Source organism: Oryza sativa, chromosome 4 (genome assembly GCF_034140825.1).
Source record: "Oryza sativa Japonica Group chromosome 4, ASM3414082v1".
Classification (NCBI taxonomy): Eukaryota; Viridiplantae; Streptophyta; class Magnoliopsida; order Poales; family Poaceae; genus Oryza; species Oryza sativa.
The window spans coordinates 6,976,051-7,045,203 of record NC_089038.1 but is presented as its reverse complement, the minus strand read 5'-3'; the positions used below and the strand labels follow the sequence as shown (position 1 = coordinate 7,045,203).

At 41.4% G+C, this 69,153-nt stretch overlaps 4 protein-coding genes, 1 non-coding gene and 1 pseudogene across 9 annotated transcripts; 5 read left to right on the top strand and 1 right to left on the bottom strand.

The window, feature by feature from the left end:
- Window positions 1-7,095: 7,095 nt before the first annotated feature.
- Window positions 7,096-11,175, top strand: LOC4335148 (G-type lectin S-receptor-like serine/threonine-protein kinase LECRK1). Its single transcript, NM_001419105.1, has one exon. It carries the CDS (start codon window positions 8,373-8,375, stop codon window positions 10,812-10,814), a length of 2,442 nt encoding a protein of 813 aa, NP_001406034.1. The 5' UTR covers window positions 7,096-8,372; the 3' UTR covers window positions 10,815-11,175.
- On the top strand, window positions 7,164-12,070 carry LOC107280504 (uncharacterized; annotated as a pseudogene).
- Window positions 12,071-23,988: 11,918 nt separating this feature from the next.
- On the top strand, window positions 23,989-37,971 carry LOC9269491 (amino acid transporter AVT1C). Of its 2 annotated transcripts, none has more exons than XM_015778360.3 (12): window positions 23,989-24,438; window positions 25,790-26,142; window positions 34,042-34,256; window positions 34,355-34,378; window positions 34,803-34,983; window positions 35,250-35,469; window positions 35,559-35,694; window positions 35,913-35,932; window positions 36,368-36,510; window positions 36,614-36,657; window positions 36,742-36,804; window positions 37,644-37,971. In XM_015778360.3, exons 1-12 carry the CDS (start codon window positions 24,206-24,208, stop codon window positions 37,737-37,739), a joined length of 1,728 nt encoding a protein of 575 aa, XP_015633846.1. In that variant the 5' UTR covers window positions 23,989-24,205; the 3' UTR covers window positions 37,740-37,971. The 2 variants fall into 2 exon arrangements, with proteins under 2 accessions (XP_015633846.1, XP_066166181.1); XM_066310084.1 differs by having other exon boundaries at window positions 35,913-35,936; window positions 36,372-36,510.
- On the bottom strand, window positions 27,983-33,238 carry LOC136356335 (protein MAIN-LIKE 1-like). 2 transcript variants are annotated; one of them, XM_066310083.1, is made up of 7 exons: window positions 30,531-30,670; window positions 30,342-30,432; window positions 29,393-30,250; window positions 29,099-29,307; window positions 28,699-28,993; window positions 28,524-28,622; window positions 27,983-28,454 (listed from the first exon to the last, which is right to left on the bottom strand). In XM_066310083.1, exons 2-7 carry the CDS (start codon window positions 30,429-30,431, stop codon window positions 28,077-28,079), a joined length of 1,929 nt encoding a protein of 642 aa, XP_066166180.1. In that variant the 5' UTR covers window position 30,432; window positions 30,531-30,670; the 3' UTR covers window positions 27,983-28,076. The 2 variants fall into 2 exon arrangements, with proteins under 2 accessions (XP_066166180.1, XP_066166179.1); XM_066310082.1 differs by lacking the exons at window positions 27,983-28,454; window positions 28,524-28,622; window positions 28,699-28,993; window positions 29,099-29,307 and having other exon boundaries at window positions 30,058-30,250; window positions 30,531-33,238.
- A 3,429-nt stretch (window positions 37,972-41,400) lies between the features above and the next one.
- LOC4335144 (pumilio homolog 3) lies at window positions 41,401-48,320 on the top strand. The gene is made up of 9 exons (XM_015778079.3): window positions 41,401-41,801; window positions 44,137-45,233; window positions 45,315-45,456; window positions 45,535-45,642; window positions 46,198-46,410; window positions 46,489-46,599; window positions 47,211-47,396; window positions 47,700-47,874; window positions 47,957-48,320. Exons 1-9 carry the CDS (start codon window positions 41,529-41,531, stop codon window positions 48,037-48,039), a joined length of 2,388 nt encoding a protein of 795 aa, XP_015633565.1. The 5' UTR covers window positions 41,401-41,528; the 3' UTR covers window positions 48,040-48,320.
- Window positions 48,321-53,670: 5,350 nt separating this feature from the next.
- LOC9272060 (uncharacterized) lies at window positions 53,671-62,548 on the top strand. 3 transcript variants are annotated; one of them, XR_010741156.1, is made up of 4 exons: window positions 53,671-53,882; window positions 53,996-54,076; window positions 57,253-60,320; window positions 62,099-62,548. It is a non-coding gene; the product is annotated as an uncharacterized protein (transcript). The 3 variants fall into 3 exon arrangements; XR_010741157.1 differs by having other exon boundaries at window positions 53,738-53,911; XR_010741158.1 differs by lacking the exons at window positions 53,671-53,882; window positions 53,996-54,076 and adding an exon at window positions 56,748-57,086.
- Window positions 62,549-69,153: the final 6,605 nt, after the last annotated feature.

The window sequence follows — 69,153 nt, the reverse complement described above, 5'->3', positions numbered from 1 at the left end:
GAAAAATCCTAACAGCCCAGAAAACTAAAACAGGGGCATCACATTTCTGGCAAGGGCTCATGGAGATCAAAGACACTTTCTTTATCCATTGCTTGGAAAAAAAAAAAGCAGGAAATGGGGCCAACATCCTGTTTTGGGAAGACAACTGGATGGGGGGACCTCTGGCACAACAATTCCCTCACTTATACAGAAATACACACACGGTTCATGACTCTGGCCTAGGTAAAATAAAAGGGATGAGGGGAACATGATTTTTAGAAGAAATCTGACAAATAACAAGCTTTTGGAATGGAATAGCATCAAAATATATTGTGACAAACTAAAACTGAGTAAGGATAGGGATGAACTAATTTGGGGTCCGACAAAAAAAAAGGAGTTTTTAGTGTCAAAACTTTCTACACTGCAATGAAAATGCAAGAGACAGCCTCAATGGTTGGGGAGGGGGGGGGAGCAGATCCTCTGACTTAACTGCACATGCAGTTGAGTCACTGACATGTGGGTCCTACTTTGCTATGGCCCACATGTCAGTGACTTAACTACATGGCGGTTAAGTCAGAGGATCCCTTTCCCGGCACGGTGGGGGGATGCATAAAAAAAATTCGGAATATCAAAGTACCTCTTAAAATTAGGATCTTTGTGTGGTTACTACTGAGAAACAACGTGTTAACTAAAGATAATTTTAAGAAAAGAGGATAGAAAAAAGGGACTGAAACTTTCCAGTTCTGTGATAAAAAAGAGACAATACAACATCTGTTTTTTTACTGCCCCATGACTTTACTTGAAATGTGGTGGCTTGTGCTTTCGATTTGAAACCTGTGAGAAATATTCAACATACTTTTGGTATATGGACAACACTGTGACAAAGATACAAAACAACTCCGTCCTGTTAGTGGGGGTAGTTGCTGTGACGTGGTCGATTTGGAAAGCAAGGAATAAGGCGTGCTTTGAACAAACTAGAAGAACAGTTAGGTTAAAAGAACAGGTGAAAATTAGAAAAGTCAAATAAGTATTTAGAAACAAAATCTAAGAAAGCAGGCATACATGAAAATTATCGTCAGAGGTAAGCACACACAGTGCTGTCTGGACTGCGTATACGCAGAGACATTGCATGACATTTCCATGTTCATTGACCCCAGTGCTAACCGAACTAAACAAGCTGAAATAGGAAGCCTGGGTTTTCTTTGGTAGCTAGTATGTACATACAAACTGCACTTATGCTGGATCATATTTACAGTAGAATAGTGACCATGCTGCCTGCAAAACAAACATATATAAATTGTTATAAGTATTCAGTAGCACTATAGCTGTAAAAATGGACCGTTTTTTTAAAAAAAAACTATATATAAAGCACCCACTATACCAACAGAGGGATGCAGTGAATTACTTTTCTTTCTTGGTTACAGCCTTGGGCTTCTGAGTGTAACCCGAAGTGGCATGGGTGCGGAATAAAGCAAATAACATAATTAACTATAGTCATTTAAAAATAGAAGTTCTCAACCAGATACGTTCAAAGAGTAAAGTGTAATGACACTATATTTTTCTTTCTTTCCTCCATTAGGCACAACAGCTTCTCCTACGGAACGCAAGAGTTAATGTGCTATAAATATTGCTCACAATATCCATGTGGCTGCTGGAGTGCTAAATAAATAACTGAGATAATAGGCACTATTAGCATGACAACTAAATTGTAATAGAAATTGATTGGGATGCGAATTTAATACTAATATGTACTGGAACTGACCACAATTAATATGAACTGAAATTATAACTATTGTTCGAAACACACACACAATGGAAAAAAAGTGATAATACTAATATGTACTTGCATGCTCTCTCCTAATCAATAAAAAAACGATTTTTGGGAGAAGAAAATAAGCATAAAGGAGAAGCATTTTCTTTATATATCATGTCCACCATATATCACACACACTTTGCACGATCTTGATCTTGAGTATGTTTAGTTATCTGCTTTAGTCTGGGTTTTTGATTTAGTAATAAATATGAATGCAAGTAAGCCATGTTTTATCTCTACCAAACTCCACATATCAAACCTTAGAATAGGAATAAAAAGGGCAAAAAATGGTGAGGAATTTATATTGATATACTTAGAGAGATTGAGTGAATCATTTGAGGAACTTAGCTTTGTTTTGCAAAATCATCTGAAAACTTTCAGAATAAAAGTTGAATAAAGATTTGGTGATTGGTGCTCTAATTGTTGTTCTGCCTTTCAACCGCCCAAGGAAAGGAGAAGCAGTGTCAGAGCTAGGAAAGCATTGCATCAATGCAAAATAAAATAAATCAGGAAATGTAAATCAGGAAATGCAACCACCCGAACATTTGTAGCTAGATCAATATGGACTTAATTTTGCAACTGAGCTGGTAGACTATAAATCAAATTTTGTAGAAAAAAAAGGTGACATGTACAAGCCAAAAGCATTGTTTTGTTCAATGAATTTTGTTGCAACATCACCTCAGTTTCCCATGGATTAATATTCTTCAGCTCAGTTACTGTTTTTTTTTGTTCCACTCGAGCCGGACACTATGATGCGCCAAAAGATTCAGCTATGTGGTGAAGAGGAATGGAAGGGAATGGTGGGTCCAGTTAAGAATCTCACGTATATATAGATAGACATGATAGTAAGGTAGTAAAAGATTTCAAAATTTAAATATCTCAATAAACTTTAAATATCTAAAATTTTAAATCCATATAAAATTTAAATCAACTGTCCGTACGATCATAAATATTTCAAATTTTAAATTTATATAAACTTTAAACCAACCGTCCATATATATCTACTCTCTCCGGCCCATAATATAAATGTGACACATACTAGTACAATGAATCTGGACAGACCCATAATATAAGAGATTTTTGGTAGATATGACACATGTCACGACCGGAAATAACCCAACGGGTGTTCCATATGTGCGTGTATTATTCCTTGTCCTAGGAGGCAAGGTACACCAAAAGTTGATACAATTCAGAGTTTAATCAAGCGGAAGCGTAAATAGTTAATTATTACATGGGCAACGAGGGCCCAGCACACACGAAGACAACGAAAAACAGCGGAAGACTAGGGCGACGACCACAGGCGCTTGACGGCAGGCACGAGCTAAACACCAAAGCCTTCATCATCCAGGAGCTCCTCTTCTGGGTTTGGGAAAAATTGAGCAAGACTGAGTACAACCACCGTACTCAACAAGACACACTCACAAGTGCAACATAAATGCAAAGGAGTACAATGGAGTTATAGTATAGGGGTTAGGTTTTGCAATAAACAGCATTTAAAAGACTCTTAGTTGCTCAAAGCCAAATTTAAAACACGATCCTAGAACTATTTAATATTATTAAACAAGGCCGTGAACCCACACGAACCTGCCTTAACCCAAGGCCTACGATGATTCAGACCGAACCGGCAACCCGACCCTGGGTCCCAGCTCGTCCCAAGCCAACCCAGGCCAACCATTCCACATTTTAGTTATTAAGCAGGTTTTAAGAATTAAAAACACTAACTTGGGTACATTGCTAGGCTTGCCCATAACCGAGGGCGCGGCTATTCGAATAGGTTTTACTCTGATCAGAGGTGTACATCTTTACCCACAAGACACGTCTTCCTCATGTGCAACCACGTGCCACATACCACCACGGCATATGGACGGAAGACATGACATAGTTTCCAACCCATCCTAGCCATAGACAAGAGTACCGACCCAACCCCACCTACAGCCGGAACCTCCGGGACAGGTAGGTAGGACTGAGCCCCTAGCAGCAGGACACCAGCCTTGTGCCATGACATCTCGACTACCGGGCCGCAGCTCGTGTAGCCTTCATTTGTCCTAGAGATGTCCATCGACCCCCGACTTCGTCCATCTCCATCCGTGTACTTTTGTTTATAACCAGACTGAGCCACAAACTAAGCCTTACCCACTATACATGTGGAAGTACGGTAGTGCTTTGCAACAGAGGCCCGAAGACCGGTCCTTATGTGGCCGAGGTGCTACTATCAAAACCATGCACCCCAAGCCCAGCCTATAACCATTTTGAGAGTTTTGAATAGAGGGAGAGGTGTGCATCCAATTCCACAATAGTCCAACCATTCCATAAAGTCCAAGAGATATGAATATTCCCAAAGTCTAAAGTTATAAAAACCACCTAATGTTGTCTTATTAATCAGCGAAGCATCTATCTAAATTCATACTAGGGGAACCATGAGTAGAGCGCCCACTAGTTGGGGTTTTGTTTATTCTAGGGTGAACAAAGTAATAATAACAATAACAAAAATAAGGTCATAACAAAGGTAAATAGGCATGGCTAAATAAAACAGTGATAACGCGAGAATTTAAATAAAGCGATAATGCATTAATTTAAATCAAAATAATTTCATAAAGTGGGATCCAATATGTTCAAAGATGATATGACTTGCCTTGCTCGCTTTCCCAAACGTCGGCTTCAACCTCCACGAAGAGCGGATCTTCCGAAGCTGCAGCGTCTACACGACCAACGGAAAAGAAAAAGGCTTTTACTCTAATAAACTTCATATAACAAACAGGAACAAAGCACAAAAATGGGTTCTTGACTTCTTAAGGAAAAATTAGAGACTTGAACGGTCCAATTCCGAGTTCAAATGGCCAAAGTATGGCCATTTGAAGTTTATATGCTCTTTAAATGAATATTTACGAATTTCTTCATTTAAATTTTAATTTAAAAATGGTTTATTGCGTCAGCCGAGGGGGAGAGGTGCGAGGACCGGGTCCACGGGAGTGGGGCCCACGCGGCAGCCTCACGGTCCACGGTGGACCGGGTGCACCCGGGCTCACACCGGCCGGCGCCGTGGGCCCCACGCGTCAGCCGTACCCGAGGGCGCGGGCGGCTGACGGCCGGGCCCCACGCGGCAGCCGCTCGGCGCGCCCGAAGGCGGCCACATCGGCGCGGCCTGCGGGAGGCGGCGCGCCCGCGCCCCTATGGTCGCCGGCGGCGGCCATAGGCACGGTGGAGCGGCGGCCGAGAGAGGGGAGGGAAAGGGGGAAACGAGACGGCGGTCCACGGCTCACCCTAGGTCGACGGCGACGACGAAAAAGGAAGGCGGCGGCGCGGCTCGGGCGGACGGGGACGGCGGCACTCCGGCGGTCGGCGAGCTCGACGGGGGGGCGGACGGGGACGGCGGCGGTGCGGCGAAGCCGGAGAAGGCGACACTGGGGCGGGAGACGGTCCCGGCGAGCGGAGAGAGCCGGCCGAAGGTCGTCGGCGACAGAGGAGAGAGAGGGCGACGGCGCGAGCTCGATTCCGGCGAGGAGAGGGCACGGCAAAGGGTGGAAACGGGCGAAGGAGGTGCAGGGAGGGTTTAAATGGGGTTGGAAGGGAGAGAGGGCGGCCGGGGATGGAAGGAAACCGGCCGGGAGGTCCGGCCGCCATCAATGGCGCCGGCGAAATTTGCGGGGGCAAATCCGCCCGTTTGAATGAGGGAGAGAGAGGGGAAAATGGGGGGAAAGGGAGAGGGGATCACGGGGAGTAATTCCCTCCTATTGATTTCACGCGGGGACGACGGGAGGCGGCGGAATTCGCGGCGGCGGCGGCGCTAGGCGCGGGCGAGGCGGCGGGAGCAGCGGGAGGAAGGGGATGATGGGTGGGCCCCACCCGTCAGCGAGGGTGGCGGGCGGGCCCGCTCGTCAGCGGCGCGCGCGCGGGGAGAGGCCGGATGGGCCGCGGGGGAGAGGAGAGAGGGGGGGGAGATGGGCCGGATTCGGCCCAAGAGAGGGAAGGGGGATTTTTAGGGTTTTCTTTTTATAAAACCTTTTTAACTTTGTTTATTTCTTAATAATTATTATTTATGCTCTGAAAATTCCACTAAAATTTATTTACACATTTTAGGCTTTTAGGAAATATACAAAAATCCTCCAAGCCTTAATTGACTTTTAACTTTGCACATTTTAATTTTTGAAGGCTTTCACAAGTATTTTAATTATTCTAGGCATCATTTAGAGGATGTATTTTAGGGTCGTTTTAGGACGCGACAGACACATATTAGTACAATGAATCTGAATCTGGACAGACCCATAATATAAGAGATTTTTGGTAGATATGACACATATTAATACAATGAATCTAGACAGACCCATAATATAAGGGATTTTGGGAAGATGTGACACATATGTCAAGATTTATTGTTCTAGTTTGTATGTGTCATATATGTCTATCCAGATTTATTATACTAGTATGTGTTACATACGGGAATGACTTCGGCACGGGCGCCCGATGGGGGGTTAAAATCGGGCACTGACGTCAGCACGACGTCAGCGCCGTCAACGCCACGTATACGTGCAAAACAACTTTAAATTGATTTTTCTCTTAAACTACTTATCCAAATCATGATCCGATTACACCATTAAATTTGTTGCAATTAAATCTTAAAAACAAGACCACACATGGATATATTTCGATAAAAAAATTAGCTTATTATTGAATTATTTTTAAATGTTACACGATGTTCCACCAGGTATATCGAAATTGTTTCACTACGTAGATCGAAAATGTTTCACCCGTTTAAATCGGGTGTTGTTTCACCTTATATAAAAACAATGTTTCAACAAATAGCGAAAGAATGTTTTAGTTTACTACAACATTAGATCTATACATAGTGAAACATTGTGAGTACACTAGGTGAAACATTTTTAGTCGAACAAAAAATAAAACGAATTCCCTTAATAGAGGGTTTCCAAAATATGTGGGTGATTTGTTGCAATAGAGTATTTCAGTTCACTGCAACATTAGATATATACATAGTGAAACATTGTGAGTGCACTGGATGAAACATTATCGGTGGAACAAAAATAAACTAAATTTCCTTAATAGAATATTTCCAAAATATGTGGGTAATTTGTTGCAATGGAGTATATGATGGAGATAAGTGGCAGGTGAGGGCAGAGATGTGGTGGGCCCAGGGGCAGGCAGCGCGCGTCGGGGGAGGGGGTGGGGAGGGAGCGCCCGATATTTCTCCCTCCTCCGAGGGACCGATCCAGGGTATTCCCATTAAATACACCTAAAATATCTTATATTATGGGTCGGAGAGAATATCTAACTAAAGATGTGGTAAACTGGTAATTAGTGAGCTAGAGAGCGAAGGGCGAATGAGCTGTTAACTGCCTAGCTAATCCTCAACCCGCTCACTCGCTCAGGCAGCCCAACGCCGATGGTCAGACTCGTCAAGTCGGCGGCAGGCGGCAGGCACGGCGTCTCGGAGAGGGAGAGGGAGAGCGAGAGCGAGAGACCAACCCTAGCCGAGCGGCCGTAGCCTGTAGCATGCATGGCATCGCCGGCGGCGCGCGCCGATCCGCCGGAACGGAGCCGCCGGCCGCGGCGACGGCAAGGGGAGGGAGGCCACGGGCGAGGGGCTTCAACTCGCAGCGGCAGCAAGCCGGCAACTGCCAACTGGTCTGCAAAGAGTACTGGTTCAGTGGTGATTCCTGATTCCCTCCTGTTAATTTACTCAGTGAATTGGATGCCAACAGTGGAGTCGTTAGGTCGAGAATGCATACGATTTGTTTGATGAATTGCTTGTAGAGCCCAATAGTTTGACACTTCGATTCGTTACTGTTTTCAGTTCAGTTCAGTAAACTGTGATTCAGTTCAAGTTCGTTATATGATAGAAATATCCCAGGACTAGTGAGTCCAAATACAGCTACTTATTGTTCATCATGTAGAATTGAAGTGACCTAGGGAACTTCCGAACTTATAAAATCGGACCAAAATATTACTCTTTACACTGTATTTGACATAATCTATGCAAAAGCATGCCTGAAATTTATCGCATACTAAGCTGTTTTAGTACAAACATTTGTTACTCAGACCTGATACTGATAGTCATTATGCAATTGGCAAAAGATTCAGAGACACATGTCACACATTTTTTCTGCTTCATTTTTTTTTAGAGGAGTTCAATGTATGCAAACATTTCTTCTGCCCTGAAGTGTAGGGTAGAAAAACATTTTCTCGGCAATCTATAGCTAGTTAACACCTGTCAAGCCTGTCTACTTCAGCAAGAATGTCGACGACAGCAAATCCTCCCCGTGGTGCTACTAATGGCCAGAATTGACTAGCTTGATGCCTTGGTCTATTTGGTCTCACTAGCTGTTACCTGTTGTTTTTGTCTGGACAAGAATTTCTACGGATTTACTGCTATCGTGACACGAATTCCCTATTGCTGCTTTCTGCGTGGCAAATTCCAGTAAGTGCTTGATTAGTCAAGTATATGTAGAATTCCATGGTGACGAAGACCTTTCCATGACAAGTGTTAGGATAGCTCTATAACTACACAAGTTTGGCAGCTCACCAGCTGTTATCAGGGGTAGGAAGCAAGAGCCTGAAGCAAAGAACAATGGTTGCTCTGCTACTCTTTCCCATGCTGTTGCAGCTACTGTCCCCAACTTGTGCACAAACTCAGAAGAACATCACATTGGGCTCCACTTTGGCACCCCAGAGTCCTGCCTCTTCATGGCTATCACCCTCTGGCGACTTCGCATTTGGCTTCCGACCTGTAGAGGGCAACACCTCCTTCTACCTCATCGCCGTCTGGTTCAACAAGATTAGCGATAAGACAGTTGTCTGGTATGCCAAAAATACTGACCAAGATCCATCGATAGTAGAAGTGCCATCTGATTCTTTTCTCCAACTCACTAATGATGGTGCACTCTCACTGAAAGACCGGTCTGGTCAGGAGGGCTGGAATCCCCAGGTTACCAGTGTGGCATATGCTAGCATGCGCGACACCGGCAATTTTGTGCTCCTTGGTGCAGACGGCACGACAAAGTGGCAGACCTTTGACATGCCGTCAGACACCATCTTGCCTACTCAGGTGATACCTTGCAACAAGACTCGCAACAAGTCACTCCGTGCCCGACTCGACATCAATGACTACTCCAGTGGTCGGTTTCTCCTTGATGTGCAAACTGATGGAAACCTTGCCCTGTATCTTGTTGCTGTTCCCTCTGGATCCAAATACCAGCAATATTGGTCCACTGACACGACTGGAAATGGCTCAGAGTTGGTATTCAGTGAGACTGGGAAGGTATACTTTGCACTGACAGATGGTACACAGATCAACATCTCATCAGGTGCAGGAATTGGATCAATGGCAGACTACTTCCATCGCGCCACACTGGACCCTGACGGTGTTTTCCGGCAATATGTGTACCCGAAGAAAGCGAATGCAGGCATCCTAGGTGGTGAGACATGGACAGCAGTGAGCATGCAGCCCCAGAATATCTGCCATGCCATAGTTTCAGATGTTGGCAGTGGCGTCTGTGGGTTCAACAGTTACTGCACCTTTGATGGCACCAGGAATCAGATTGCAAGCTGCCAATGCCCACCATGGTACAAGTTCTTCGATGAGCAGAAGAAGTACAAAGGGTGTAAGCAAGACTTTCAACCGCATAGCTGCGACTTGGATGAGGCAACGGCACTTGCTCAGTTTGAGCTGAGACCAATTTATGGTGTGGATTGGCCACTGTCTGACTATGAGAAATATGAGCCCATAGGACAAGATGATTGTGGAAGGCTGTGTGTGATCGACTGCTTCTGCGCCATGGCGGTGTACAATCAGAGCACCAGCACTTGCTGGAAGAAGAAGCTCCCTTTGTCAAATGGGAATATGGCTGACTATGTCCAGAGGACCGTTCTTCTCAAGGTGCCAAGTAGCAATAGTTCGCAATCCATGATCAGTACAAGCTCCAACAAATGGAAGAGGAACAGGAAGCACTGGGTCCTAGGGAGTTCTTTGATTCTTGGAACCTCCATATTGGTGAACTTTGCACTCATCTCCATTTTCCTTTTTGGTACTTACTGTAGAATAGCCACAAAAAAGAATATCCCATTGTCACAAGCATCAAGTAAATCCCAACTACCCTTGAAGACCTTCACTTACAAAGAGCTGGAGAAGGCAACGGCTGGCTTCCATGAGATTCTAGGTGCCGGTGCCTCTGGTGTTGTGTACAAGGGCCAGTTGGAGGATGAACTCAAGACCAACATTGCAGTGAAAAAGATTGACAAGCTCCAACCAGAAACCGAGAAGGAGTTCATGGTAGAAGTCGAGACCATTGGGCAGACATTCCACAAGAATTTGGTTAGATTGCTTGGTTTCTGTAATGAAGGAGCCGAAAGACTGCTAGTTTATGAGTTCATGACCAATGGCCCTCTCAACCGTCTTTTGTTCGACAATAGTCGCCCACATTGGAACACCCGAGTTCATATCGCGCTTGGGGTGGCAAGAGGTTTGCTCTACTTACATGACGAATGTAGCAAGCAAATCATCCATTGTGACATAAAGCCGCAGAATATCCTTCTTGATGACAACCTTGTGGCCAAGATTTCAGACTTTGGCCTAGCAAAGCTTCTTTTGACAAACCAAACAAGGACAAACACCGGTATTCGGGGTACTCGAGGTTATGTTGCACCTGAGTGGTTCAAGAACATTGGGATCTCTACCAAGGTTGATGTTTATAGCTTCGGAGTGATACTACTAGAGCTTGTTTGCTGTAGGAGGAATGTCGAGCTAGAGGTTGTCGATGAGGAACAGACGATAGTGACTTACTGGGCCAATGACTGCTACCGGTCTGGGAGGATTGATTTGCTGGTAGAGGGCGATGATGAGGCGATCTACAATATTAAGAAGGTGGAAAGATTTGTGACAGTGGCATTGTGGTGCCTTCAGGAGGACCCAAGCATGCGACCTAACATGCTAAAGGTGACACAAATGCTTGATGGTGCAGTTGCAATCCCCAGTCCTCCTGATCCCTGTTCCTTCATCAGCTCACTTCCATAGTATCTCTTGCATGGTCAAATAAGTTTTCATATGCGTCAAAACAATAAGCATTTGGTGAATAGCTTTAGCTATATTCAGAAGGCAAATAGTTATTAATTTGGCATTGTACTGTAGCAACTTTTAGATCTCCCATGTGTAGCTATAATTGAGTGGGATACACAACTGGTCCATCTCTTTGAGCTAGATATTTATCTATATCTGTTATGTAATAAAAAAAGGAATTATAGCTATACATTCAACTAATATTTCCTAGTAGAATTATAGCTTCTAAAATAATTCATCGAATAATACAATGAATATCTTTTAATCCATATTTTGGAAATGAGAAGAGAAAATAGAAGATGACAAACGTAGTAGGAGACTTCTTTTTTGTGTGTTTGGAATGTAATAAACGTGTTACTGAGACAGTAGTTATAGTGTATGAGGGTTGTTCTGGATCGATGGCAAAACATATCCTAACAATGTTTTGATAGATTGCAAAGTAAATATGATAAGTTCAGTTTGAACCGAGCGGTTGCCATCGGAAACCAGTTGAACAAAATTTTTCTAAACTTTTTTTTACTCTTTTTTCAACTTGACTTGTTTGTTCAAGCGCTTCTAAATGTGGATACGACTTTTTGAAGAACTACGAAGATTGCACTCTAATGACTCGGCAACAACCTGATGATGTGAAAGGAAAAGGACCAATGTTTGTTGAGACATACATACAACAACAGCTGAACGAAAAGCAAGTGGCAAACTCCACCAAAGGTGTAGCCAAGTTGAATGTTGATGCAGGTTTCAAATAGGACACAGGTGAAGCAGGCGCTGGGATAATAATCAGGGATTGTCGAGGCCTCGTGCTACTGGCTTCCTGTAAGAAACTACCACGGTGCAGCTCAGCAATGCAAGCTGAAGCCTTGGTGTGTCTGGAAGGTATCCGGCTTGCTACTGAATGGGTGAATATGCCACTTATCTTAGAATCAGATAATACAAGTGTTGTCGCTGAGTTAAACGCGACCAATGTCTCAAGAGCAGATTGGAGTGGCATAATTTCAGATGTTAAAGCGGCAATGTTATGTTTAGCTCAGGTGCAAGTGCACAGGATAAAGAGAGATTCTAATAAGATAGCTTATGCTTTAGCCCAACTGGTAATGGGATCAGGAACTAATACGGTCTGGAGATTGTGTTCCCCTGCAGAAATTCTTGATCTCTTGAACCAGGAATGTAACCCTCTGTTTTCTCATTAATGAAATCTCTCTTTACTTTCAAAAAAAATAAATGTGGATACGACTCAACAAGGCCAATAACCACAATAACCAAATACTCACTCTGTCCCATAATATAAGGGATATTAAAGGAATGTGACAAGTCTAGATTCGTACTATTATGATGTGTCATATTCCTCCAAAATCCCTTATATTATGAGATGGAGATAGTAGTTATCTTCGGCATTTTGGAACCCTTCCAGGCACATGTTACACTGTGCCAGGTGGCGAGTCCACCATGTAATTTGAGATCAGGATTCCAATGGACCTCAGGAATGTGCGTCTGATCGTAAGTTCACCGACATATTTTTTTTTTAACAAAAGGGGATAAATCCGACCTCTACATCCAACCGGACGTAAGCCAAGTTCACTAACAGATGTAATCAAGTTCTTAAACAACTGTCCAGAAGAAGCCAGGGTATTTTCCACAGATAACTAACACTATGCTTTACTTCCATTCTCTGCAACCTGAGAACCTGACTCTCCCAAGGCTGCTGGTACACATGCCAAACGAAACTTTGCCAAAAGAATTTTGCACTGCACAAAAACTTAAGATGTGCACTGCACTAAAATTGTGCAGTGCAAAATTGAGAAAAAAATATAAAGTAGAGGTATATGTACTTTGAGTCAACAAATGTGAATTTTTTAAAACTAATAATAAATTATATTAAAATATGAGTAGTTTACACAAATATGTTTCTTGAAACAATTTTCCCCAAAATATGAGGTTACTTAAAATAAAACACAACAATTGGGGTTTTATGTTACGGACGACCCAATATCTAGGAGTTTATGAAATTTATTTTATAAGAGCAAATCATGGTGTAGGTTGAAGAACAAGTATTTCAAGAGAATTTTTAACTCTAGATAGTTCTAAATCACGGTGTGCTTCTAGTTCTTAAGATAAACTACACATGTTTTTCTCCTGATTAATAACACTAATTAAACAATCCCACTTGGCATTGTTTTCCCCTAAAAAGCCACATCTCATTTTGAATTATAGAATTTGGTTTTAGAATTATTTTTTTTTTGGAAGGGGGGGGGGTTATTTGCCACTTTTATTTTTCATGGTTGCAAAGATGACGACTAAATAACTTGACTAAAATTAATCTTAAAATCACATTTCAAAATGTTTGCTTTTAGAAAAAAGTGATGCCATCCATTTGTGATTACGATATCCTCATTTAGTTAAATTGTTGTGAGATTTATAGGTATTTGGGTAGGATCTTTTTTCCAAATCAAGCTGCAGTTGAATATGAAGTCATCCTAGCTCAATATAATGCTGAACGCAATACATGCCCAGATAAATTCTCGAACCAAATCATTTGGCCCAATTTCTTCACTATTACTCAAAAGCCATCTAACTTTACACCTATTGCAACTGGAATCCTCCACAGTCCCTTGAGCTGTCATCATCAATTCCTCAACCCCGCATTCATCAGAGTGTGCATAGCAGGCGGCCCTATCCACCGGGAATAGCAGATGAGGCACACAAGAATAGAAGAATCTAGCTTGCATCTATCGCAATCACCTCAATTATTGAAACATGAAGCCAACATTGCCATAAAACGAGAGAGACGCTCTTGCTGTGTCATTTTCATACAAGAAATAGTTGCCGATCAGCGTGTGCATATTGGCACATGGTGTTAACCATACAACAACATGAACATCCACTGAGCACACGAAAACAGAGATGGGTTTTTTTTTCTACTCTCGATTTTGATATATATTTCGTTTTGCCATTTGAATTTTGTTTTGTCACTGGCCGAGCTAGTACAAATGAGTGGCTCAAACATAATTGATTCTTTTCTTGAGCAGTAAAAATGTTCAAAACTAGAAGCGTATACACATTTTATTTTAAAAGATGGCAAATACTCCAGTAACTTCCTTATTTCTTATCGACTCATAGGGCCACTTGTCAGTTAAGGCACACCAAGGGGATTCAGGAGTAGCGGGATCCTCTAGAGCTACGGGAGGGTGCTACATTCAGCATCAATCCTTGGCCATTCATTTTATAATGGTTACTGCTAAATATTCCTGGAAAGACAAAAGACGGGTTGAACGCTCTCGATCAAATACATGTGATTTTACAATGGTTAAACATTTATATATATATATATATATATATATATATATATATATATATATATATATATATATATATATATATATATATATATATATATATATATATATATATATATATTATGTAATACAATGCGGTCTGACGTTTCTATATATACTTGCAATGCTAATCACTTATAAATTTGTTCCAATTTATAACTCGGTTTTGCAGGTTTTTGATGCTTGACTCTTGAATATGCATGTCGCTGAATGGATGTGAATGACATATGTGAATGGATATGTGAATGTGGATGTGTGATCATTGAATATATGTCTCAGACATATATATGTGAATGGGTGTGTGAATGTCGATGTGATCACTGAATGTTTGATTTGTGAATGGATGTGCGAACGGGGTTGTTGGGAAAAGGAATATATATAGCTTCTTCTGTCATTTTCAGCGGGCATGGCTAGCAAAGGCCTGAGGCTAGCCAAAAAATAATTTTTTTTTGTAAAATACTCATCCGTGATGGACTTAAATAAAAGACCGATAGAGATGATATCATCCGTGACGAGCCTAAATTAAAACCCAATATAGATGAGTCATCCGTGACGGGGTTAAAAACAAGCCCGATTGAGTGAGTCATCTGTGATGGGAATCATACCAATCCCGTGATTGAAGTATGAGCCCGTCATAGATGATCTCATCAGTGATGGGCCCTAGTTTGGTCCTGGTTTGACTCATCTGCTGGGTCAAACCTATCCGTGACGGGCACCATTTTTGGCCCGTTTGAGATAACTGTCATCTGTGACGACTAAATGCCCGATACAGATGACTTCTCACATCTGTGACTTTTGGTTTGTGACGGGAGCCCTTCCCGACGCAGATGATGGTTTCCGCCCGATTGAGATGACCTATCTCATGCTAGTGTAGCCCTCGGCCTTAGAACCAATGATTAATAGTGCCTTATATTTCGAAGTAAAATCTGCAAAATCATATGCATTGAAGAAAAAGATACAAAATCCATGGTAAAATCTTAGAGGCATACATGCCAACTCGATGACATAGCATATATTTTCCATGTTTAAATTTTTTTTATCACTTCCATGTTGATAATCATTTCACACCAACTCCTAAATTACTTATGCGCTATCACAGTTCACTTGTTCAATTATATAACTACTGGAGAAACCCACAATACTTCCTATTTGCAACCCCTTTAATCCCGGGTATGCAACCGGGATGCCCAATCCAGGACTAAAGATGCTCATCTTTAGTCCCGGTTGGTGGACTAAAGGTCTCTTTTTTTTTTGCTGTTTGCATATTGATTTCATGCCAAACTCACAAACATCACAAATTCACAAATCAAATAAACATCACAGATCAAAATGACAACACAAATTCACAAATCATTAGCATCACAAATTCACATACTCAACAAAATTAATCATCCACAATAGCACCACACATATACAATGGCATCAGAAAAACAACACAAGTCCTCGCATCGTCGTCTCCGGCGCCGCGTCAGCCCGCTCATAAGCGCCACCGATGACCCCTCCGGGCCGTTGCCACCGCCTAGCTGCCCTCCGCCCGGCCGCCGCCTGCTATGGCCCTCCAAGGCCACCGCCTGTTGCCGGGAGAGGGGAAGAGGAGTGGCCTGTTGCCGGGAGAGGGGAAGAGGAGGAGTGGATCGGAGGAGTGGAGGAGGAGGAGAAGGAGTGGAGGAGGAGAGGGGATAAGATAGGAAGACAAGGAGTGAAAAGCTTGTGCGGATGCCAAGGAGACAAGGAAGAGAGAGAGCGCGTGAGATGCTTGGAAGAGTGATATTTAGCCCCGGTTGGTATTACCAACCGGGACTAATGTTTGTTCGAGGGCTTGACATGACCTGTGGCTATTGAACCGGGACTTGCCAACTGGGACTAAAGATCAAAAAGTGCCGCTGGGCTTTTGAACCGGGACTAAACCTATTCTTTAGTCCCGGTTTCTATTCGAACCGGGTCTAATGTAATTTTTGCATGACCTAGCAAAGATCACTTCTCCAGTAGAGTATATATTGTCCGGTTTAACTACTGACAGCATGTCGTTATTTTCTCTGAATAGAGATATTATGCAAAGGACAACTACCAATGTATTTGTGTACGAAAGTTCATGTGCCATTAATTTGGTTTTGGTGATTAATGATAAATCCAATTATGTGAGACTAATTTTTTTATAAGCATTTCTTCGCCTAGTCTCATGTGGATATGAAAGTGGAGTGTGTGAAAGGTGATTCCCGGACTTCTATGAGTTGAGATAGAAATGTTCATTGATGGTGGACCTAAATCACAAGGATGAAAAGCATGGAGATCAAGCTACATGTATCAATCTTTCTCTCCATGTACATATTGATATGTTCATATATAATATTTCCATGTGAATAATGATATATATGTGAGACTAATGTTTTGTTTGAGCCTTTTTCTCTTGTTTAGTCTCTTTACATTGAGAACATGAAGATGATTAAGGTATACATTTATTTTAATGCCTATATTTGATAAATGACTTATATTCTTGTATAGGATAGGCTCCTAGTGTTTCATTCTTTTTATGCATACTCTTGCTTCACACAAACATTTTGTATGCATACATTTAGGGGGAGCAAATCTATACTTTAGTTATGCATGTAATCGATCCATGCTATTCACTTTCATTTAATTGGGATCTTTACATTTGAGCATATATTTGAGTATATGACACTTGTGGTGTTAATTTAATACTCCTCATTTATTTATATCCTTTTATACATGTGATCGGTTGGTCAACATGTAGAGGTTGACAACCGGATATTTGAGACTAATGATTTCATTGAGTTGAATGAGAAAAATAGGTTCCAAGGATTGAAAAGGTGTTGACACTCAAGTGATATGATTACACCTAAAATACCAAGTGGGGATATTGAAGATGTGGGATACAAAGTGGCTACTATGGCAAGATGGTGAAGGGCAAGAGATGCTCGGTAGTGATGGACCATGTGGCGGTGAAGGGCAAGCAGGGAGCTTGGCGCCGAAGAACCAAATCCAGCGGTGAAGGGCGAGCGACGGCTTTGTCATGATGGACCGTGCAAGGCCATTTGAAACTAGAAGTAACCGCATCAATAATTTGAAGAATATATGGTGAAACGGTTTCGGCATTGGCATCCCTTAAGATAAGGAAAGAAAGATGGAAAGAAAGCATTCCTATTGGTATAATTCTCTTCGTATTTACATTTGAGTTTAGGAATGCCGTACTATTAAGAGGGATGCAACGTTGATGTGTTTGTGTATGTCTCGGTGCTAAAAGTGACCTATCGTAGTGCTACCTTGAGACAAACCAAAGCTTTAACCTATCATTTGAGTGAAATATGACAAGCTTTAACCTATCACGGAGACGTAGGATCCGTGGATCCGAACTTCGGGAAACAAATCAACGTGTCTCCTCTCTTGGTTTGCTCGTTCTTGCCATCTCTCATATTGTGCTTGAGCTTGTTTTTACCCGATCTACTTGCATGCTTAATTAATATAGTTGGTGACCTTATATCTTGCTTAGATACCTTATTTGCCACCTTTTGATTCATATACATTTTGTTTATTCGAGCTACAAGTTCATAGCTAGTATTTTATTCCATTATCCGCCGAACTTTTATGTTAAGACCAGAACTTCCAATCCCATACCAGAAGTTCCGATTTGAACCGAAAGTTCTCATCTCTCTAGTACGCTATGAAGTTGTGATAATTTTTTAGGAACGCCTATTTACCCTCCCCTCTAGGCAAATTCAAGATCCTTTCGGTGTACCCTGCGTTTCACATTACACACTATAGACGTTATGTGTTTTGATCGAATTCATGTATTTGCTTTATATATATGTGTCCAAATTCATATGTATATTGGAAATTATATTATAAGAGATAAACAAGCCAAAACGTGTTATAATATAGAACGTAGGGAGTATTAACTTTGTAGCTTTGTAGATCTATGCATGTATTAACTTTGTAGCTTTTTATTATAATCACATTGATAACTGGCAGTGTTTTAAATATGGCCATATGACTTCTTGTATAAAATTAAAAGAATACATTCATCATCGTGGGTGGTATCTATATTTCAACAAGATGCATGCTAAACGGAGGAATCTCAGTACATTAGTACTATCTAATTAAAGGATGATTAATCATCTGAGTCAGCACATGATGCATTAAATCTTGTTGACAGAAGGTGCCATTTACGCCCGCCGACAGGTTGCTATTTATTTTGTGTTCTAGTAAGTGGTAAAGAAAAGGATGAAGTTTCTCAAATTCTATAAAGTATATATATATATTTTTTAGAAACATAGTACAAACGCAAGCACTCACAACGCACGCACACTAACTCCTATGGACGCACATACGCACACCCTACCCCTTTGAGCACTTCCGGAAGACTTGCTGGCATATCTTGAGAATGACGAAGCCACCATGGGTGCCATGCTGTTAACGGTTACATCACCTACCACTAAAAGAATAATTAGCCGTAAATGCGAGTACCGTGGCAAATCTAGGATTTGAACCCGGGTTGGCTAGTTCCACCACAAGGAACCTAACCAGTTGAGCTATGCTCACTTCGCATATGATAGATATAGTGAGACACTGACCGTACTCGAGTATATTGAAGATCTATATTTCGGCATAATTTAATCGAGAATAACGTGAGAATAAATATGAAAACTATGGAAAAGAGTAAGCTATTGTTAATCACAACCTTACCAGCAGAGATTATAGCATCAAGTAACATGTTCAACACTAGAGTGAGCACTACTACAGAAAATGGAATAGGTGCCGGTTGGGAACCGTCCATAGGTGCCGAATTTTCTAACCGGCACCTAGTAGGCGGCACCTTTGAGGAGGACTCAAAGGTGTTGGTTCCTAAACTGACACCTTTAGTTTCTAGAAATGCAAAAAAATAATAATAAAAAAAGCGGCTTGACGAGCAGATCCCTTCAGCTCGATCAGATTCCATCAATATTAATAATTGGCATCCAAGAACATCAACAACATCCAAAAACACATGAACACGTCAACAACATTGAAGAACAATACAATATTGAACACATCAAGAACATCCACCACCGCGGCCGTGGGAAAGCCGCCGCCGACGTGGTCGCTGTCGGATCGGCCGTGGGAAGCCGCTAACGCCCATCCGTGATCTACGCCAGATCCAAATTGTCGGCGCCGCTCCGCCTCCTCTGTGGGCGCCACCCATAGTAGCACCTCGTGCGCGGTGGCCTCAGTGGCTCGTACCGCCTCTGGGCAGATCGACGCTGGTCGCGGTGCCCTCGTGGCCAGGTGATGAGTGGAGAGAGAGAGATGGCGGAGGTGACTAGAGTGGATAAGGACACCCACTCTGCCCTTCCCTCTCCATATCCGCTCGCGATTAGCCGGCTCGGCTCAGCTTGGTTATTACGGGTGTCTGTTTTTTAATTAAATAGCACCTATTTAACTCAGCACATGTAGATTAATAAATTATAGGTGTTGGTTTTTCTTGATAAATCAGCACATGTAGTATTTGTTTTGGTTTTTCTCTAGAAACGACACCTATTTCTTCACAAAGATGTCGGTTCTAGCCGATGGCGCTCTGTGGGCGTGCGTTAGAGGTAAAAAGCACTATAGGTGCTGGTTTAGCTATTCTAGCACCTATAGTGCCGTATCCTTTTTGTGTTTCTGTAGTAGTGATACCCAGAGAATAAACCAGAAACATTTGATCCAGGTGCACTAGTGGTTGGTGTTGGCATTAGCATTGCCAGTGTCTGTGTTGCCATTCTATTTCGTCGACATCTCGAACATGAACACAAAGTAGATGAAGTAGTCAAATTTGTCGAAACAAAGAGTAGTCGTGCAAAGAAACACGCTTCCCTACCCCGTGCAGATACTCTAGAGGATGTAGTTCCGAAGGCCTGCTCGTCCAAAAGACCCGCGCGCGTAGGATTTTCGAATTGGGGATAAACAAGAAGAAAGAAGAGAAATGGGGGTTGAAAAAAATAAAATCCCCAAAATTATGGAAAATAATATCAGAAGAAAAATCATTTTAAAAAATTAAAATTCAGCGGGATATGCATTTGTTCGATCCTGAGTGGTTTTATGTAATTAACTTTGACTTTTTTTTTTGCGAGGCAGCACCAATTAGGTATTTCGACATTTTTTTTGCGAGACCCCATTGTTACAATGAAAAAAGAAATTAAATATCTATCAGCAAAAAGAAAAATAAGATGCACTGTATCTTGGATTACCGCAGGAGATACGAGTAGATGAGTAGTACAGCCGCAGAGCTAACCAACTCAGACATGCACAAAAGTAAATAATATGGATCCATATCTTTTAAACATGTTGCTTGAAAGAAATTGTACAAATTTGACGCACTCGGACAAGAGACGGTGGGTTTCCTCTGGCATATAAACAACATCACGTTTGTACTGTGTTTTTTTTTAAAATATATATAAATAGACAGGAAACTATCAAAGAGCGGTTGTAGTGAACCGACCCTTGGTGTGGGTATCATGAGTCGACTTTCCAAGTTTTCTATACCTTTAATAATAGGGCCAATTACACAAATGCCACTAGGGTTTACCGTATTTGTCATTCTGCCACTGGTTTTTGGTCAATTGGTAGAATGCCACTGGTTTCACAGTTGGGCACGCCAAAATGGCACTCTGTCGTTAGGATCAAATAATTCTGTTAGTCAACACGTTTGACTGGGGTAATTACCATTCTGCCCTTGTTCTCTAGGACGCAGCTACAACTCCCTACTCATCAGAAACCGCCGTCGACGCCCATGAATGGATCGATCTAGGGTTCATATTACTCTGTCTCAAAATGTAGCTATTTCTAGCACAATACCTTGTCCCAAAATGAAACTATTTATCCACCTACCTCCTCATCTCGACCAATCACAACCATTCTCCTCCACCTACTTTTTCTTTTCAACCAATCACACATTTCCTCCTATCATTCTCACCTAATTTCTTATATTTTGGGACGAAGGAAACTTCCTCCAATCAGTCTCACCTACTTTCTTACATTTTAGGACGGATGAAGTAGAAATGAGAGGAAATTTAACTACTCCCTCCGTCCCATTTTAAGTGCAGCAATGGTTTTCTGCGCCTAACTTTGACCAACATCTTATTTGAAAAAAAAATTAAAAACATAAGTCACGAGTAAAGCACTATTCATGTTTTATCATCACATAACAACAAAAATACTAATTATAAAAAATTTTCAAATAAGACGGACGATCAAAATTGGGCGCGAAAACTTATGGTTACACTTAAAATGGGACGGATGAAGTATTTGAATGGTCAATAGAACTTTTAACCCCATATAGTAAATGCTTAATATTTTTTTTGGAACAGTTGGCCCTATTTTTTTACCGAGCAGTTAACGGCCATCGACGGAACAAAACGGCAGTGGCATCTCAAATGATTTTTTTCTCGTTCTAGTGGCATTGGAGCAATTAGCTCTTTTTCAGTGGCATATTGCCAAATAGGACGCCCAGCAGTGGCAAAAGAGCAATTATTCCTTAATATTTTGCAATTGCACTAAATGCCGAGGGCGTCCACATATGTAGATGTGTGGTGTTGTGCAGTGTGAGTATGACCGTGGTGTTTCTGATTACTCTCGATGAGAAAAAGAAACGTAAATACCTATTGCAACCGGGACAGCCCAACACCTCAAAACCTCACATTCACAGGGGCGCACACTCCTGTATTTTGCGGCCCTAATCAACTGCAAAGGGCAAGTTAAAGCCAATGCACAAGAGCTGGAGAATCCATGCATATTGCAATCATCTCATTCGAAAAATGAACGCAACGTAAGCCACCCAAATGAGGCCAAGAACAAGTAGCTATTGCAATCTCGGGCGTATTGCACTTGCAAGTTTGCAACCAAACAACACCCATTGCAACCGGCCGGTGGCAGACCACACATGTTACAAAGTCACATGCCCTTGGTTTGCTCCACATGAGAGAGAGAGAGAAAAAAAATACATTATAAATTACTTCGAATTGACTAATTCTACAAAATATATATATAGCACCAGCGAAATCTAAATCGACAGAATAATGTTGGCTCGCGTGAAATAGGGGCAAGGACTTTGTGAGGAGACCATGTACACCAGTAAAACTACACATTGGCAAGGGATTTTATTTTATTTACCCCTTTGATTTAAAATTACTTATTGTTCTAGCAAATTCCACAAAAAAAATATGACAAATTACATTGTTACCCATTCCTTAAGTAGATTACGCAATTGAATTTTCTGCAGTAGTCGTTAACTTTTATTAGTTGAAATAAGTCCATTAGAGCTGTGACTACATTGACGTGTGACTGCATTAATAAAGGATATAAAAGGAAATTCACATTTAAAGTGTTTAATTGGAATATGAAAATGAAAAGTATTTTAGTTAGAAAAAAAATGAACTCTAGAATTAGGCCGACATGTAATTTAAAATGAAGGGATCGAGTAGCAGAATTCATGATTTTTAGTGGGAAATAGAGAAAAATCAAAGTAATTCATGAAACTTTTTTTATCTTAAAAATTCATGAAACTTGAGTATAAAGGATGGGCATCATGAGACTCAAATTATAAGCAACCCTCACCCTTCCATGCTACTCACCCTCACCCTTCCATGCTACTCCAACGGAATATCATTAGGACACTACTCACGTGGATGCTTCTTCAACTAGCGCTATTTATATTTGTACTTTAACCATTTATATTTCTCTTCAAAATTTTACAAAATATTGAAATACATGTCATATTATTAAAGCGTATTACATACTAAATATTAACACAAGTAGTAGGCTTTCATTCATCATAATTAATCTAATAATTCTAGATTGTTAGTTATCCAAGTGCAGATCAGCGATGATAAATAGTACATCCATCTTAAAATATATTCCCTCCGTCACATTTTAAGTGTAGTCATGAGTTTCCATATCCAACCTTAATCATTCGTCTTATTTGAAAAAAAAAATAAAAACATAAATCACTCATAAAGTTTTATCATCTAAAAAGAAAAAAATACTAATCATAAAAAAATGACGGACGATCAAAATCAGACACGGAAACTGATGAATGTATTTAAAATGGGACGAAGAGAGTAACAAACTTTTAACCGCTAAGACAATGACTAAACTTGATGACTATTTTTGACTGCCAATGATATCATGTGGTCATCAAGAAAACTACAAATTATTGTGGTGAGGACATATCAATCTACTCCCTCCGTCCCAAAAAAAGACAAACCCTGGTTTCCGTGCGCAATGTTTGACCGTTCGTCTTATTTGAAAAAATTATGAAAAAAATTAAAAAGACAAGTCACGCACAAAGTATTAATCATGTTTTATCATCTAACAACAATAAAAATACGAATTATAAAAAAATTTCATATAAAACGGACAGTCAAAGTTGGACACGCAAACCCAGGGTTTGCCTTTTTTTTGGGACGGAGGGAGTAGACGTGTCTACTATCCAAATCCATAGTATCGTGTCTTCTATTTGGTACTATCTCCGTCCCAAAATAAGTACAGCCATAAGTTTTCGCGTCCAACTTTCATCGTTCGTCTTATTTGAAATTTTTTATGAGTAGTATTTTTATTGTTATGAGATGATAAAAGATGAATAGTACTTTACTCGTGACATATTTTTTTTAGTTTTTTTAAAAAAATTTAAATAAGACGAACGATTAAAGTTAGATACGGAAACTCATAGCTGCACTTATTTTGGGACAGAGGGAGAGTAATAGGTTAATTCGACATCATTGCTACTAAGGATAATGGCCTCGGTTAATAAACACCACATGCTCATCTTATTGTTTGTTTCGTTTCACCTCTAGTACGTTCGACCGCTGTCGCCGCCACTGAATGCATCCCGGCCGCTTGCTAAGCGGCTAGCGCCCACACCGCCGCAATATAAACCCGTCCTCATCACACACACACACACACACAGAGTGTCTCTCTCTCCCTCTCTCTCCCCCCGATCCATCGTTGCTGCATTTGCATTTGCATTCAGCACGAGGTCTACTGCGAGAGATGGACAATTCGGTGTCGGACCGGAGCTTCCTCATCGACAGCGACGAGGAGGACGACGCCGCCGCCGCCGTCGAGGATGGGAAGCGTCGCGGCCACGGCGGCGATGAGTCGGACGACGGGTCGGACTCGTCGTCTTCGTGCGGTACCCCGCGGGTCGCCGCCGCCGGCGGTGGCGGTGGCGGCCGCGGCAGCCAGCCCAGCTCCTATACGCAGCAGTGGCCTCAGAGCTACAGGTTCGCCGACGCAAGTTCATTTCTTCTTTATATTTTTTTCTTTTCTTTCGCAGTGCCACGCGTCAATAAAAGTCCAAACTTTTCTGTTTACAGTCGAATAATTTCAGTCTTTTCCATTCTTTTCTGGAGAGTTCAGTTTGCCATCCCGTACTAATTAATCACCACTAGTCTTACTTTTTTTAACTGTGAATTTTGCAATGCAACACTTTTTTCAAAAAAAAAAAGAAAGTATGGCAGTTTTTCTGTTGTTTCTCAACAACTCATTTGGTACGTTTCTTGGATAATGAACATCTGGTAGGTAGAAAAGCAAAATACAAATTTAGATTCTAACTTCTTTTTACTAGCACACAAAGGCCTGTTTGGCTAATGGGTTGGGGAAACAAAGAGTTTCTTCTAATCCTAGCCATCCATTATCCCTCCCTCGTTTTATCATAGCCCTTTATCCATTTCCCTATTCCAATCCCACTATTCTTATCCCATTATCCAAACACACTAAAAGAGTCTCTGCAAGAACAGTTTGAAACTAAGAACAATGATTTATACATTTTTATTTGGCATAGACATACCACATGACATATTCTTCGAAAATTTTAGTTGATTATATTTCAGATGCCTTCTGATCCTGATAGGCCTATGATGGCCAGAATATTCAGGATATGCAGTAGCCATTTGGGATGGCATCGGGGTGTGAGGACACGTGTTGGTGAACCTATAGGTGGATTGCAGAAGCCATTGACATGTGGGCCCACGATAGTGACGTGTCACGGCTAGTACTGGAATTGGTGCTACGTGTCACTGTTCCTGTGGTCCCTGGTGCTGACTTGGCAGCTTCAGTTGGTCCCCATCTGTTCTTCCAAAATAATTTTGTCTGAGAGAAGGAGAGAGAATCAGTGGGGCGTTGTGCAATCTGAATATTCAGAATTTCAGATCAATATTATCGGCGCCTTTGCCAATTTTTTATCTGTTCTGAATATATAGTATTTTACATTTTGGAAAGAAATTAAGAAAACGAAACACGGCGACTGAAATTTCCGAAAATTTTCAGAAATATCAAAATGGAATTTTCAGTGAAATTAGTTTTTGCTGTGTATGCGCAAATTTCGTTGCAGTGAAACAAAATCAAAAAATTTAGACCAGAGTAAATTCCTACCAAGAATTAAACAGAAGTAGATCCGAAATTCCAAACCGAAATTCCAAACTCTGGTTCCGTTTATATGAACCAGAACAAGCACGCATAATTTCTTCACTAAATGTTCAAATGCAGTTTCCATCATAGCTCAATCTCAGAATTAATAAGCAACGTTGAATCACAAGAATTTGATCATGTTTTTTTCTTTCTATGCATCAACAGGCAGTCGATTGACATGTACAGTAGCGTGCAATCCCCGAACCTGAGCTTCCTGGGCACTCCGACGCTGAGCCGTCTATCAAACTCATTCCTGACCGCCTCGTTCCGGGGAAAGCCGCCGGAGATCATCTCCGGGCTCATCAAGCCACTGCTGCCGACGACGGCGGCGGCCGACGACGAAGGTGACCGCCGGCAACAGCAGCACGAAGATGGCCGGAAGAGCTCGCAGTACCTCCTGCCGCCGAGGAGGCCGTCGTCTCTGCAGAAGATCCCCGAGGATCAGAAGCCGCTGGTGGTTGGACACCACGAGGTTGGGCCCTACCGGCAGTGCACCTACACTCAGGGCGTCTTGAACGGTATGTTCTGGGTGCATTTGGTTTGATAATTAATTTTAGGCCTATTCGTTTTGGAGGAATTTCAAAGCATTTAGATTCCTAAATACTAATTCATATGAATGTCATTGGGGTCATAGGAATGTAAATATAGGAAAACCAAAGGAAGTTTTCCTTTCCTATACAGAAAACAAAGGGAATTTTTCATCCACACAAACCTCATGGAAAAATTCCTATGGATTAAAGCGTGTATGCAATCCTATTCGTTTATTTTTCCTATTCCTATGCGTTGAAATTCCTCCAAAATGAATAGGCCCTTTGGGGTTTTCTGTGTTACTTCCTTGTCTATTTCTTTTTTTTCATGATTATGAGAGGACAATTAAACTCCCTACTTCATTCTTAGAAAATCAAACTTTAAAATTCTACTCCCTCCGTCCCATAATATAATAAGTTTTAGAGTTTGATACGGTTATTAATAAAGTAGGTAGAAGTGAATGGTGGAGGGTTGTGATTGGATGAGTAGTGGAGGTATATAGAAAAAGTGAATGGTGGAGGGTTGTGATTGGTTGGGAAGATAATGTGGTGAAGAAGTTATTATATTTTGGGATAAATTCTGAGGCTAAAAGTTGTTATATTTTGGGACGGAGTTATGTGTGTTTTCTCTATTCCTGTAATTTTATATAAAAATTTCCTCCAAGGGAGACTCTTCATTCTAACCTTACTACGGGTGAACAGAAATACTTCATTATTAGAGTATCAACATTAAACGTGTACAGAACACCGTTTGCCAGCTTGCCTATGTTTCATGCGTACAATTTTATGTTTCTTTTTTTTTAAAAAAAAACATAGACTAGATCATGTCATACTCAATTAACCACTGAACCTGGACGCATGATCTGCGGATTAAAAATAATGCTGAAATTTTTACAATTTGGTCCTTTTTGAAAACTTATTTTACAAATAGACCCCTGGGAAAACTTAAACCGGAAATGGTTCTTTTTGGGACGCCAGAGTGGCTGGCGCCGTACCCCAACATGGCGGCGCCAGCCACACTGGCGCCGTGCCCGTGCCACCGTGGCAATAGGGCTGTCATGGAGGTGCTGACTAGGCCGAAGGGGGCGCCAGCCAAAGTGGCGCCGCCCCTCATAGCACGGCGCCAGCATGGCTGGCGCGCCCCTCCTCTGCGGGCCCCACCAACTTTCTCCCCCCCCAAAATTTTCGCCAAGTCTGTTCTGCCTCCAGGCAACGGCTGGCGCCCCCCCCCCCCGACCGCGGCGCCAGGGTGGCTGGCGCCCCCCTCCTCCACCCATCGAAGCCCTTCTGCCTCCGGGCCTCGGCTGGCGCCGCCCTCATGGACCACGGCGCCAGGGTAGCTGGCGCCGCCCTCCCCCAGCCCGAAACCCTTCTGCCTCGCGGCACTGGCTGGCGCCGCCCTTCTCAACCTCGGCGCTAGGGTGGTTGGCGCCGCCCTCTGCCTCCCTGCAAATTGTAGATCCATATTGCACAAATGTACCAATTCACAGTTCGCAATTCAAATCACAATTCACAGATTCGTACAGACTAAAACAGGTTCCAATTGCACAAATCACAATGCCAAAAGTCCATCACATAGTCCTCACATAGTCCATCACATATTCCACACATTAAACAATGCCAAAAGTCCATCACATATCCCACACATCAAACAATGCAAAAAGTCCATCCTATATTCCACACATGAAACAATGTCAAAAGTCCATCACATATTCCTCACATAGTCCATCACATTTTATATCACATAGTGCACCACATATGTCATACTACCAACCAATAAATTAACTTCATACAAATTACTTCTTCCGTTGGCGCCGAATTGCTTGCGAGCCCGGAGTATACCTACATTTGAAAATCCAATGTTTAAAACATTTTAAAAACAAAATAAGGGAAATCAAATAACATTTGAGAATGGTAAGCTCATTTTACCTCTTTTTCGCTGCCCGAGTGGATCGCAAGTTGTATTGCGTGGGTTGCGTCCCCTGAGGCGCGTCGGGAAGCTGTGACATGTCTATCTCCTCGGCGTCTGGTGCGACGTAGTCCTCATCCTCCTCGTCCTCATCGTCATCGTCGTCGCTAGGTGGAGCCGGCGCCTTCCCCTTTCCCCTCCCTTGCTTAATGCGTGACGACGACGAGCCACCAACTCCGTCACGCTCTTCTATCCTGATGGAGTGTCGAGCAGTACTTGGACGCGCGGATTGAGGTAGTGGTGGTGGTAGTCTCCCCGGTTGGTACACGTCGTCCAATCCAACCGACCTGCAACCTAATCTTGCTGCAAGTTTCCGGCACCTTTGACGAACTTTCTGCATTTCAAAAAAAAAAAAGTTTGTTAGGCATAACTCAAGTAATGCAAAGTGCTAAATAAATTTTACCTCTAAAACATTGCGGAGCGTGTTCTCCGTGTCCTCACCACCCCTCGGAGCTTGGAGGGCATGCCCCATTTCATTCACACTCCTGAGGAGCTCTCTCGACTGAAAGCGTGAAAAGATATATGTTAGGGTCTAGGGTGCAAATGTAAGTAACTTTGACAAATGCAAGAAAACTTACGACTCTGTCTCTAAGTGGGGCGTGCTCCATTTGATATCCAACTCTAGTCCGGACATCATAGGGATTCCGCCCCTCATCGGAGTCGCGGTCATCCTCTATGTCGGCTTCCGTCCAAGTAGGGCGGAGGAACAGTCTATATGTCCTATGCAGCCAACGAAGGTACTCTGAGAAAAGATGATTTTGGTGTATAGTTTCGATGTACCTATCGTTCCTTCCGGCTATTCTCCATTCATCAATGTATCTATTATGCTCTAGCCCCCAGTCTTTCACCTTCTTTGTTCTCACCCTGTCATACCTAGACAAGTAGAAGGTGATGAAATAGTAGTGAGCATCGACAAGGGTTAAATGGTACAAAATTGAACATTGACAATGAAAGCAAACAAAGATAAGAAATATTTACTTGTGTAATTCAACTCCAGTTGAGATGTCCTCAACCGGCCAATCTTGTTTCTTCCCGAACTGTCGCATGACACGGTGCGGAAGGTGGTACTCAACTGCCCAGAAACAAATCAATGGGCACTGGTACATGAAATAGTCAGAGTCTCGATTGCACATCGAGTTCAGGGTCAGGCTTGAAGCCTCATTTGTGTGGTATGGTAACCACTCAATCTGCAAAAGTTGAAGAGATGTCGTTGGTTAGTATCTCAATTAAAGAAGTAAATGTCTAACTAGAAGTGATATTGGAAGTACTTACATGTTGAGGCTGCAAGCAGTCCATCTCATTGACATAATGCTTGTATGCCACATCCCGGTGAGCATGTGCAGTGGCAGTACTCTCAAAAAGGTAGGCCACTGTCTTCTCCATGTCTGGCTCATTGTAGGGCCAAGGAGTGAAGCTTTGCCTCCACTTAGGCCTTCCAACCGGTAGTCTTAACCACATCCACATCTGAATCAATAGCACACAACCACTCATGTTGGATGATGGTGCCTGACGACAACAGGCCTCACAGAGCTGTCTATATGTCCACGCCAACACTGCTGACCCCCAACTGAAACGGCCCAGATCACCAAGGTTGGCGACCAAAGGAATCCATATCGCCGAAGCAATGTCACCCCCAGCATCAGGAAACAGAACCTCTCCCAACAAGTGCAAGATGTATGCACGGGCATAACACTCAACACGCCATGGCTCAGCATCGTCGTCAAGATGTGAGAAGTTCTGACTCAGCCAAGACAGGGGTATTCCATTCTGCTTCTTCTTCCCCCCTTGCCCCTGCTCAATGTTCAGTGGAATGCCAAACAGCTGCTGCACTTGTGCATGCCATCCAGGAGTATCTGTCCTGCCCGTCACGGCATGCCCCCGTAATGGGAGGGCCAAGATCATAGCCACATCCTGTAGAGTGATGGTCATCTCACCACTGGGGAGGTGGAAGCTGTGTGTCTCAGGCCTCCATCTGTCCACAAGTGCTGTCAACGCAGGAGCGTTGAACACTGGCATTCCTCTGCTCACGACCAAGGCCACCCCGAGCAACCCGGCAGCCCTTAGGTACGGGATGTACCTATCGTCGAACACTGGGGGGGCATGAGCTCTGACTCGGAGCGGTTGAAGTACCTGCATTAGCAATTGTAAATCAATTAGTTAATATAATGTCAAATACACGCTACCGATACTTATGCACAAGTGAATCAATGCCGATTCATACCCTCCCCGCCTCGATCGCAGCCCCGCGATGACGGGCCTCGTAGTACGCCTCCAAGGCTGGGTAAGTCGGCGGTTGTCCCTCCTCGGCCATCCTACATGAAAAAGTAATAAATTCACCGTTAGTTACCAATGTGACATATATTAAAAGAAAATGAATGCGAGAACATGAGTAGGAAAACAAAATATTTACCTCCCTAACACTTAAATTTTTTTTGGACTTCTTCTTTTTTGGACGCTTAGGACACTTAGTTTTCTTGTGACCCTCCTGGTGACACAACGAGCATCTATTTTGCACCGGCGCAGCATCAAGTTGAACGCATGAAGGTGGTTTCCTTCCAGAACCACCCAGACCTGAGTCCATTTCGTTCTTGAATCGTTTCGATCTCCTCTTCCCTCTTGTTTTAATCTTCAAATTTGGGTCAGCAACAAATTCTTCACCATCGTACGATGGCCACTGTGTGGGGTCGAGGTATGGCTCAAAGCGACTTGCCCATGTGTTCACAACGGCTCTTGAAGAGAACTGATACGGCATTCGGTTGGGAGATTCCTTATCAATTGCATGAATCAGATAAACGTGTATAAGATGTGAGCAAGGCATATGGTAGAGCAATGGCCTTTGGCAAGAACATGAGTTCCCCTCACCTTCAACTTTGAAGGCTCTTGCGCCGAATCTAACACCACCACGCGTTATACCACCCCTCTCTGTGACCTCGTATGTCTTTTTCTGCTTATCGAAACACCTTGCAGTGTGTTTGTTCGCCTTACTTTCTTGCACCTTCATCTTACTGTCAACCTTGGTGGACCAACGCTGCCCTAACTGGACTCGCTTCAAAGCTTCATCATGTCTGTTCACAAAGTAGTCATTACACTTCATGAACGTAAATGATACGATGGCCGTCACTGGAAGCTTACGAACACCAACTAGCACGCTATTGAACTGTTCGGCCATGTTGGTTGTCATGTAACCCCACCGGCGGCCATTTCTATCGTATGCACGAGACCACTTATCTTTATCCAACAACTCATCTTCAAGCCATTTACGAGGACCTTCGGGAATACGCTGCCTTAGTGCCTCAACATCCCTCTCAAATATCCACTTCTCGTCAATCTGACATATCCTTAGGAGCTCTTTTGTCTGATGCTTGTCCGCACCGGCCTTGTGGAAATTAGCACTGAAGTGCCTCATGCACCACCGGTGGTGAACCGATGGCAATCCTGGAACAGGAGTCATCATGGCATTCATTATACCAGCATGTCGATCTGAGATAATACAAACCTCTCTATGCGGCCCAACCACAACCCGTCGGACAAGATCGATAAACCAGCACCAGTCTCGTGAATTCTCTTTCTCCACCAAGGCAAAAGCTAAAGGTACAAGTTGGTCCTCCGCATCAGCTGATAATGCAGTCATCAAGGCACCACCGTATTTCCCAGTTAGGAAGGTTGCATCTATAGCTAGTACTGGCCTACAATGCTTAAAAGCCTCAATGGAAGGACCAAAGCACCAGAATGCACGCATAAAAATTTTCTTGGTCACTCCATCAACGTTGACAACCCTATCAGGATGAGTATCGATGTGGTAGACCATACTGGGATTCCTCTGCTTAATGGCTTGCAGCAAAGTGGGCAAACGGACATACGCTTCACCCCATTCACCGTAAATGAGCTTCATAGCCTCCTCTCGTGCCCTCCAAGCCTTGCCATACTTCACCCTATACTGGAAAACCTCAAATATATACAAAGCTAACGCAGAAGCAGAGAGTGTAGGTTGCAGTTTTATGGCATTGCATAACCTATTTGCTATGAACTTTGATGTCAGTTGCCGGTGGCTCCCTGAACCTTCGGCAGTAGCACAACTATGTTCCTTACCTACCCGTGATATCCTCCACGTGCCACTAGACCTCTTAGTTGCATGGACCTTCCATTTGCACCGTGGGTTTTCACATTTAACAGTGTACCTCCTATTTGCGGCAGAATTGACAACACGGTATGGACGATGGTGCACGATGGCGTACTCCTGGAGCCATAGCTTCAATGCGACCATGGATGGGAACTCTAAACCCTTTCTGAGACCATCCACCTGGAATGGTTCTGGCAACTGATCTAGGTTGATGCCGCCATCTACTAGTGCACCATGGGCATGTGTTAGGTCCCTAAACTCAGGAATGTCCGGCTTCCTCCCAAACACCTTCTCAAACGCACGACATTCCTCTAATGCTAACTTGTCATTATTAGTAAGTGGAGGGAATGGACGGTCATCATCAGAGTCTTCAGCAAATTCAACATCATATTGCTCAACACTTGCCTCCTCGTCAACATCATCTCTATTGACTTCTACTGAGACAGAATCGTGACCACCACTCAATTCGACATAAAAGTAATCATCTGGATTCACATATTGGCCTGCTACTTCTGTCGGGTATTCAGGGTTGACTCCGTACGACGACCAATGAATACTCGCCGACAAATGTTCACTTAGATCAAGCCCCTCTTGTACTAACTCCCTTTTCATCACCCTCGCTGCATCCACATCATCAGTACCGCAATGTCTCTTTGATGGTCCTGCCTCCCATAAATCATTTCCAAGCAAAGGTCTCTTCTTCTCTCCTTCACCCTCCAAGTCTTCTCGTACCAACTCACTCTTACTTGCACCCCCTCCACGGCGAGAATAATATGTCACAAAATTCTTCTCAACGTAATGATAAGAAGGAGATTTGTTTAGATCCAAATTTTCTACGGTACGAACTAACTTTGATGCAAACACCTCTAGAGATCTAAACTGAGACTCTTTTACCAAATCAAAGTAAACTTCCCATTCCAACTGACCTATCACATTTAATATATACTTATGCCCTTGACCAACATCGTATCTCCCATAAAAACGAATCTCCACATTATCCTCGGTCCATCCAAGATGTTTAGGATAAGATTCAGTAAAACTTTTGAAATTCCAATATTCAATTTATATTGCAATAATAAGTTTATTAAATCTAGTAAATTTATGATACTGTGATAGTATTTTTCGAGACAAATTTATGTATATCATTTCTTTTATTTCTAAAATAAGCATTTGAGGAACTGTTGATGGTTAAAATTTTTTAAAAAAACATAACTGAATTTTTCCTAAACATCAAATATTTTTACCAAGGGATTATGTGACATGAGTATGGATTTAGTGTTTTTTCTAAATCAATAGAACAATTTTATTTACTAAACCTAAATAACTTAGAAAAACAAGGATAAGCCTTATATTCTTCTTAAAAGATGAGACATTCTTTATTATTATAGAACAATTTGGATATTTTTTTCCATATACAAGACTTTCCATTCTCAGGAAACACCTCATTGCAAACATGAATATGAAAGTGTTTCTATTAAACAGACTTTCAGAGTGTAAGTACACTTAAATCCTACCATCTGCTTAGTGTAATTTCAGACTGTAATTATACCAAACACCATACAAAAATTCATTTTCCTTACAGAAGAACACAGTTTCACTGCTGAATTAGTTTCTCTAGGTTTTGAATATATTAATGTCTAGTACAAGTTGAATCTCATATAGTATTTGCAGCCTCAGTTCATCTGTTACAGTTGAAATTCCAGGTCTGTGTGAGAACTGAGAAGATCAATTACTCTGTTAAAATTTACAGTATATGTCAATCCAGCAATATGATTCTCTATTTCAATTCTGTGATATACAGGAGTGAATGTCCTGTGTGGTGTGGGGGTCCTATCAACGCCTTATGCTGTCAAGCAAGGTGGCTGGCTTGGGCTGATTATATTGGCTCTGTTGGCTGTGTTGGCATGGTACACCGGCATCCTGCTGAAACGCTGCCTGGACAGCAAGGAAGGCCTTGAGACCTACCCGGACATTGGCCACGCAGCTTTCGGCACCACCGGTCGCATCGTCATCTCGGTAAACTGTCAGTTTAAATTTGTTATGTTTTCATTGTGTTGTTCCATGGATGATGATTCTGTGGTAACTCTGATTTTCTGATGTCTTTCAACCTGCAGGTAATTCTATACATGGAACTGTTTGTAAGTACTTCTTACTGACAATTCAGTTTAGTTGTGTATTTGTATTAGATTATTAGTTGATGCTATAAAAACATTACTCTCTCCCGAATAAATTAGTAACGCAATTTACAGAAAGAGTTAAATTAATGTATTACTAAATGGTTTGTAATAGAATATTGAGTTTAGTGGAGCAATTTGGTTTCAGAAAAAGAAAGTCAAGCATTAACCCTACTGAAAATTGAAATTTATGCAAGAATAGAAGCTGGAAAGGTTATCATAAATCAAATATACCAGAATTGTATGTTAAGACTGGAACAACTTTATTCCGTAAAGCATTCTACATTGTAGTGTTAAAAAGAACAGATGAATTGAACTTTGAACCATTCTGTTTTATTTTGTACAGAATATTGGCAACATATTCATTGGTCCTAATGTTTCTCTACAGGCCTGTTGCATTGAGTATCTGATATTAGAGAGTGATAATTTGTCAAAGTTGTTCCCCAATGCACACCTGACCATTGGGACATTTACAATAAATGCGCATATATTATTCGCAATCCTGACTACTCTGATTGTCATGCCAACAACTTGGCTTCGCGATCTCAGCTGTCTAAGCTTCATTTCAGGTATCAACACTTGTCACCGGAATCCTTTGTTTCACCAAATATATTTGCAAAACTTGAACTTATTGAATATTACACACACACACAAGTACTCTTTCAAAAAAAAAAAAATAGTGGGCCAAGGATATGCTGCTGGTATTTGTTACTTTGAGTATATGTGGACACACACCAAACGGATGTGCAAGTGTGGTGTTTGCGCATACATATAATCGGGAAAAAAAAGGGGTGCACAATGTGCCTTGGATCTCATCTTGTTCATTCTGTTATAGCTGGAGGAGTGATTGCATCTATAGTCATTGTTGCTTGCCTGTTCTGGGTTGGACTTGTTGATCACATTGAGGCCAAGGATGAAGGGACAGCACTGAATCTCCCAGGAATTCCCATTGCCGTTGGGTTGTATGGCTACTGCTACTCAGGTCATGGAGTGTTCCCTAACATCTACTCTTCCATGAAGAAACGCAGCCAGTTCCCTGCTGTTATTTTCACCTGGTAATAACCCTAGAACAAATGTCTGTGATTCATAAGTTCTTTAAAAAACAGTGATGCCAAGCTTTGCTTATGTTTTTTTTTCTTGACAGCATTGCATTATCTACTGTTTTGTTTGCTGGTGCTGCAATTATGGGATACATAATGTTTGGTGAATCAACAGAATCTCAGTTCACATTGAACTTGCCATCTAATCTGGTAGCTTCCAAGATTGCCGTCTGGACAACGGTATTGTTCTTGTCTAAATTAGAGGAAGCTATGACATCTAGTACAATGTTGACATAAATGCATCACTTGTATGATTGAGTAAAATTAAGTTATGTATGACTCTTTATTTCAGTCATCTTTAGCATTCTCTGTAACATCTGGTATAGCTTCTAATACTTAATGTTGTTATTAGGAATATTGTACTCTACTGATAGTGTATACTTTGCTTTTTCTTGCAGGTGACAAATCCAATAACTAAATATCCTTACTGTGTTATTTTGTCTTTTTTACACCTATTTTCCCACGCTACTTTGTCATTATTGAACAACATGTTGGCAGTTCATTACAAACTAATAGATAGCTAGTTCAATTATACGGAATAAGAAGATTTTCAATTTATTAGGTTGTAAAAAAGCATATTTAATTCAAGTTTCTCATAATGTTGTTTCATACTTTGTTCCATGTTGTAAGCCGTTTTTGCTTTTGTCATAAGTCAAACTTCTCATCTATAATAACAAAAAAGTCACTATAAAAGATATATTTCACAGTGGATTAAATGAAACAAATTAATTTGATGTTGTAGATGTTGATAATTTTTTTTGTAAACTCAGTCAAAGTTAGAGAAATTTGACATAGGACAAAAGCTAAATATGAATTGGAGGAAGCAGTTTGGATATCCTTAACTAATAACCACATATGCACTGACCATGACTCCTCTTGCCCTTAGTATGGAGGAGTTGCTACCTCCTAATCGACAGACATACTCAAACATAGTCATGCTTAGATCAGCACTTGTGCTATCTTCCCTCATTGTGGCTCTCTCTGTTCCATTCTTCGGTAAGTCCTTCTCATCACTTATATCAGTACTTTCCAAAATGACTATGTTGCTTATTTTCTGTTCTAATCTTCACATTTAATTGATGTTTTTGAGCCCTTTCAGGACTTGTTATGTCACTAGTTGGGTCCTTCCTCACCATGTTTGTGGTGAGTTATCTTTCCTTCAGTTTTTTTTTTTGGGTCTTAGTCATGCTGTTTATACCATTTATATATACATATTTTTGGTTTTAGGCGTATATTCTACCATGTGCATGCTTCTTGGCAATCCTTAGGAGAACAGTGACTTGGTATCAGGTACAAATAAGAATTATTTTCATCGAATTGCTCAAATACTTCAATTTGATAGTTGTTCAATATAGAAATTATTACTATGTTAGTTTTCCAACTGCTGAAAGTTTACCTCATCCCATGTCTGATTGTCTACCACCCACTATCTAAATTACACGCCGGTCAATATACAGATACCTATACATTGTCATAAAACCAATGGGGAATTTCGCAAAAGCTCAGTAGCATGCAACCAATTAATTTTACTCACCTTATGTGGACGACATCAAAACTCCAGCTTGGGCAACGTTTGTTTTTTTTTTTGCGAATTTGTGTTGAAAATGCTTAATTACTTCCCGACTAATTGAAAGGAAGTCTTGGGGATCAATTCAGATGACTATGCAGACAAACACAAGCTGCAAAGATCCTGTACTGTTTCCAAGTAAATTATGCAGTAGTCTTCAAGCTTTCCTTAATTTTCTTACAACAGGTCAACAAGGCTTGAAGAAGAAACAATTCGATCATATTTGCAAGAAACTAATTTGATCATATTCACAATATGCAACAGATATTAGTATGCTCTGCCAGGAATAGATGAATACATATATGTATATAGTAATCCAGGTAATGGAACAATCTGAAGATTAAATGGATCTTATAATTTAGACTGATCTGTCTAGTTCAAAGAGTTCAAGGATATTCATTAATTACGCGTCGCTATTCACCAATTCAATCTGGATTTTTCAGTGGGAACTAATTAGCATTCTTTTTGTATATGCAAGAACCAAAATCCCATAATTTCAATATTCAAGCTCATTTTTTTTGGAAATATGCCATTTAATAAACATGAATACCATCTCTTGCAGGTACTGCTATGTGTATTCATCATTGTTGTTGGGCTCTGCTGTGCTGGTGTGGGCACATACTCATCTTTATCTAAGATAATCCAAAACTACAAGTGAATGCATGCTTTTCTAGCATCATTGTTTCTACTAGAAGAAATGTTTTCTGCAAGTTTCATGTAAAGTTATATATATATTTATATAGTATGTAATCTCAAAGGTGTATTAGTCTGAGGTGCTTTGCAAAAGGGAGGACATTAGGGTGAACCCACCTTGGTTTTCTTTGTGTAAGTTTTGTTAGTCATGGTAAGGTTGGCATATTCAATTTTGACATGCATCATTTTTTGGTATCCATGACTGTCCATTTCGTGTGTGTCATTCTCCAGTCGAGTGTCAAGTAACTTCTTTACAGGGGGCAATGTTACATGAGATATTCTAAGTGTTGCCATTAACCTTATTCCATGTTTTGCCATCGACGAATGTTAGTCCCACAAAATGCCATCACAAGTTAATTTATCTAAAAAATACCATCGCCATTAGGCTTCCATGGATTCAACTCTTGTCAGGACACCTGGGCTAGATATTGAGTAGGCTACTAAGTATGACAACATGAAATATTTAGTTGGATGGGATATTAAATTAAACCTAAATAATAATAGTAGTAACCATCCAACCTCATCGTTGATCTAGCATGCGAAACACCAAACACAACATAAAACCCAAAGCACCGAGTAGTGAGCACAGGAGATCTTCGATGGAATAGCCCGACAGTCAACTTCAACTTAAAATATGCCCATCAAACTACTCGAAGGTGACGACCAAATGTATTACATCAGGGGACTTGACTCATATCGCTAAATTTCACGACCATCTCAATTGCTCAAAACTCTAACTTGTGATCGGCTAGTCTCAGGAGGTTGCTAGCTTCACACTGTTATCTTAGCCAAGATATCAGAAACATGAAGGCACGAATTAAAGTAACTTAAGAATAGCTAGAAACATTGGTCTAAATCATCTATATGCAGTTGACCGGTCAATAGAAGTTCAGCGGAAAACCTGCCTGCCCTTACCACACAGGCAAACCGACTAGGGATAGACACCTAGTAAGAACTATCCTAAAGATCCATGATTCCCGCATCACTCAACCTAAGCAGCAAAATAATCAATAAGCAAGAGTCAATACTGGTAAGTGTTGGTATTTCTTATGGTCATAAATAAAATCCACAGGCGCAGGGTGCTACGATGTAGCACTTCACCCGGGACTATTCCAAGGCATCGATTTTCCACAGGAAACATGTGTGTCTAGTTCCTTTTCAAGTTCATCCAATGACACAAGGCAAAGATGGGCAAAGGGTAGAGAGAATTTCCTAAGTGAGGACAGTGTCTACAGAAAGCTTAAATTTAATCCTATCTCAATACTTCAGGCACTGGCTTGCTTGCTGCTACCAGAACACGCTCTACTTCGTACCCGGACAGGGAGGACTACGGTGATCTTGGGGGCTATCACCACCTCTACACCAGCCTCTAACGAACTGTGGGATACGCAGCAATCACTGGTAATTAACAACCTAGAGACCGTGTCTATGCAATTAATTACTACTCTAGCGACATCTAGGAGCAGAGTGACATCTAGGAGTACACAGTAGAGCGACATCTAGGAGCAGCGGGCTGGCTAGTGCCTAAAGTCTCGCGTTGGGATTAAACTTTGCTTTCCGTAGACACTGTTTCTCATTTGGAAATCATCTTTACCCTTTTGCCTACATTTGCTTCGTGTCCTTGTATGTGTAGAATGGAATGGGGAGAACACCTCACACCCAATGGGAGGGGTGACCATGTATTGATATAGGAAGCACATGTACAAGATCCTCAATTAGAGGAGAATACAAGGAAAGAAACAATACAATACAATCTGTACATATATGGCAAAGTATTCCTAATACCCACCCGCAGTCGCAGCGAGAGGCTCACGGATGCAAAGGCTGGACCGAAAATCTGTAAATAACTGCACTGGCAAGCCTTTGGTCATGATATCGGCGAACTGGTGTGTAGACGGAACATGGAGCACACGGACCTATCCCAGAGCCACCTTTTCCCGAACAAAAAGGATGTCGATCTCAATGTGCTTGGTGCGGCAATGGTGAACCGGGTTGGTGGTCATGTAGACAGCACTGACATTGTCGCAGAAGACAACAGTCGCAGTGGAGATGGGAGCATGCAACTCCTGGAGTAGCTGGTGGAGCCAACATTACTCGGCAACCGCGTGAGCAACGGCACGATACTTCGCTTCGGCACTGGAGCATGAGACCGTCGTCTGTCGCTTGGAGGACTAAGACACCAGGTTATCGCCGAGGAAGATGTAGTAGCCGGAGGTGGAGCGACGAGAGTCGGGGCAGCTGGCCCAGTCGGCGTCGGAGTAGTCAGTCAGAGAACCGACCGGACGGTGCCGATGTGGAGGCCGGCAGAGAGTGAGCCCTTGATGTAGCGCAGGATGCGTTTAACCAAGGCGAGGTGAGGCTCGCGAGGGTCATGCATGAAGAGACCTGTTGAACGACATAGGCGATCTCAGGACGGGTGAGAGTGAGATACTGGAGCGCACCGGCGAGGCTCCTGTACTCAGTAGGATCGGCGACGGGGGCACCCTCCTAGGCGGAGAGCTTGGCGCGAGCATCAACCGGGTTGGCAGTTGGGTGGCATTCAAACATGCCGGCTCGCTGCAGAAGATCGATGGCGTACTGTCGCTGGGACAGGAAGAGGCCGTCGGGGCCATGATGCCGAAGGCCTGCCCTGAAAAGTGACCTTCCAAAAAAGCCAGCTCCCTAACGACCTGGGTTCGGCCTAGGATAACCTTGGAAGCTGAATATGAAGTGGAAAGACACAACCAGCCCTATACATGTCCATATCTACAAGATAAGCATGTAAAAACCTATATACTTGGATTTGTAGTTAGAGCTATATAAACCTATAAATATAAATATAACCTAGTAGTATGATGCAGGGAAGAGATCAAGAAATCAATACACTACTTTGGTGTTTTAATCTATTCTACATATAAGTGTTTATTTTTCGACAATAGCATTTGCTTCCTCCGGTTACATAATTTTTTATGTTTTGGATAACGTTAGGTCAAACTTTTATAACTTTGACTAGCAATGAATTTAAAAATAATTAGTTTAAAGACTCAAGAACAATATATATAGATTTATCTTATAAGTAACTATAACAATGTATTCATATTTATTTATTATATGTATTATAATAAAAAATATAGTCAAAGATATATTTTGAGACTGTTACATTGTCTAAAACGTAAAGAGTAATAGAACCGGAGGGAGTGTATGTATATCAGCGTCCTTCTTTGTATTATATTATATTAGAAAAAGAGAAATCATATTTTTTTATTAATTTAAATCCACTCGAACAAACCCACCTTAAACAACATCACTGACAGTTGGGCCCAAGCACTGACCGGGAAAAAAAACACGACCACCCTGGCCCCACATCCAGTGTCTATGAATCTACCCAGTCCCATCATGTAACTCCTATACCAAAAAAAAAAACTGCACGGAATTATCAGAAAGAAAAGGGTTTTCTTTCTTTATTTATCTCCAGGTTTAAGCTGAAGGAAACAAACCCACAACCTGAAATCCTCTCTCTATATAAACCACCCCAAAAAAACCAGATTTTGGGCCCCAATTTCCATTCCCTCCCCTCCTCTCCTCTCCCGCCCGCGCGCCCCCACCCTCTCCGCCCTAAAACCCAACCAAAACCCTAACCCTAACTCGGCGCCGCCACCACCCCAAAAACCGCACCCACCCATTTCGGCGCGACCGCGGGGGTGGGGTTTTGGGTTCAAAACCACACGCGAGTTTTCGTTTCGCTTGCGCGCGCGTTGTGGGGGAGAGAGAGGGGATGGCTCCCTTCGGCGATGGCGGCGGCGGCGGAGGGGAGGAGGAGAAGAGGGAGGGGGATGCGGGGTGGGGGTGGGACCCGATGAGGAGCGGCAGCGCGCCGCCGACCATGGAGGGCGCCGCGGCGGCGGCGGCTTCGGCGGTGGCGCAGCAGGAGGTGGAGGGGGTTTACGGGGGCGGCGGAGGCGGCGGCGGCGGGTCGTTCTTCTCCGGGATGGATGGGTTCGGCGCGAGGCTCGACGAGGTCGGCCGGCGGCGCGGCGCCGCCGCGCAGGTGAGCGGTTCTTGGCTTCCTGCCTTTCTTTTCTTTTTTTTTGAGTTGTGCGCGTGGTGTAGATTGGATGGCGGTGCGTGGTATGTGCACGAAGCGTGGATTTCTTTTTCTTGAATTTGTTTTACTGATTGTGTGTCCTGACAGATGCAAGTTGTGGGGTTGGGTTGTTCCGATTTTTATCGATCTCTCTTTTCTTCGATTCTTGGATGAGCTTTGTTGGCATGGCTTATTTGGTTTGGGTTTGTTAGGGGTTTCATCAGTCTGATGGGCTGAATCGTTCCAGTAATAATCATGCGCAGCGAAATTATGAAAAGAAGTTTTTTTCTTTTGCTCGCGTGGGTTCATGTTGCAATTTTTCAGGTGTAGCTATGTAGGTAAATTTTTCTTTGTTAGTTCTTTTGGATTTTAAGTTCTGTACCTTGGATGCTTGGATGAAGTGTTTGGTGGTGTTCTTGTCATATCGTTTTTATTTCAATTTATCCTGTGTGGCTTTAGTCTATTGATTTATCTATGTTGGTTCTCTCGGTTGTGCTGCCTATGTACGTTCAAGTTTGCTACTAATTGTTAAAAGTTGTAAAACCAATGTCTTTCGGCCAAAAGATTCACTTTTTTCCTCCGCAAAATATGGGTTCCCATGCCATACTAGTGCATATGGCGTCCTTAAAGAACTACTAAATGCTTATTATGCTTGTTAGCTATCTTTCTAGAACTCACATGAAAATTGTGTTATCTTTGTGCTTTCATCATGTTGATGTTCAGTGGATTGCTTCGATTAACTCATGGAGACAACTTCAACTTAGTTGAACCATTGGGCTCTTTAGTTCCTCTGTTAATTATATATAGGCTTTATTTTCCTGCCATTAGAATTTGCTATTTCTGTTCTTATATGTCGTAAATATCATGTAATTATCTTACCAGGCTGTATGTGCTGTAAACATTTATTATATAGCTTGTACATAAATTGCTTTTGAGCCTTTTCAGTTCCCATTCTCGTATATGCCTAAGTATATTTTGGACCTATTTGTTTGGGTGTTTATTTTTCCCCATAGATACTTATACTTGTTTAGATGAAATGCCCAAAATCAAGAGAGAATATGAACCTAGTTGCTCCTTGCTATGTAATCTCCTCAATCCAGTCATGCATAATTCCTAATCGTGGAACACTTGTGTCCATTGAATGTTTAATGTGTTTTTCCTGCACACATGTTTTCAATTTTTGTTCCTGGGTGGCCGCTCTGTTGACTGTTGGAGTTTGAGGGGCAGCGTGCCACATTGGCCAATACTTTTTTTTTTTAAAAAAATCATCACTTCATGATAGTTAATTCGAATAGATTTAGATTTTGAATAAAAGTTTGTACTTGGTACTAACAAGCTTTTTCAACAGAAAGTAGTATTCCGTAGAAAGTTGTCTTGAAGATAGTTTCTAAGTTTTGTTAAGAAAGTTTTAAGATCTGCTGTAGAATGATCTTTTGATGGAAAGTTTGCTATGCAATGTTTTGTTATGGAAAGATTCTCTGAACAATTTCTTAAGTTTCTAGTGATAGTTTCTGTCCATTATTTCCTGTAGAAAGTTCTGTCAACAGTTCCTCTGGATATTTTTTTGCGGTTCCTAAATTTCTAACGGAAGATAAGAAATGTTCTATCTGACTTCATGTGGGTTACTTCGTGTGTGAAGTGTGAACCTGTGTGTGATTTGCAGGACCCATGCGATCTCACACAATATGTATCTCCCACTCATGTTGCTTCCACTGCTTAAGATCCAGTGATTCACAGAGTCACCGTCCATCTGGTCTCTTCTCTGTTTCAATGAGATCAAAAGGAGATGGTGGTGGTTGCTGGATTGGGGAATTTCACAGGGATGGGGAGGAGAGTTTGAGGATTGCCGTTTGGCCCATAGTGAGCGAACTAAAGTTTGTAAAATAATCTGCTTGTTTGTTTTTGTATATTTGATTTGCAATTTATTGTTGATGTGCATTTGTTTTCAGTTTTTTTTTTTATAAAAACATCCATCCATGTTCTTGGGTGTTTGCTCCTGTGTTTTCCAGATACATAGATCGCAGCCCTTCTGCCCAGGTATTTTAGTTTTGGGTTCCATTTTGACTCCGCGTATACCGCCATAAATTCTTCGCTGTCAAAGAATTAACTGCTGCCCTGTGCATGTATGAGATTGACTCTCATTTCGGTTGGATATTAATTAATGTGCATGGCTCAGAGGAGCTAAAGGATTGGCTGATGAGCTATTTAGTCCAATACAACAACACCAATTCCAGACTTACGTTTTGTTTGATGTTTATGCATTGGTTATTTGAATTTGAATTTATTTCGTTTGTTGTAGGATCATTTTGGAAATTCTGAGTCATTATCTAATGGAGCACCAGGCCTCCACCTTAATGGTACGAGAGAGTTTAATGGACAGCAATTTGGACCAACCCGGGTTCATAGTGTTGGCGCTATGCTGGATCACTCTGCAGTTAATGTTGGTTCCCCATGGATACAGACCAAAACAGATGATGCTGACTTTCATAGGCATGCCGAGAATCGCTTCATGCCAAACATGGGAAAGATGAATGCTTTTGCTAGAAGGGACCTTCAGTCCACCTATCTCTCTGACTCTGATCTTTCAAATGCTTTATCTAGGGTGAACTTGTCTAATCATTTAGAATATGATGAAAGGGGCCTTGCCAAAGACCTGCTTGATGAAATGGAAATGCGTAATCACGACAGGCATTTTTCCTCTAAGATTGCCAATGACTGCCGTTCTCCTTTATCTGGCAATGCTTTGTGTACGCTTGGTTGTGAGCACTTGGATGTTCATTCACTACCTTCATATGGAGATGGTCTTCTACGCAGGCAGAACAGTATTATGGATAGTCCCTATGTTTCAAGGAATAATAACCATCACATGAAGAATGTGGATCGCCTATCTCTTGCTGATCAACTAGCTTTGATGCAGCTAAGCAATCTTGACGAGAATAATTACCATAGCAATGCAGATATGGTAAATATAATCAACCCCTTGAGAAACAGACGCAACATCACAGACTTGGACTTAATCAGGAGTAGGAACCATTTCCTTGAAGAACTTATTGCACAGCGTTGTTTGCAGGAAGATAATGTCTTTCAGTCAAAATCTGGTCCCTCATATAATGACAACATACTATATCATGATGGACCTCGTTTTCCATATTCAAGAATGCAAAGATCAGGGTCCCATGCTTATTCACATTTGAGGGGCATTCCATATCTTGGTGATCAGCAATCGCGGATGTTATCCTCTAGTAGGAGGACACCTGGTAGAAATATGGGATCACAAATCTACCAAGATAATCCTGTAGCAAACTGCCTGGATCTGTCTTCTTTGGATCTTGCAAATAGAAGTGGTGCTTGTCCCTTGGAGCTTGTTAATGTAGTGGGCCATGTTATGGAAGTTAGGTACATTTCTCTTCCATTCTCCTGTTGTAGATTTTCAACTTTAATGCTTTGTCACATTATCTACTTCTTATCTTAATGCAGTATGGATCAATTTGGAAGTCGTTTTATTCAACAAAAACTAGAGGTTGCCTCAGCTGATGACAGGGAAAAAATCTTTCCAGAGATACTGACCAATGCTATTGCTCTGACAACTGATGTATTTGGCAATTATGTGATTCAGAAGGTACGCCTATCTGTCCTGCTAATTTGATTACTCATATTTATATTTTGAAACCTAACATTCAGAATTGTACATTTGCAGTTTTTTGAGTTTGCTACAGAAAGCCAGTTAAGCCAGTTAGCAGATCAGCTCAGAGGTCACTTTTTGCAACTCAGCTTTCAGATGTATGGTTGCAGAGTTGTTCAGAAGGTAAGTTATCTTTTTTTTTCTTGGGGTTCATGTAAATCTGTAACCCATGCAAACTCTACAAGTTTATAATCAATTTCCTACAAGTTTATTGTGGACAGCAGTGTAGTCTCCTAAAGTAAATCTGTTAGTAATGTACAAAAAAGAATTTTAATGTACACAAAAATAATTTGAGTGGAAGCCTGAACCAAGATTAAATCATCCGCTGCTTTTAACACTCAATCTTATCTCACTACTAGCATTGAGCTAATGTGTAAAAGCTACAATTGATGACAAATGATTTACCATTTATGATTTTTCTAATTGTTATGTGGCAAATCATTTTTTCATGGTGGCTGACAAGAGATAATGAATCTCTGTTTATTAAAAAAAATGAACATGCTTTGTTCTTTGTTTGCGTTATGAGCGTTATGTCTTCACCAAAAGTCCATGCATGGAATGCCACCTTAACTAAAATTGGTGTCACTCTGTCAGCATTATGAGTGAGACATTGATGAGGCACGAGTCATTTCACTTTAGAGGTGCTTGATTGGAATTTTATCCATGCATTTGCCACAGGTCATTGATGTGGTTGACTTGGAGAGAAAGATATCTATTGTTGGTGAGCTTAAGAATTCTGTTCTCAGATGTATTTCTGATCAGAATGGTAACCACGTAATCCAGAAGTGCATAGAGTGTGTTCCAGAAGATCACATTCCATTTGTAATTGAGGATATACTTCAGAAAATTTATCCGCTTTGCACTCACCAATATGGCTGCAGAGTTATTCAGGTACAAATTGCAACCTTCTGTTTCCTAAGCATTAAATTCTGTAACTTTAAATGGTAGTTTCTAACCTTATCTTTGCAGAGAGTTTTGGAGCATTGCCATAATCCAGCAACTCAAAGTGCTGTGATGGATGAAATTGTCGAACGTGCTTTTGATTTGACAGAAGATAAATTTGGAAACTATGTTGTTCAAGTAGGTTAACATATTCCATTTATTTATTCACTTGCTGCAATTGTCAAACTTTTGACTTAACCCTGTATAAAAATAGTTACACTGCCTTGATCATTAAAAAACCTAGTAGTTTACAGATATTGTGGATAAAATTAGTAAAATAAATTATGTGTGTGGAGCCAGGGTTCAAACTTTTGTTGGATGTGGCTGGTTGCCAGCGGTTACTAGGATTACCACATTTCTTCTATGTATTAGGGCTATTTTTATCTCCATTTGAAATGGTTACATATAAATACAACAGTAACCTCCTGAAATACGATATATTCTTCATACTCTGGAAACAATCATTAACTGATTAACTGAGTACTTTGACACCAGCGGATTATCATTTTACCTACTGGGAATTAAAATATATAAAACAGCACCAGCTTATGATGTTCCTGGGCTCAATTAACTTGTAAATGTTTCTTGTTATTATTTTAAATAAGTTGATACATTGCAGCATGGTAAAAAGAATGTTATATCTTTTAGGCCCAGTTTGGAATGTAGTATTATTTTTTTTCATTTCCTTCAATGAGCATTTAACGGTTCTAATTGATGGTTACTGATGAACCTTTTCAAACAATTTTCAGCACGTCTTAGAACATGGTAGGCCAGAGGAGCGGTCATCCATTATTCAAAAGCTTTCTGGGCAAGTGGTGAACTTGAGCCAGCAGAAGTATGCTTCTAATGTTGTGGAAAAGTGTCTATCTTTTGGAACTCCTGATGAACGTGAAGGCCTTATAAGAGAGATTGTATCCTCTGGCCAAACATTCCAGGTTTGTCCAACAAGCAACTTCCTTGAGCTGTTAACTGAAAGCATATTTTCTATCAAATGATTCCACAACCCTATGTTTTCCACACGGACATCAATGCTGTATTTATTGTGTTTAGTTTCATTTTGTATGTCAAGTAAGTGCACAAGAGCCTTTAGGATTTATTGTTCATACAGAACACATGGCAGTATGGCACTGGGTTTTAATATAATGTTCACTGTATTTGTACTAGTACTGTATGACAATGTCTTGATGCACAATGATTTTTCAGTGATTGTAATAACACATTTTGACCAATCTATGCAGGGACTGATGAAGGATCAGTTTGGCAATTATGTTGTACAGAGAATCCTTCAGACATGTGATGACAAATTCCTAGTTGTGATCCTCTCAAGCATCAAGATGCATTTGAACGAACTGAAGAACTACACTTTCGGGAAGCATATAGTTGCGCGTGTGGAGAAGTTAATCATTACAGGAGGTGAGCGGATAAGTTTGTTTATCGTGACATGCAATCGGGACCGAAATCTTTCCAACTTCTAACGTTTCTCCTTGATTTTCAGAAAACCGAGTGCGGATGGGGTCCAAGACTAGCCAATGTCAGCAGTCACTAAGCTGTACAGATGTTGACGCTAATCCTTTTTAAGCATTGGCATCAATAAGCAAATCTGGTGAATTGACAAATGTGGAGATTTTTGTTTTGAGATACACTGTAATAGCCAATAGGGGTGTCCTGGTGGAGACTGGATGTGTTCTCTTCTTTTTTACTGTGGCCTGTATAGATCTCTCCGGGTACTTAAAAGGTAATTAGATGAGTGTTAGGTATCGCCGCTGTAAATCTGTTTTTTGGCCATGTACAAGTTTACTGATGGGTATCAGCTGTACATTTGTTTGAGCTGTCAGTTGGCAAAGCGTGTCGTTTAATCCTTTCTTATGTCTCTGATCTGTTGAGTCGCTGAGAAGGCAGTTTAGTTTGTTAGCTAGGCCCTTCAATGAAGTATGCCAGCTGAGACGAGTCAGATGATAGATGTGAATCAGAAGTTTCGACGTTCTCAGGAAGCTATTCGCCGTATTCATTTTGGCAAAAAAACCTGAATACCTCTCGCTTTACATTTATTTGTTCTTATTAACTTCTGAATTATTTGCTTCCTTGCCCAATTTTTAATCTGTATATGTCTCCTGAAGTGAGGCTCATGCTAATCTTTTGCTGTATCGACTATGGCTACTACTATGCGTGGGAAGGAAAGGCTCTTTACAGTCTTGGCGTACTCACCTGAGACTTTACCGTCTTACCGAGTTAAACTCAGGATGTATATAATAATAGGGAAAGTATTTTCTTATTTCGTTTTCTTTTGTGTTTGTTGTGTTTTTACTGTGATTTTGTACAGTAGTACGTTTTCATTTTATTTAATGATTTGTCTTGCTAGAAAAAGAAAAGTAGAACAAAGCTCGATAGATTCTAAAGCTGCGTCAAAAGACTCAGCACCGACCAATTATGAGCTCTTCTCTTTTCTTTATTTTAAACAAAGTCTATTTCTGTCCCTTAACTATTGCCATGGTTTAATTTTCGTCCATTAACTATGTTACTCGTTTTATCCAAAAGTCTGCATAACCCAGAAGTATTAAGATGAATGTTTGGATAGAGTCAACAATTTAAATCATGTTTTTGGGAACTTAAGATTCTGATAAGCTGTTGGTAAGATCTAGAAAGTTGGGTTTCTCATCTTTTGGCTTCTAGTTCATTATATGGATTCTACATCAACAAATTATCAGAATCTGGTTAAAAATAACTCTTTGGGGAATGTCTGACAGCTGGAGTTTCTAAGAGAAGCTATAGCTACTATAAACTCTCTCGAACAGGAGTTGAATCAAATATTGCCAAACGAAAAGACAAGCTCTTCATTTAAGTTTTGGATGTATAGAGATTACAAATATGCCTATCTTATCTCAACGCAACTCTATCAAAAATGATACCAGAATGACACACCCTCCTTCTCCATTTATACCCAACGTAAGCAGCCTAAAGCCACAGACCAACCTTGTACAAGAAGTCATAATCCCCTAAGAAACCTTTCCGTACAAGAAACAAACTTTACAAACTCCAATTGAACCAAATTTGGACTCCCTCTAAATTCGGCTATGTATCCCATACACACAACCACGTGTATTGATCTTTAGCTTAAATATCCCACGTGATATTCTGATCGTCCGGACGTCATCTTATCCCAAGTTGACTCCCGATCCATCACCGGCAACACTCTCCCGAGGCATCAAGACCACCTACAAACGCATCAACCAAGAAACAATATCCGAGCACAAGTTCTCACCAATTTGACTCATTGTTAGCGAACAACAGTATTACATATGCATAGTATCCATCTAGAATAAACATTGATTGTCCATGGATATCCAAAGAATCAACCCTAAACCGAAACCGGTACAGAGCCGGCCGGTCAAGCCACGAGCTAGCTGGTCTAACCGCACACATACCTCTGGTCTGACTGACTACAACAACCCGGCCTGACCGGTCACTACCTGTCAGCAACAGTCTCTGTTCATCACCTGCAAATCAATCATCTCCAAAACCACTTCGTCAATGATCTCCAAATATCAAAATCAATAATCTCATATGCCAATTGTTCATCACAGAATAACAATCAAACACACTTTGATTTTACACTTTGATTTTACAGGAGAAAATGGCTTGCACTGTTATGCATAGAACTACGAGGAACAGGAACGCGGTACAAACACCGACTCGATCTTGGTGAGGACAGTATAGGCAATGTGAATTGCGACATGATTTTCTTTTTTCAATGACGCACATTATTTTTTACGGAGTGTATCAAACTCAAATCTGAAAAGGAAATTGGGAATTTTTTAGTGAAAAATTTCAAACTTTAAACTCAAAATTGAAAAAACAACCAAATTTCAACACTTTTAATTTGAACTCCAAAAACATTCAACTCAAATTTCAAAACCTTCATTTGGAAATTGAAAACTTTAAACTCAAAATGTTTGTCCACTTTTTCTCCAAAAATTATAAAATAGTGCCTTCAGTGTTCTCCAACCAATTACACAAATTTTAGATATCATATAGCAAATTTTGCCAAACAATAATCGAGGGTAATGATAAGTATATAATAAGGGGTCTATCAAATTTATTTACAGAAATCTCACTATGCTTCATAATTCGAAGGGAATGGGCAAACCCTTTTGTTATAGAAAGACATGTGGAATGGTTCCGTTAAAATGGTTAAGCATGCAAGGCTAGCTCTACTCTTTTTTACATACAAGGATGATTCTGTAGCCATAATGTTTGATAGATAAAAGCAGACATGTCACTTACCACTGTCATAGTCATAGTAAGCATATGATGATACATTCAACTAGAAGCACATATACAGTCCATCCACACAACTTGAAGATTTTTATGGAATAGGCCATCATATTCATCACAGAGAATGTATCCGATTTTTTTTATATATAGTAATTAATATCCTATAAATTAAATAATTATAGTAAATTGCTGGCTGGATTTATAAAAATAAGAAGGATGCTATCTACCAGAGCGTCCAGACGTGGATGCTGTTCCTGAGAACGTCCGGAAGGGGACGCTGTTCGCAACTGCGTCCGTCTCCTGGTGCAGCCAAACCAGCCTCGTTATCCCCCAACGCGTCTCGCCAGGGAGCCTGCGCTCACTAGTCACTCCTAGCACCGTCAGCATATATCAGCGCCCAAAACTTCCTGTCGCACGTTGCCATTCGTTAAACTCTGCCCTGATCCAGAAGCCCCCGTTAATTTGCTCGCGACGTCTGCTGAGGATCGATTTGCCGCCACATGAACCCAGCGCCGGCTGCTTATCTGATCTTCGAAAACGATGTATATATGCTCTGGACTGGATATTAGTTGATTTTCGTTTAGGTTTTGCATGTGGGCATACATATATAATCAGTTATTAATCTCTGTATTCCATCACTTTTGGGTTACCAATTCTCCATTTATGTGCAGCACTGCAGCATGCATTAGCGTTACTTGCATCCTTGATCGATCTGTTTGCTCTAACATTGAGTACATTATTAACCAGGTCTACTAGCTTTTACGGAGCAATCAGTAGGACGTTCTGGATAAATAAACGAAGCAGCTAGTTGCAGGCACGCATGTATCGAATCAAGAGTAGCCATCTGCGATTCGTTAGGGAAAAAAAAAGAGAAGCCATTTGCAGGATCGAGCTGGCCATTTAATTTGAAGAAGTGCGCTAAAAAATTAGGATGCATAGGTCGAATCATATCGGACAGCAGGATCGGATATGATCTATTAACCTGACGGCTAGGGCTAGGGCGCTTATGCTAACCGAGCGAGACGCAGCGGAGGCCTTCCTTGGCGAGCAGCGTTGAGGACGACGACCCGACAAAGAATCGCGAGTGGAGGCTTCCCTACCGTAGGTTGGTTCGGCTCCAACGGTGGACGCCGTTACAAACAGCGTCCTGATCTGGACGTTCTCGGGAATAACGTCCATGCCTGGACGCTGTTGCACATAGCGTCCTTCTTATTTTTATAAATTAAACCTTTCATTTACTATTAATTTAATTTTCAGGTTATTAATTACTATTTTAAAAAAATTCGGGAATGTATAGCCTGTTTTTTTTAAGCAGCCATGCAAGGCCGTTATCATGCAAATGGAAATCAAAATGTGTCATAAAGATAAAAGTGTTTCTTTGGCTGTTGTTCAATGACATGATCAACATTGTGCTCCACAGGACACGGATTTATCATGTGCATATTTTGCCTGAGTGAGTGAGTGGTGATAGGGGAAACAAGAATGTATTTGATTGCACTTTTAGTAAGCCCTACTGGAGGAAGTTTAGAATTTCCTGGAAGACGTCATTGTCTTTCTACCAAGATGAAAGTTTTTGCAAGATTGTGCTTTTGAATGAAAGATTTCTTGAAGATAGTAATAATCTTCATGCTGACATATATGGAAGCAGCGGAATGCTTAATTTTTTTTGAGCACCTAGCACCTAATGTCGACAGATGGTTAGCTAGTTTCAAGAATGAGATTCTCTTGTATCTTGGAGGATGAATATAATGATCTAAAAGAGAGAGTTTTAGATAGGTTATAATCTTCATAAAGCTTTGAGTTTTTCTTTTTTTCCCATGTAATTTGTATTTGTATTTCTAGACCCTTTTTGTTATTTATAAAATTTAAACTACTGGGCAAAGCCATCTGTATGCCAAAATCAAATGATGCCCAAATAAAATATGCAACCTTTTAAATTGAGAATTTAGCCCCTCAAACAATCCAATATGAAATTCGCTCATATGAAGATTTAAACTCAGGACTTTAGAGTGCTACTTAGGTCACTGCAACTAACATGATTGTAGTCGTTTATTATAAGAATTAGTACATTCGATGTTGGATGGAAAAAAGTACATTCGGAAGAGGCATCCGATCCCGAACGATTATCATCAGCATATTGCAAATTTTAGATCAATGAACAGGGAAAAGCATTCGATTTCAAAAACGCGCGCACACACAAACACAAAAGAATTCACCCTAACTCTGTCTTCATTCTCTCGAGCCTCTGTCATCATGTTGCCAATTCTCTTTTGGTAAAGCGAAAAGAGAATAAAGATAGAGAGAATAATTACTCCATCCATTTCACAATGTAAGTCATTCTAGTATTTCCCACCTTCATATTGATGTAAGATTCATTAACATCAATATGAATGTGGGAAATGCTAGAATGACTTACATTGTGAAACGGAGAAAGTAACATCTACAGCTACCATTGTGATTTGTTTCTTCATCGGCGCAGCATGCATCACTGTAAGAATTTTTTTGGAGGTGTTCAATGATATCTCAAAACTTTATACTCCCTCCGTTTCAAAATGTTTGACACCGTTGACTTTTTAGTACGTGTTTTTTTAATAAGACGAATGGTCAAACATGTGCTAAAAAGTCAACAGTGTCAAACATTTTGAAACGGAGGGAGTACATCACGTAATTCGCTTTCTTAAAGGTGTGTTAGTGTTCCGTATATGGCAATACACAATTTGTTCCTGTTGCTCATAAGTACTCCCTCCGTTTCACAATGTAAGTCATTCTAGCATTTTCCATATTTATATTGATATTAATGAACCTAGATAGATATATGTCTAGATTTATTAACATCAATATAAATGTGGGAAATGCTAGAATGACTTATATTGTGAAACGGAGGAAGTAAGGTATAAACTACCCAGACAAGTGATGCTAGAGCTTTGCCTTTTGCTTTGTTCAAAAGTGATACGCATTGGAAGCTTTGTTAAAAGGAGCGAAACTCAAACTAGGGACAATATATTCATACCAGTTGCATCGATCACTGGTGCTAAGCTCCATCTATCTTCTGCCTGATATCCTCAGACACGCACTTTGCTTATTGCTTCAATTTCACTATCATTTCTTAATTGGTCTCTCTCCCTTTCTCTCCCAGCTCCAAATGAGAAGTGATTCTTCTGTCCCTTCTCTCTAACTAGTAAAATTTCAATCTTTTTTTCTGTTTGGAGAACCGATCTAAATTTTTCGAAGAAACCAACACTGAATGCATGTCTTTTTGTAGGGTGTGATGCTGATTGGTGAGATCTGGGTTCCACTTGCCCTGATTTGCTGGTCTTGAGGGCAATTCATTATGCTCCGAGAGGTATTTATTGGCAAAAATATTGTTTTCAATATGATTTATGCACAAGATGATTTATCGATTCATGTATGACGGGGCTCACCTGGACGCGATGCCACCTGACGCAGCACGTCCTGCTGTTCTCTCTTCTATGTGTGTTGCTATTTTTGTCCAACACTGATAAGTTTTTAAGTAGTATTACCTTCATTTTTTAATATATAATACAAATAACTTTTTTAATATGTTTGACTATTCGTCTTTATAATCATTATTTATTTTTTATGATGATTTATGATTAAGGTTATTCAAGCATGACTTATATTTTTAATGTTGGCACAAAGTTTTTGGATAAGATGAATATCTAAAAGTCAACGGCATCATATATTAAAAAACGAAAGGAGTACGTGGCTAAGGTTCTCATCGTTTGAGCTTTGGCTAAAGCACACAAAGCTCAACATTTAAGCATATACTAAATATATGTACAATTTGTTTTAAGATTTATTTCCTCAAAACTTACAAATTTTCCACGCGCAAGTTGGTAATCGAACTCAAGACTTGCTGCTTGCAAGTCAACGGCACTAGCCACTTGGGATGCTGTGTTTTTTGAAAAAGGAAATGATCAAGTTACATATAATTTTTTTTTAAACTAAACCGGCAGGGAACTGCAAATTATATTTCAATTAAGCAGAAGTAAAAAACTAGACGGGTTACAGAAAAAGAAAAAATAACCTCTCGGCAAGTAGACTCGCCAAGCCCCTCAACCACGACCGGTACAAACAACACAACACACTGAGCACCACACAACTCTAACCAAACTACGACGGCAGAATCCAAAGGCGAACATCGATGTCGAAAAGCTGAAGAAGCGGCATACAACTTTGACATCACAAGGCACGTGTCATCGTTGCCAACCTTTGCCGCCCAGCGACCCAGAGCTCCGACTCCACGGCGATCATAACATCATTGGAGGCACCGCCAAAACGAGCAAAACAACACCAAGCTCATACTTTAGACATCAGCCAAAGCCCCTGAGGCACCAAAACCTGCACTGGCAACACCAACATCCCTAGAGAGAAACTGCAAATGTTATCGTTGCCAAGCAACGTCGCACCCCAATGACGTTGCAGCTTCGACTCCACCTGACAGAGACAAATGAAGAAGCTGGATGCCACCAATACAAGAATGGAGCCAGGAAGGAGAAGGCCTCGCCAAAACCTAGGCATCTAGTGCTTCGAGCTGACACAGGAGTTCGCTAACAGTAATCGAAGCAAGGGTAAGGTTCTCCAAGACGATGCCCCAATGAAGGATACGACATGAAACGCCGCCACCGTCCGTCCGGAAACCGGAACATAGTTTTCACCTGGAGATTGATAGCGATGAAGAAAAATGCCATAACTACGCCTCCAAGAAAGGAAACGGTGCCAAAGGGCATCGCCGTCGTCATGCCAGCCAAGTGCTAAGCAAGGCTTTCGCCAGCGATTTCCATCCATTGCCACCACCACCTCACACAACAACCGTCGCTGAACCACCACATCATCTTCTCAGCCACCAGCTAGCCCAGTCCACCACCCCACAGCTCCTCCCCGCGCACACCACCAGGCCGGCCGGAGAGAGGCACGAGCATGCTGCCAAGCGGGCGACAGTCCTCCCCTCGCCGGCACGCGGCCCTCGTGCCGCTGCCGCCGCCGCTGGCGGCCTTCAGCCGTAGCTTTCCGTGCCCATGATGGAGCCGTCGCCCTGCGCCGTGCAGCTAGATCCGGCCGCGGGAGCACCGGATCTAGCCACCGCGGTGCCGGATCCCCGGCCTCCCTCGCCATCGAGCGCGCCGCCCTCCGCTCGGCTTACCGTGCTCCGCTCGGCTCACCGCGCTCCGCGCTCCGCCCCGCCTCCCTCTTGCCAGAGACGACGCGTCGCCGCGGTATGGCCCCGCTCGCCATCCTGGCTCCCCGCATGGTTGTTCGGCGGTGAACTCCGGTGGCGGCGAGGCAGAGAGAGGGGAGGAGGGTGGGTGGCGGCGGCGGCTAGGGTTTGCCCCCGAGCCACTGGCGCGTGGGCGACTCGTGGGCTCGAGGTCCCGCCTTCGATCAAAACTTTCTTACATATAAATTACTCCATCCGTTTCACAATGTAAGTCATTCTAGCATTTCCCACATTCATATTGATGTTAATGAATCTAGACATATATATCTATCTAGATTCATTAACATCAATATAAATGTGGAGAATGCTACAATGACTTACATTGTGAAACGGAGTAAGTACATCTTAGTTACGTGAGATTTGCGCTATTCAAACAAAAAGTACCTCGAGGTACTGGTATCTCACGGTACCAAATCGTTTCCGATCGTTGGATGTACTGATACTCAAGATACTTTTTGATACTTTTTGTTAGATCAGAGTAAACCTCTAGTTACACACTAGTTAGATTGTAATTACATTTAAGTTTTTCTCCTAGAAAAATGTCAAATGTTCTATAGGTACTCCCAAAATAAATATGCACATGCCAAATCATCTTTTTCACGATATTTCAATCCAAATCATTTTATTATTTCTACGCTATCTAATATATATCCCGTAACAAAGCGCGGGGCGTTAAATTTACCAGCACAAAATTAAAATTGGCATTTGGATAATTGATAAATAGAATAGTAGCAAATACTTAAATTTCCATGAACCATCGCCTTCCTCCCTCTTCATTTTCTTTCTTGCTATTTCTCCCATCCCCATGGCTGATGGGCAGTATGGCCGTTGGCCGCCCATCCTCGTCTCCCATTTGCTGATCAACTCTTCCTCTCCCGCCTCCATCGGCTTCCTGACCTTGCCGCCAGCCCGCCACAGTTGCCATCCAGTTGCTGATGGCCCCAAGTAGCAGCCATTCGCATGCGCTTGACACCAAACTAGATCTGGGCGATGATGCTTAGGATGGGGAGGCGGCGCCAGCCATGGACGAGGTGGGGGACGGTGGCTGCGGCAACAAGTCTCCACATCACCAGCCTCGCCTACATCGGCATACCTAGTTTGGTGACAGCTCAAAGTGGAGTAGCAAATAAGGATTTCCCCCCCTCTAAATATATAGTTTCATTTTTTTTTCTCTGAATATAGTGTTCATTTGATTTTTCTTCTTCTAGACAGTCGTGTTACTTTGTACGCAACCCAGCTGAGCTGAGCTAACCTCAGTTAATTACTGTTAACCACTGCAGGTAATTACCGCAGAGAATGTTGCTGAGGCTGTTGATAGTATAATTGACAAACTAAAGAAATCAGATGTATCAAATGTGGTCTATTTTGATGGTTGGGAAGGATTGGGTGTATCTGCTGTCCTCAGAGCTGTTGCCGAACGGCTTACACTGGGCCAGATCACGGACCCAGAATTGAGGTTTGAAAAGATAATCCACATTGATTGCTCGAGGTGGAAAAGCATAAGGGAAATGCAGAGGAAAATTGCAGAGAAACTAGAGATGACCCAAGCAAAAGATCTTATTGATGAGCAGGATGAGGCTGATGATATCAATGGAAAAGATGAAAGCTCCAGAGACGTGATCAATGATGTTGGAATAGCTGTTAATGATGTCCTAATGAGTGGAAGATTTCTTGTGGTTTTTCATAATGGGAGTGATAATGAAATAAAAGATGTAACTAATTTTGGTCTGCCTCTATATCAGCTGTATAAGGGAAACAAAATATTGTGGACCTTCAGGGGCAGGTTTCGGCTGAGTACCAAAATTCAGGACAAGGTGCAAAAGGCAGATGTTTTTCTTGCTGCCGAATTCCATAACAAAATATATGGGATGGAGTTCCAGGATCAAAGCCATTGGTGGGATATATTGTGTGAGGAGGCGGCAGAAATTGCTTCCAACACATGTTCCGGAGTAGCCAAGCTGCACCCTACAACAATTGCCAAATGTTGGTTGTATATATCGAAACTTAATTTTGTTGGCAGAGACATCATTGACTATGACTGGGCAGTTCATGCTTCAAACTATTGGGTGTGTGATGGGATCATTCAGGAATGGGAGATTGCTGATGCTCTACAACAAGAGATGTGGCAAGAATGGGACGACCCTGGACTTTACCACATGATGCGGAACACTGACAACTGGATTTCAACAAGTCACCTGATTTCAAGTAATTATGGGTTCCTGGCTGCCTCAGCAGTGGCTCAAACAGTGTCATCATTTTTCTTGGCAGAACACCAAATTGACACAGAATCAAAAGACACGGTGGAACTAGTAGAATATTTTTTTAAGTCAAAGCTCAACCCTGCACATCTTTTACAAAATTATAATGACATGTTTCAACATGCAGAGAACCTTAGAGTGCTAAAACTTAGCCTCTGTACCTTTAGATTTGCTTCACCTCCTTTCCTCTGTTGCCGCGGATTGAGATTCCTTGGGCTTGATAACTGCCTTGATCTGAACATTGATGCTGGAGAGGAGGTTCAGTCTTGGAACTGTTTTCATGGTTTGTGGGTGCTAGACCTACAGTACACACAGTGGGTTTTCTCCCCACAGATGATTGAGGAAATGAACAATGTCAGGGAGCTCAATGTTAAGGGAGTGAAACTGCACAACTTGAGACATATTTGGAAACGGCAGCATAACAAGATACAGAAGCTTCGTGTAATCAAGACGATTGATCAAGACTATACGGCAACCAAAGATGAAAAGGATCCATTCACATTCACATTCTCAGGTATGGAAAAGATGGAGATTCTAGACTTGTCAGGTAACTCTACCATGCAAGCTTTTCCTGACCTGTCCAAGGCAACATGTCTGAAGACTGTCACTCTTGATGGTTGTGTTGGGTTGGATTCTGTCAGTGATAGCAACCTTCCGGTATCACTTGAGGAATTCAGCTTAGTTGCAGCATCAGAACAGTATCCAAAGGCAGCAAATATTACAAAAATCTCATTATCTGGATGTTGCCGGTTAAAAAAGCTAATCTTGAGTGGACTGCCAAAACTTGAGGAATTGGATCTTTCCGGCACAATATTGGAAAAACTTGACCTGGATGCCATGCAGGCAGAAAAACTTAATCGTCTTCTTCTGTTTGGTTGTCTGCATCTTTGTGCAATAAAGTGGTCAGATGTTACAAAACCACAATTGGATGAGTTACATGTAGATACAGTTGGAGTACATCTGGAAGGCAAACGACAAAATAGCTTGTCACCTGTCCAGGATGATGATAAATTATTCCAATCACATGTTGTTATCATGGATCCTAGGCTTCTTCGGTTTCTACAGTTGTTTGCAATGCAAAGTCACCATGTGCATTTCTGCATGTCACCTGTTTTTGTTAATTATTGCAAAGATGAAGGACAAAGTAAGCAGTGCAGTAGTGAACAAATAAGGAATGCCCATGTTGATCGAACAGTTGCAGGGAATATGTGCAGTGATATATTTGACAGAGTTGTTGCACTTAGTGTTGCCCCTGTGATTTGTCCTTGCCCGCCTCTGCCTTTAGAGTCAAAGTGCAACAGAAGCTGCAAGGTAGAGATCAGAAACAGAAAACAATTGCAGGGGAATGACAATATCTTGGGAAATTTCATAGACATTGTACACTCTCTAAACGTGCATGATGACTCTTGGATGACTAGTATTCCTGGATCAAATTGGGGTCGGATTAAGTGGTGCTGTATTGAGAGATGCCCCAAGTTACATTCTGTATTCAAACTCAGAGACCATGACCAAATCGTAGCTTTCTCTTGGCTAGAGACCTTCTGGGCATCACATCTCCAAACAGCCCACTGCATTTGGAGCATGGAAGTCAAGCATGTAAATGTTGATTCCTTCAAGAAACTGCAGTATATACATCTGGATTCCTGTCCTAGGCTCATCCATGTACTTCCCTTGTCCAACAACTTACCAAGCTTGGAGACCATTCAGATCCTGTACTGCACCAGCCTCATATATGTTTTCCCTTTGAACACAGCAAACTCCAAGGGGACAGTAAGCAATGATGCTATTGATTTCCCAAAGCTGAAGCACGTCCACCTGCATGAGCTTCCCAGCTTGAAAGGGATATGTGAGGCAAAAATAATGTCAGCTCCCATGCTGGAGGCCATCATGATCAGGGGCTGCTGTAGTCTTAGACACCTGCCTGACGTCCAAGGATTGCATGAACCAAGACCCATAGTATACTGTGAGAAGGATTGGTGGGATAACCTAGTGTGGCCTCAGAAAGAAGGTGGCTATGATCAGTCATTGCTCTACAAGCGGCAGTCAGCGCAATACTATAAGAAGGCCTTGCCCAAAGGCTCTATTCTCAGGTCAAATCTATCCACATACCTCTATAAGCCAATAAGCAAAAAATATTCTATAGATTTGCATGGCTAGTATAACAGAATTCCATTTCAAGTTTGTTTCCGTTACTGCAACACTGCTTTATTATATTTTCCTCTTTATTTTGTTGATCATGCTGATTCCATCATTGGTTGATTTTTCCAAATGAAGTTTTTTTTTTTTTGAGAAACCCCAAATGAAGTTATGGAGGACAGTGGTGTATAGTGGGAAATAAAGTAAAGGTCCTATTTGAAATTTAGGGATTTATTGGAAATGAATTGCATGGCTAGCAATACCACTAGGCATGCGATTCTTGGTTGTAACAGGTTGGTAAGAGAAGAATACAAGTGCAATTTGTAAAATGTTTAGTGTTAATTTTCCTTGCGTGGTTTTCTCCGGACCTTGGGAACTAGAAATGTTTTTAGTGTTAATTGAGAGGTAACATAGTGAGGTATATATATGTGTGTGCGTGTATGTGTATGTATGTATGTACATGATGGGAGATCATAGATTTGGATGAACAATTTTGAGAAAGGGGGAGAGACTAGGTTAATTCATCTTCATTGCTTGCTTACTAGTAATAGTTATACATGCTAGCACTCTACCTTTTTGTACAGATTACTTGGCTTGGCCCCACAAGATAAAACTCTATCTACAATGTAATTTTTATCTTTAATACATGTGAATATATCTGAGGGAAACCAAATTAGCAAGGAAACAAACTATTCTTATCTGTATTTTCCAACTAATAGGAAACCAGCAGGCCCACAGTACCCAGGCCCTACATTTTAATTGGCACTGTTCAGGATTCAGGAATAGTTATTTAACCTCTCAATACTTCCCCTAGAAAAACTATTTTTGCACTCTTTTGAAGTTCCAGCACTGTAAAATATCTGATGAAAAGTCGCACCAAAATATTAGTTCGGCAAAAAAAAAAATGATAAGACTGTTTGAAGCTAAGTGGCTAACTTTTGAGTGCTGGCTATAATGGCGGCCTGCTGTCATTTGGTACTCCTTGTTTATCTGCATAGTAAATCAGCAACAATTATGTGCGCACACCAAGATGGAGGTGTAGAAAAGATACACAGAATTAGCCATTTTGTTTTCAACTAGGTTACTTAGTAGTACGGTAAGCAAAGGCTATATGGTCTAGTTTACTAGTGTGCAACCCATATGCATCTATATTATTTTTATTCATAACCTATGGAATCCTTTCACCAAGTTTAGATAAATTTAAACATGAAAATGTTTATTTCAAAATTATTTGTTCTTCTGATATTTTAATTGCATGGTATTTATATCATAATACTACAAAACGATACACTGTTCTAACGGAATAGCTGACATCATCATGATGTCAGCATGGTACCTAGGTAGCAGGATTTAGTACCATGCAGTATCATCTGGTATCATTGGCACCAAATATAATACCTATGGGTATTGTATCAGGTACCACGGTACTAGATCTGGTACCTATCTAGTATTAAAAATATCAGATCTAACTAAGATACCGTGCTGATGTCGTTATATATAATCTATTCTGTTGGAATGGTATAGTGTTCTGCAGTAGCCTTCTATTTATATAGACATGTACATATGTCAGACATTATGTTTGTACCAAATATTCAAACTTTTATACCAGGAGGTCAAAAACTAGAACCTGTTTTTATAGTGCATTGTGAACTTATCATATATGGAGCATATTGAAAGGGCACAACTTCTTTTCTGCAAATCTGATATATTTCTTCTATAATTCCAACTGCAGGTAGATTCAATTGACTACAACGGTCACCGACATCGATGATCGATCCATACAAGATTCATATACTTGGAAGAACAACACTAAAGTCCCTACAGTGATTGGTCATTGGTGGATATATCAAGTTTATCTCTTATCTGGGTTCAGCATATGACTGATCTAGATTGTTTGTAATGAACTAATGGTTTTGAAGTCTATTTCTGATGGAACATTTCTTGTTGGTTCTTTTTTTTTTTCTGTTTTTTTTCCTTGTCTTGTTGCGTCTGTATTTGCTTGTGGCTTGCTGGCTCAAGCCGGAGTGCGTCTAGTTGCGTGGCATGCTTGGCGTGTGGGATGGCACATGACGTGGACGGGGGTGGCGCACATGGTGGCATTGCCCTCCCATGATATGTATGTTGATTTGCTATTTTAAATTGAGTATAAACCAGAAAATGCTGCTGCTTGACAGCACCAAAACCCTGTCTTTGTCGAGTTTGTTTATTATTATATTCTCCAGGTGTTTTACCAATTTGTATCGAGTTTGTTCCCAACAGTTTCTTAAATTAGACTAGAAAGGTAACCCACGCAAATGTGCGGGCGTGTATCTTATTGTCAGCTTTAGAGACTTATATACCATCAACCGGATTATTCATACTATATTTCAAAAATTGTGACTTGTCTGAAAAACCTTCTTAATCGGTATTAATCGGTATTGCTTGGGTAACTTTTTCTAAGCTATTCGTTGGCTTTACACTACATACTATACAATATTCATTCGGTAAGAAATTAACTATGATCTGACTTATCATTCAAAAGAAAAGTATACTTTGTTTTGGAAACAGGTAAGTGTAAATTAAAAGTAAGTAGTTTTTATTCAAATGGAATGTTTACGGGCTCTCTTTTTTAACAAAATTTTTAAAACTATTATTGCAAATAATTATGTTTCAGTTGTTCCATGAAGTTAACAATCCCTCTTACTGATTCATATTGACATAATTCGAATACTTATCTAGCCCCTGCTTCCCTACGATGTGTTAGACCCATAGTATTTTTTTAAGAAAAAAACAAAGTGAATATCAAGTTTAATATAACTTTTAAACCAATTATATATTTCTACCTTAGTGGGTTATGTCTTTTGTGTGCATGATGTAGTGAAACTAATAATGCCACCTGAAGGGTATTAGCATCTAAACACTAAAAAATGACGCAATGGATATGGTAACGGGTGTTCCAATTTTGGTGAAAAGGAAGAACCAATTTTTTCTAAGACCTTATAAGATTTTCCCTAATTGGTCCGCTTTACTCTTATTGGCATTTCCTATTTTTTGTTTTATTTTATGCAAGCATTTTTTTTAAGTTCAAATGACGTGAGATGATAAATAAAGATGTTACACCTAAGGTGCCAACTTTTTTAAAAAAGTCAATCACCTTTTATATAAGTTAATGAATGGATTGGCTGTGGGATGTGAGGGCTAAATTCATGGGGCCTTAGAGTTCAATTGTACTGCACAGTGTAGGAGACACCCGTTTGGGATCGATTCAAGGAGCTCAGCGAGAACACAGACGGGAACTCTCTACTACTATAAAATGTTTTTAGAACTCTCTACTACTATAAAATGTTTTTACCGGTAATTTTGAACGTCATCCGTGTATGAGTCGGTTTTTAAGTTTGGCAACTCTCTACTACTATAAAATGTTTTTACCGGTAATTTTGTACGTCATCCGTGTATGAGTCGGTTTTTAGTTCGTTTGCTTTTGAAAATACAGATCCGTATTTAAGTCGGGTTTTAAGTTCGTTCACTTTTGAATGAAAATACAGAAGGAGTCGTAAAAAAACTCGCATGCTAACTTGATACGAACGGACTCCTAACTGCAGCTCATAATTTTCTAAAAAATTATATATCCAAGCAAATTCCCATAGTGAATCTCACCTTAACTAAACCATATAACATCGAATTCTCACAATGAATTTCAGAGTGGACAATAATAAGATTAAAATAAAATAGCCTTCACCTGTTGCAATGCCCAGATAATTTTTTCTAGTATAACTAAAGATGCACCATTACTTTTGGGATGTGATTTTTTTGAATGCTTCCCTGATTCATTGGCCTTGCTTTTATTATTTGAGCATATTTTAAAAAAAATCACAGACTAATTGGATTGTTTGGTCTACCTAAAGACACAAGATTTTTTTTTGAACTAGTCAGTGCAAAGTTCATATTGATACAATAGAAAAAAATTATAAGATTACAATCCTGGGACATCGTAACCAGGAAAAGGAAAAAAGAATACCACCACCCACACACTGACGACGCCAAACACAATCCCAGGAGAAGACTAGCATCGGACCGGCTGCCTCTAAGCTTGGCCGACCGCCGCTAAGCCAACAAAGGAACTACAACTAGGATCGCTCAAAACCCAACCCTTACAACCGACACAAAAACACACTCTATCCACATCTTAGGGATTTAGGAAGAGAGGGTGAGAGAGAATAATAGAACCGCTCTCCCCCCTAGGCCCTTCGACATAGCCAACTTGTATAAACTAGGACGCCGATACAAGAGGAAATGACTCTAGAACGAGCTTGCAACAGATGTTTGGGAGGTTTTGGCAAGGGTGCTACCTAGACGGCGTCTCCATGGAGAGAAGCGACAGTAGCATCGCCGCTGCTGTCTGTCAAGGTCTGGAGAAACCTTGACAGGGCTTTCACCCGGCAGCCACCACTAGATGGGGTGAGACGGCACGACAACACCCTCAGTAGGGGGAATGACGATCGAGTGCCATCGTTGCCAGCCCGGCCTCGGCCGGGCTGGGTTTTTGTCACGCCCAGAAATTTAGCCCAAATTTCTAGACTATTTTGTGTACTAAATCCCTGTCCAGGACCAACCAGGGTACACAAAACGACAAGTAATATACAGTTCCAAACGTAAATAAAGCGTAAAATACTTACAGAAGAGGCACTTAGTCCTCACACCGAAAGAGAACGACAGCAGCGAAAAAAGGCGATCCTAGCGGGGCTTCAGCTCCACTCCACAGGCAAAACTCAACTGGGGTCTGAGCCTTGGTCTTCTAACTTCGGCTTCAGCTCAGAAGCACTACACTTCTGAAAAGGGGGAACAATAGCAAGGCTAAGTACAACCACCGTACTCAGCAAGCCATACCAATGATGCAGACGTGCAAGGGGATACGAGGATGGTTTGTGGCTATTTGCATAAAGGCGGTTGTAGAACATTTTATTGATCAAAACAGTAAAACAGTTGAGTAATTAAGGTAATATTAACTCTCGACTGAACAACGCTACACCACATTGAACAGGCCCAACCAATCCACCTGAACTACAGTGCATTGGGTCGATTTATTAAGTGTGAGACTAATCACGGTGAATCTGGTTGATCGCCTATAACCGTGGGCATGGCTATTCGAATAGTTTTACTCTGGCCAGAGGTGCACAACTGTACCCACAAGACACAATCCACCGGCATGTCACCGTGTCATCATGTGCCCATGATGAACACGTCACCATGTCGAGTGATTGTGACAAGACCCTTCATATAACTCTCCCCTAACCATCCACACCACGCTAAGGTTTCACCTGCACTCCTCGCAAGGCAGCCGGCAGTCCCCTCGTGCGCCGCGGTGAATCCGGCAGCTGGACAACCGGACACCCCGGCCGACCCAACTCCATGACGCCCACCCTCGCCACCGGTGCCTAGGAAAGGGTCGAGCTATACTCCAGATCAAGCAGTTACCCACTCCCGCTTGTGGTAAGCACTGTAATTCTTCTAGGGTTTCTCGTGAACCGGTCCTTAATTGCCATGGGCACAACTAACAAAACCATGCACCCACAGCCCACCATTCAGTTGCATTTTAGTTGGATAATTACGACCATGAAACATGGCTAGATGTCTCGAGCACGCAGCTTGTCAAGATACTAGATGTCTAAAACTGTAATTATCCCATCAATTGAGCTAGTGGTAATTAAGCATGGCTAAGCATAAAGTTCTAGCTAGGTCACATAAGTAATACAAGCTAGGCGATTTATTACCCACGGTTGACAAAGGACAGATATCAAGTAAACATGGCACAAGCGAGCAGATAGGTAAACCCTGATCCCATGTAATTAGCAAGACATGAAATTTTATTTGCAAACGGTAAAACATTTGTAAATTAGGATCAAAATGCTCAAGGGGAATGTGTGACTTGCTTGCTTCTTAACTTTGATCTTCTGAACTCTTTTCCTAGCGACCGCGGACTTCCGAAACGATGGATTCTACTCGCTGGCACGCAAAACGAGGAAAAACTCTAATAAAAACCAAACAAATAGTACATAAAAAAGTAAACAATCATGTAGACCTCAATTTTAGATGAATTTTGCAAGTTGAACGGCCCAATTTGGAGTTCGAATGAATTAGATATGAATTTTAGAAGTTTTGAGCCATTTAAATAAATTTCTATAATTATTAACGCATTATTGCGCGATTAATATTTATTTTTACAAAGGAAAAGGACCGCCGCTGACGTCAGCAAGGGAAGCCGGTGCCGACAGGCGGGTCCCACATGTCAGTGACACAAGGGGGAGGGCGCACGGTGGACACGGTCCACTGCGGCCGGGACGGCACCATGGACCGAGACCACGGGTGGTCCACGGGCGGCCACAGGGCAGGGCGCCCAGGGCACGGGCACGGCTCAGAGCCGGCCCAGCCGAGACATGACATGCGACGGTGCACGGCCACCGGCGGTGAGCGGTGGCGCGAGAGGGCGCGCGAAGGGCGACGGAAAGGAGAGGAGGAAGGGGGATGCTGTGGACTCCCATTTTTGTAACAGGAATCAATCGTGTAAACAGTACCATTTCCCTGGATCAAGTAGTCTGGTACACACGAGTTCATAGCTAACATACCAAATGCACATACACGAGAGTCTAGTGCTAATTATTACATCATAAGCCCGCAGGCATAGTCTTAGATCATCGGACCGAGCGGTCCGGGATACATTCCAAAAGCAGAAGTAGATAAGGTAGCGGAGTTAAGACAGCGGCACGCCATTGCCACAGGTAACGACCGTAACTAAGACCTACTGAGCGCCATCGTCTTCATCATCCTCCTGGTAGTAAGCGTAGGGATCCTCCGAAGCTTCATCTCCGACCTCTGATTAAGTTTGTATATTGCAAGGGTGAGCACCAACCGTACTCAGCAAGCCACCACAGCAACAATGCACATGATAGAGGGTATTCAAGGAATGGCTATGGTTCTTTTGCACAAAGCAAGTTTTGTAATTCTTTTCACAAGCCTAAGACCTAGCATAGACTGATCAAGTTTTAATACTAGTGTTCACATTAGACAACGACGGTTCTGTCCACCATCCATTGTGATCCCAAGGATAGCTTCCCGCCATTGAATCGTCATGGTTTTCTGAGGACGTCCACCTTCCCGTCTCTCAGGAAGTGGCTCCAACAGCATAAAAATCATCATGCAATATCCCATCCCACACAGGTTAAGAATTTAGAGTCTAGCCAAGTGTAATACATGTCCCGGTGCTCAGTAACCGCGAGCACGACTATTCGAATAGATTTGGTTTACTCACACTGCAGTGGATGTACACTTTACCCGCACTCCGCGACTGCCCAACACATAAGCCTCGTCTCAACACATGAGACGCGTCACGGCAAAGCTTTTCGATAACCTTGCATTGGCAGTACCCGCTCCATGAACTCAAATCCTCATGCACTCTAGGCGTCCATGTTTCTAGCAGTGAGAGGAGTTCTGGCGCTCCCGGGAAAGAGAAGTCTCACACACATATTAAATTATGGTTCAAGTTAAGTTCTCTCTCTCACACACTCATGGCAGTCCTACCAATGGCGACACCAATGTAGGGCACGCCTCTCGGCCCTACCTCAACGGCTGCCCCACCGTAGCGCACCTGTCTCACTCAGGGGTGAACCATCTATGCAGGGATACTGCCTCCGCTCGGCTATCTAATCCGCTAGGTCTATACCCATTCGAGAAGTACGGTTGTACGGGGGTTGTTTCATGCTTAACTTCATGGCTCGGTCTTTAATTGACCGGGGACGGTACTAGCCTTTTCCAGATACCACCCAAATCCTCCGTCCGTCCTAGTCAAAAATAGTTGTTTAATTTTATTTCCCTTTGATAAATCATGTCATCATTATCATGGCAATGTGGCGCTCCTGTCTCCACATGTCGCATCTCAATTACCTTCCCAAAGGTAATTGCCCAGGCATATAGCATTTGCTAAATATGAGCATGCATGAATCTAGAGTAGCATTTCTAAGCAATTGTCATGGTTGACTAGGGACTCATACATAATCATGGTTACAAAGATTTAAGGATAAACAATAATCAAGGCATGGCATAATCACAAGTGGGATGTTCATCATTGCATGCAATTTTATTTGTAAACAAAATAGTTTCGCAATTGGGATCAACATGTTTAAAGAATAGTGATGACTTGCCTTGCTCGTAGTTCTGTGGGTCTTGATCCTCGCTCGGATCCGCAACTCCCTCTGGCTCTAAAATTACGTGCGAAGAAACGATTTGAATTCGGTTAGATTTCAAATAAAGATCCAAGTAAATCCACGAAGATATCGAGAGCGGAAGTCAGTTTCTTACATTACCTATTTTTGTTCGTGAATTAGAGCTAATCCGATCTTAATTTATCCATCCTAAGCTATTTCGCGGTATAAATATTTTATTAGCACAAGTTTTTAATTTAATCAGCCCGAGTATTATATCCGTATAATAGGTTAGAAATTTCTATCGCGAGCTAAATATCGGACGAATTCCTAAAATTATCTTATAATATTGTACGATTTAATTTAGTCTATGACTAAACGATTAAATATAATACACGGCTAAAATTCCTAGTAATTAAATCTGAATTTCTACCGTGAATTGATTACTTATAGAGATTACCAAAAATAATCTATAATTATATTAAATTTTGCAATTCTACGACTATAATTAATCTATAATTAAATTCTAATTATTTTAAATTTTCTAATCCTCCTTAATTTCTCTCTAATTTTCTATTTATTTTTCCCTTCCTCTTTCTCTCTTCTTTCTTTT

Excerpts from the sequence above, each read along its gene's own strand:
- LOC136356335 (XM_066310082.1), bottom strand. The coding sequence starts at position 32,852 with ATGAAAAGGGAGTTAGTACAAGAGGGGCTTGATCTAAGTGAACATTTG. Across the intron at positions 30,433-30,530 it reads AAAATTTAAGTGTTAGGGAG|GATGGCCGAGGAGGGACAAC; the intron begins GTAAATATTTTG and ends TTTTTCATGTAG. Across the intron at positions 30,251-30,341 it reads CTGCGATCGAGGCGGGGAGG|GTACTTCAACCGCTCCGAGT; the intron begins GTATGAATCGGC and ends TTGCTAATGCAG.
- LOC4335144 (XM_015778079.3), top strand. The coding sequence starts at position 41,529 with ATGGCTCCCTTCGGCGATGGCGGCGGCGGCGGAGGGGAGGAGGAGAAG. Across the intron at positions 45,457-45,534 it reads GCAATTATGTGATTCAGAAG|TTTTTTGAGTTTGCTACAGA; the intron begins GTACGCCTATCT and ends GTACATTTGCAG. Across the intron at positions 47,875-47,956 it reads GAAGTTAATCATTACAGGAG|AAAACCGAGTGCGGATGGGG; the intron begins GTGAGCGGATAA and ends CTTGATTTTCAG.
- LOC4335148 (NM_001419105.1), top strand. The coding sequence starts at position 8,373 with ATGGTTGCTCTGCTACTCTTTCCCATGCTGTTGCAGCTACTGTCCCCA.
- LOC9269491 (XM_015778360.3), top strand. The coding sequence starts at position 24,206 with ATGGACAATTCGGTGTCGGACCGGAGCTTCCTCATCGACAGCGACGAG. Across the intron at positions 34,984-35,249 it reads CTGTCTAAGCTTCATTTCAG|CTGGAGGAGTGATTGCATCT; the intron begins GTATCAACACTT and ends ATTCTGTTATAG. Across the intron at positions 36,658-36,741 it reads CCTTCCTCACCATGTTTGTG|GCGTATATTCTACCATGTGC; the intron begins GTGAGTTATCTT and ends TTTTGGTTTTAG.